Source organism: Macadamia integrifolia, chromosome 2 (genome assembly GCF_013358625.1).
Source record: "Macadamia integrifolia cultivar HAES 741 chromosome 2, SCU_Mint_v3, whole genome shotgun sequence".
In the NCBI taxonomy this organism is placed as follows: Eukaryota; Viridiplantae; Streptophyta; class Magnoliopsida; order Proteales; family Proteaceae; genus Macadamia; species Macadamia integrifolia.
In genome coordinates this window covers 6,797,376-6,867,835 of record NC_056558.1, presented here as the reverse complement: position 1 = coordinate 6,867,835, position 70,460 = coordinate 6,797,376, and the positions used below count along the sequence as shown (strand labels likewise).

At 37.5% G+C, this 70,460-nt stretch overlaps 8 protein-coding genes across 15 annotated transcripts in view; 7 read left to right on the top strand and 1 right to left on the bottom strand.

Moving 5' to 3' along the window:
* Positions 1 to 6,166: 6,166 nt before the first annotated feature.
* On the top strand, positions 6,167 to 6,781 carry LOC122057119. The gene has a single exon (XM_042619124.1). It carries the CDS (start codon positions 6,167 to 6,169, stop codon positions 6,779 to 6,781), a length of 615 nt encoding a protein of 204 aa, XP_042475058.1.
* A 4,991-nt stretch (positions 6,782 to 11,772) lies between these two features.
* On the top strand, positions 11,773 to 12,129 carry LOC122057063. The gene has a single exon (XM_042619059.1). The coding sequence runs from the start codon at positions 11,773 to 11,775 to the stop codon at positions 12,127 to 12,129; it is 357 nt and encodes a 118-aa protein (XP_042474993.1).
* A 3,144-nt stretch (positions 12,130 to 15,273) lies between these two features.
* On the top strand, positions 15,274 to 15,855 carry LOC122057047. The gene has a single exon (XM_042619043.1). It carries the CDS (start codon positions 15,274 to 15,276, stop codon positions 15,853 to 15,855), a length of 582 nt encoding a protein of 193 aa, XP_042474977.1.
* A 788-nt stretch (positions 15,856 to 16,643) lies between these two features.
* Positions 16,644 to 25,302, top strand: LOC122058885 (APO protein 3, mitochondrial-like). Of its 5 annotated transcripts, none has more exons than XM_042621603.1 (4): positions 16,644 to 16,933; positions 22,231 to 22,754; positions 22,840 to 23,267; positions 23,858 to 25,302. In XM_042621603.1, the coding sequence occupies exons 2-4, from the start codon at positions 22,309 to 22,311 to the stop codon at positions 24,265 to 24,267; spliced, it is 1,284 nt and encodes a 427-aa protein (XP_042477537.1). In that variant the 5' UTR covers positions 16,644 to 16,933; positions 22,231 to 22,308; the 3' UTR covers positions 24,268 to 25,302. The 5 variants fall into 5 exon arrangements, with proteins under 5 accessions (XP_042477537.1, XP_042477546.1, XP_042477553.1 ...); XM_042621612.1 differs by having other exon boundaries at positions 16,644 to 17,382; XM_042621619.1 differs by having other exon boundaries at positions 16,644 to 20,558; positions 22,321 to 22,754.
* Positions 25,303 to 25,683: 381 nt separating this feature from the next.
* On the top strand, positions 25,684 to 31,436 carry LOC122058914 (ribonuclease H2 subunit B). Of its 2 annotated transcripts, none has more exons than XM_042621637.1 (10): positions 25,684 to 26,102; positions 26,621 to 26,689; positions 27,055 to 27,156; positions 27,777 to 27,853; positions 28,129 to 28,252; positions 28,570 to 28,634; positions 29,232 to 29,301; positions 29,867 to 29,942; positions 30,127 to 30,220; positions 31,063 to 31,436. In XM_042621637.1, the coding sequence occupies exons 1-10, from the start codon at positions 26,054 to 26,056 to the stop codon at positions 31,177 to 31,179; spliced, it is 843 nt and encodes a 280-aa protein (XP_042477571.1). In that variant the 5' UTR covers positions 25,684 to 26,053; the 3' UTR covers positions 31,180 to 31,436. The 2 variants fall into 2 exon arrangements, with proteins under 2 accessions (XP_042477571.1, XP_042477563.1); XM_042621629.1 differs by having other exon boundaries at positions 25,707 to 26,102; positions 31,057 to 31,436.
* Positions 31,437 to 36,229: 4,793 nt separating this feature from the next.
* LOC122066643 lies at positions 36,230 to 41,454 on the top strand. Of its 2 annotated transcripts, none has more exons than XM_042630480.1 (5): positions 36,230 to 36,654; positions 36,759 to 36,832; positions 39,902 to 40,034; positions 40,166 to 40,450; positions 40,929 to 41,454. In XM_042630480.1, the coding sequence occupies exons 1-5, from the start codon at positions 36,517 to 36,519 to the stop codon at positions 41,199 to 41,201; spliced, it is 903 nt and encodes a 300-aa protein (XP_042486414.1). In that variant the 5' UTR covers positions 36,230 to 36,516; the 3' UTR covers positions 41,202 to 41,454. The 2 variants fall into 2 exon arrangements, with proteins under 2 accessions (XP_042486414.1, XP_042486408.1); XM_042630474.1 differs by having other exon boundaries at positions 36,233 to 36,654; positions 40,166 to 40,477.
* A 13,173-nt stretch (positions 41,455 to 54,627) lies between these two features.
* On the bottom strand, positions 54,628 to 59,447 carry LOC122089826 (cytochrome P450 89A2-like). Its single transcript, XM_042659536.1, has 2 exons — positions 58,487 to 59,447; positions 54,628 to 55,247 (listed from the first exon to the last, which is right to left on the bottom strand). Exons 1-2 carry the CDS (start codon positions 59,445 to 59,447, stop codon positions 54,628 to 54,630), a joined length of 1,581 nt encoding a protein of 526 aa, XP_042515470.1.
* A 3,047-nt stretch (positions 59,448 to 62,494) lies between these two features.
* The window catches only part of LOC122066664 (pumilio domain-containing protein C4G8.03c-like), a 17,555-nt gene continuing 9,589 nt past the window's right edge, over positions 62,495 to 70,460 (top strand). The window contains exons 1-3 of one of the 2 annotated variants that reach the window (XM_042630520.1): positions 62,495 to 62,820; positions 62,975 to 64,678; positions 64,801 to 64,963. In XM_042630520.1, the coding sequence (XP_042486454.1) occupies positions 63,003 to 64,678; positions 64,801 to 64,963 (1,839 nt within the window). In that variant the 5' untranslated portion in view covers positions 62,495 to 62,820; positions 62,975 to 63,002. Of the gene's footprint in view, positions 62,821 to 62,968; positions 64,679 to 64,800; positions 64,964 to 70,460 lie in introns of both variants that reach the window. The other variant, XM_042630512.1, reaches the window with a different exon arrangement.

Here is a 70,460-nt window from a genome sequence, read left to right as displayed (position 1 = left end):
CGCCGGCGGCGGCGGCGGCGGCGGCGACGGCGACGAGACCAGATGAAGGTGCATAACCTGAGATGGTGATGGAAAGGGTTAAGTTGGTGGATGAGATCGATGTTGTAGATATTCGACAAACCCCACTATAGAGACAAGTTGTGTCAAGGATCTCAGCTCTGAGAGGTCACCTTCAAGTTGATTAACTGAGGCGTCCAAGTAATTGAGATTGGTGAGATTTCCAAATCCAGGTGGGAATTTTCCGGTCAGTTGGTTTTTCGACAGCTCTAGGACGAACCTTAGTTGGGATCGAAACTGATGGGAAGTGATGAATAGTGGGAAGATGATATCGTTGATTTCATGGAAGATGTCCTTTCACCGCCGTGAAAGCTATCGCCAACAGTTCGGTCGGCGCTACGCTTCAGAGGCGAATGCTGGAGACGAAGGAAGTTGCTTTCAAGAACTCTTCCAAATTCAAGGCTTTAGCAGAGAAAGCTAGAAAAGATGGGTAAATTGAGGAAATTTCAGTCTTCTAGGTTTCAAATTTCTTCTCGAGAAACGATGTCCGTTCATTGGTAGAATTTTCTATTAATTGGAAGACTTAGGTTTTATGAGCTTCATCTCTGCTGAAAAGTGGAACTGACCAAATCAAAGGACTATCCAATTAGTTTATCCTCTTGTCCCTATGATCAGAACCCTCTCACTGGGAAATGGGTGATAGTAAGTTTCTCCAGTTGCCACAGCTTCGTAAGTTTCACGATCTTAGCCGGAATCTCGCCGGATAGATAAGCTTGGAGAACTGAGCTCATAAGCCCTAATTTTTAAAAGAGATGTTCATTTGCAGATAACTGCAACTATAATTCGCCATCTCTCTTTCCTCAATTTGTTACCAGCTCTGCAACTACAATGGGGGCATACGCTTCAGCAACCGCTGAGACTCCAAATCCCGACAAGGACTGGAACGGGAAAAAATCCATCATATGGATTTCTCATGGTTTTCTTCAACTGGATCGGATTTCACTCTCACCTGGAGGCTTTACGGCGGCGACGACGACGCGATTTTGGGTGGTTCTATCAGATACCAAGTAGAGAGAGAGAGACGGGAGGAGACTGTCGGATCTGTCGAAGTGCACAGGTTGATCATTGGCAAGCTCGTCGGACGTTCGTTGGAGCGTCAGTCGTTGGAGACGAGCCAGATCCTATGGATCCCAACAACAACAACAATAACCTTATCCCAACTTAATGGGGTCGGCTACAAGGATTCGAAAAGGTCAAAAAAAAAAAAAAAAAGGTAAAAAGAAGAAGTTAAAGCAATAGTCAAAACATCATCCTTGGAACATCCCCTATATGGGGTCGGCTACACGGGTCCTTATCCTCTACTTACCTCTATCTGCTGTCATACTAGGATTGATCCATATCAGTTGCATATCTTTTCTTACCACTTTGTCAATGGTCAATTTAGGTCTGCATCTCCTTCTAGTTTCATGTAATTGAAACTGGTCACACTTCCTTACTAGGGCATCCATGGGTTTCCGTTGAATATAGCCATACCACCACAATCGGCTCTCGCAGAGCTTGTCCTAGATTGGAGCTACCCCTAACCCTTTTCTAATACAATCATTCATTACTCCGTCTCTCCGGGTCTTTCCGCACATCCCTTTCAATATCCTCATCTCTGCTACACCCAATTTATTCAAATTACTCTTCTTGATTGCCCAACACTCCACCCCATATATCATCGCTGGTCATATTACTGTCCTGTAGAATTTTTCCTTGAGTTTAACAGGTATGCGTTTATCACATAGCACTCCCAAGGCACTTCTCCACTTCATCCATCCCATTTTAATTCTGTGGGAGACATCATTTTCTATATTACCCTCTTTGTTAATGATTGATCCCAGATATTTAAAATAATCATTTTGTGGTAGTTCTCGCCCCTTAAGTTTCATCACTTCCTCATGTCTCATAGTCTGGCTAAATGGGCACATCATATACTCTATCTTTGTTCTGCTTATCATAAAACCTTTTGATTCTAAACTTGATCTCCATAGCTCCAGTTTAGTATTAATCTATTTCATAATCTCATCTATCAAAACAATATTATCAGCGAATAGCATACCCCATGGGGTCTGGTCTTGGATGTGTTTTGTTAGATCATTCATGATGAGAGCAAACAGATACGGGCTCAAAGCTAACCCTTGGTGTAACCCAATTATAATTAGAAACTCGTTACTTTGACTTTCTGTAGTTTTGACACTTGTCACCACTCCCTCATATATGTCCTTAATTATATCCCCATAATTTAAAGAAGCCTTCAACTTCCCTAAGGCATGCCAAATAAGATCTCTAGGTACTCTGTCATACGCTTTCTCAAGGTCAATAAAAACTGTATGGAGGTCTTTCTTGTGAACTCTAAATACTTCCATAAGTCTTCTTAGAAGGTAGATAGCTTCTGTTGTGGATCTCCCTGGCTTAAACCAAATTGATTCTCAGTTACAATAGTTTCTTCTCTGAGGTGGCCTTCAATAACCTTTTCCCATAGTTTCATGGTGTGACTCATTAGTTTTATGCCTCTATAGTTATTGCAACTTTGAATATCGCATTTGTTTTTATAAATAGGAACTAAACTGCTTCTCCTCCAATCATTTGGCATTTTCTTAGTACACAGAATCTTGTTAAACAGCTTGGTTAGCCATAATATTCCTAGTATTCCTAGACACTTCCATACTTCAATTGGGATCTTATCTGGGCCTGGTATTTTACCTGTTTTCATCTTTTGTAGGGCCTCTTTAACTTCAGTCACACCAACATGTTGTAGTTGTTGCCCATGAGGAGGGTTAGCGTGATGTCTATCCTCTTCTACTTCCGGGTCCATCCTATCAATCAAGGCCGTTTCATTTAATAGGTTGCAAAAATAATCACCCCATCTCTTCATAATGTCCTCATTCCATACTAGTTTTCTACCATCATCACTTTTAATGCATCTAACATGGTCAATATCTCTACTCATCCTTTCCCTTATTTTGGCTATTCTATTTTTTATATTCTATAGATCTCTTTTTCTCCTTCTCTTGTATTAAGGTTATCATAGAGGTTATCGTATTTCTTTGCCCTTGCTTTCCCCACAGCCTTCTTAGCTTCATTCCTAGCCAAGTAATATCTTACTTTATCTTCTACCTCGTTGGTCCTTTGCCAAGTCCTAAAACAATCTTTCTTAGATTTAATGGCAGCGTGGACCTCATCATCCCACCACCAAGTTTCTCTAGGAGTTCAGCCCCCACCCATTGAAACCCCTGGCACTTCTTTAGCCATATTCTTGATCCAAGTCGTCATCTCAATCCACATCTCATTAACACTTCCGTCAAAATCTCACTTTCCTTGTGGCACCACTTTATTAGTAAAAGATTTTAATAGTGCTCCTTATAGTCGCCCCCATTTTATCTTAGGAAAGATATGTTTTGTCTTCTTGCATTTCCGCTTTTCTAGGTACATATCCAAGATCACCAGTCGATGTTGAGCAGTTAGGCTCTCTCTAGGTATAACCTTACAGTCTTTACATAACATTCTATCAGATCATCTCGTGAGGAAGAAATCAATTTGACTTGCGTGCTGTCCACTTTTGTAGGTAATTAAATGTTCCTCCATTTTCTCAAAAAAAGTATTTGCAATGCAAAAGTCATACGATGTCGCAAAGTCCAACCCTGAGATCCCCTCTACATTCCTCTTTCCAACTTCGAATTCACCATGTACCTCTTCATAGCCTCTACAATCCTTGCCCACATGCCCGTTAAGGTCTCCTCCGATAATATTTTTCTCTTCCAAAACCTTGCACCAAGTCATTCATGTATTCCCAAAATAGTAGTTTAACACTCTCATCTAGATGATATTTGTTTTTTTTGTACCAACGGTAAGGCATGGGGTACTCTATCCCCAAAAAATGGCATATGGATTAGGGTTGCAAATTCTACCCTGAGCCCGATATGACTTGGGCTGGGCTTCTCAGATCGTGGGTTTGTGCTATGCTTAATTTCTAGGTCCTGCCCGTTTTGTATATATAAATATATAAATTATGTTATACTAAAATATGTCATCATTTTATATTTTATATTCATATCTATTTGATGGCATATGACAAATTTACTAAACCTTTAAGTGAGAAATTTCTTTAATTACTTTGGACTAAAATTTGACCGTTGAAATATATGTGGGGTCTTCTCTCACATGGATTTTTTTTTTTTTTTTTTGCTAATGACGGGTTTTCAAACCTTCAGCTTGACTAGTCCCATGGCCCATACTGACCCAACAACCGTTCTCTCACATGGATTAATGTACTAAGAAATGGTAAATAATGAAGCCTAAAATACACAAAAGCCTGACCAAAGAATCCAACTAGAACACTCTTTTGTGTTAAATATTGACTAAAGCTTTCAAACTGCTTGTAAACCTAAAATAAATTGATCAGGTTTAGTATTTGCAGATCCTAGCAAATCAATTATACCTTATTATTCTATGTTCCATAATTTAAAACACACAAATTGCAGTATTATTGTATCAGTAGATACAGATCTTAGTACTATAAAATATGGAGTTTATATATCTATTAATTAAAGGTTTCAAACAGCTTGTAAACCTTCAATAAATTGATCAGGATTAGAATTTGTAGATCCTAGCAAATCAATTATACCTTGTTATTCTATGTTCCATAATTTAAAACACACAAATTGCAGTGTTAAAGTGTTATCAGTAGATACAGATCAGATATGGAGGATATATCTCAGAGAGAGAGAGACAGAGAGAGAGCTTCCTTTATCATTTGTTAATGACTCTTTTTCTTTGGCTTCCACCAACAGCCATGCAATAACGTGAACTCTTTTATTATTTTTAACCTAAAAGTTAGAAACGCTTGGTCGTCTTCCATCAACTCCTTAAGATCTGATATATCTACTTAAGCCGCCTATGACTTGTAAAGCCAAAGTAATGGTTATCTCTTGTTTTATAATTGATACGAAGAAAGAAACAAAGATTCGGGCAGCTCAGCAAAGGATTTCCTCTCTTTCTTTATAGACAGTGGCGGCTGCCTCTGAAGCCAAGTTGAGTTTCCTATTCAACACACAAGAGACACATTGAGGGTGTTAAACGGTGCGGTTTGGTTCAATTTATTAAATCATTATAAGATTTTCAAATGGTGTGATTTGGTTCAGTTTATCAGAGGTAGAGGATAAAATCGAACAGTTTATTAAATAGTTATAAGGTTCCTAAACGATTTCATAGAAAATGTTGCACCCAAAAACCTACTCCTCACAATTACTTCCATTAAAAAAAAAAACATAAATAATTATTCAATGTATATTTAAAACCACGAGGATGTAGAAGATTTAGGATGGTGTTATTTATTTAATAGGCAGAAGATCGTTACTAAGGCCAAGCTGCTGAGAGTTTTTGAAAAGTCGATGGTTATAATAATATGAGAGGGGAAGCAATGCTATCAGACAGTGTTGCGAATATCTAAACATACGAAAAAATAGAGTCCAGACATGGGTTTCTTTTCATAGCCAGATTCCACTTCTCCATATGTCTGGATATAAAATGACATAAATAATTATTAAATATAAAACAATTTCATATTTAAAACCATGAGGATGTCAAAGATTTAGGAGGGTGTTATATATTTAATGGGCAAAAGATCGTTGCTAAGTTGTGTGGCTTCTACACTAGTGTGGTTACCAACGAGAGCACGCATGGGTATCAATAAGGTGGGAACTTTCTATGTTACAGAGGTAAGGTGGTCATTTCGTGCACTCTTAAGTCTGGGCATATGCCTGTCTTGACAATGATCTTTATTTCTTATTTAATATATAGATAAAAAACTTACCCTAGTTAAATTTTAAAATCAAAATTGAACCACTTATTGAACAATCTCATTTTTTTTTCCTTACCAAAATCAAATCATTTATTAAATGGTTTCATGATTCTAATAGAAAACGACTTGGTTCAATTTTAATATACGGTTTTGATTTGGTTTGGTTTGGTTTGAAGATCCGGCTTCTCCTATAAATACAACACATTCTTCACAAATCACCAAACAGATACACAAAACACAACCCTCTTCCTGCAAAGTGCAAAACACATTCTTCACAATTCAAGAACAAGTGAAAACCTCTCTCTCTCTCTCTCTCTCTCTGAATCAATGGCTGCTTCTGATGAACACCTTTCTTTTCTGAGCTGTGAGCTAAGAATCATCGAAGCCAAAAACCTCGAATCCATATCAACAGGGAAGCTCTTCGTTAGATGTTATCTCTCGACAGGAAACAATGAGAGGATTCGGCTCAACAGTACCCGGGAGATACCATCAACGAGTCACCCTTACTGGAACGAGTCAGCCTCCTTGGAATGCTCCACAGCCAATCACTCCTGCTGTATGGACGAACTGAAGCAACAAAGTGTGATCTTCGAGCTTAGATGGAGAAAAAACTCAACAAGGCTTGGGAGATTCAGTGGGTCTAAGCTCTTGGGTAAAGCACAAGTCTCATGGAAAGACGTGTTGGAATCGGAATCGGACGAGTTGGAGGTTCAGAGATGGGTCAGTACAATTCCAACTAGTAATCTTGTTCTTGAGGGCCTGAAGCCACCTGCACTTCATGTTGGGATGAAGGTTAGAGTTCCATGTATGACAGAGTTGGTGAAGAGGAGGAGAGATGTTGGGTTGAAAAGGTGGAAAGATTGTGGTTGCAGACATGGAAATTGCTGTAATAGTGGAGATGATGATCTTTTTGCATTGGTGGGAGCTATTGAGGCTTTGTAGGTGGCTGATGTTAACAAGTACTGAGAGTTGATTACCTTAAAAAGAAAAAAAAAAATGTCACTGAAGATGGTGCAGAGATAGCCCAAGTGGTATTAGGAAGAAGTCTAATCAAATTCTTTCATCTTGTATGGTTTTAGAATGTTCTGTGTTTATTTGAATCTAAATTTTGAATTGGGGAAGGTTTTCTTTTTCATCCATGGTAGAAACATAAATTTTAAATTGAAGAAAGTTTTTTTCCACCTTACCACATCATTTTAGGGTTCACAAATTTATAGAGGGTTTTAGTATGTTTTTCGAAATACCTTCTCGTTATTCTTCCACGAACATTTGAAGCCTCATGGTCAAGGGATTCCCTCTTCACTATGGTTAAAGGAAAACTTGATCCTTTTAAATTTGTTGTGAAAGATTGTAATTAGTAATGAAAATTAATACGTTTATGTAGAAAATAAAAATACAAAACAACTCGTTAACAAATGTTCTATTGAGAACAACGCAAAAGATGATCAATAGTAGTGAAGGTTCACCCAAGAATGTATGGTCATCATTACTCCTCCCCCTATATGATGGAGATAGAAATGTCTTTCAGTGTTCCTATAGACATCTATACGAGTGCAATGGAACCAACGGTGAAAGAATTCCTCCAAAACAAATTATGATATTTCTTGTGAATAAACTTAGTGCTTGATTCTCTCTTTGGAGGAGTTTTCCATTTTCATAATTAAGTGTTTTTTTTTTTGTCTTAAAATAATTAAATTTCTAGACAACCGTACATCATAGGTTGCCAACTTGCATTTTTTACCTCACTCAGCACCCTCAAAAGTGGAGTCAAGTAAATAAGTGGATCTTATTTATATTACATTATGGAATGATATCATCTTCTTCTATTATTGATTGTATGGTATTGTTATTATTTTTTGAAGCTTTAAAAAAGTTGTTAGCTAGTGGGTTGAAGTCATTGTAAGTGTTATTTTCAAACAAATTTGAGTGTTATACTAAGTTATTTAAGTTTCTCTAAACCATAAAGATTAAACTTTGTCAAATAAAAACAAAAAATAATAAGTGATGTATTGCTAAACATTTTACTATGAAAACAATGTATTCAGTTCAGAGATGAGTTGACTCGGCCGAGTCTTACACTTCAAGAGTTGACATACCAATTCCAAAATCATTCCCCCATACGCCAACCAATTTTTGTTCATACCTGAAATCCACAAAACCCAACGTATACTTGAGCCTAACAACATGTTCTAATAAATTTGCTTGGATTGGACTTGGGCTCTGAAAGAACCAACCCAAGATTGAGTTGGGCTCATGCTGGGCCTATCCTTGTAGACTTTGGGTGATACTTGGGCCACCTCTCCAGACCATCCACCCAACTTTGGCTTTGAGATTTGCATTTTGGGAACATATAAGGCTATGTTTGGTTGCAAGAGAAATGGAAAGGGAAAGAAAGGGAAGTGATGGAATTTTCTTTTTCCTTTTGAGTTGTTTGGTTTTTCTCATAGCCTTATTTTAAAGTTCCAATCATTCTTAATGTCTCAACCTCTCAGTTCTAAATTCTAAATTCTATTCAATTCTAATCATTTATTAATCTGTTTTACTTCCCAGATTAGTAAATGTGTATCAACTCGACCACGCCAACCAGATAAAGAGAAAGAACTTGGTAGATTTGATAAGCTTCCACAAACAGGAAGTCTAGAACCCTCTACCAATTCACTTGGCCCATTAATTTTGTTTGTTTATTGGTTTGGTGATTGTAGGCCTTGGTCTCATTTTTTGAGTCCTCCCCACCATACAATGCAGTGCAGGAAGCCAAACCCCCCCCCCTTTATTTTCCTACCCTCAGCGCCTCTTTGGGCACCCACCTAGTGGCCAATAAGACTCTTGATAGGATGCACCACAAAAAAAAAAAAAAAAAAAATTTCCCCCCACAGAAAAAATGAAAAAGAAAACAAAGGTTGGTGAATTATTGAGCACTGCCCCAATCTTTGTGTCAATAAGTTAGGTTTTAGTACCAAGCACTGACCTACTTTGCCATTTAGGAGACCAAAAACGATGGTGGTGGGGGTGGCCGGTGGTGGTCAGTTCTGTACTTTCCTTACCTTCTTTGCTTTTCCTACATTATGTTGGTTCTTTGTATACCTAAATGGCTCAATGACAGTTCCTTGCATTAGAGGGAGGGAGGGGGTGGGGGGTGGGGGGTGGGGGGGTGAGATTCAAACAGGTTGACCACCTTTGAATCTTCATGATCATGAGGAGGGTACATGGTGGGCGGATGTAATTTTCACTTACCACTTTAGACTGAATTATTGGCATGGTAGGAACTAACTTTAGGGGTTAGGATAAGTCTATATATGTTAGCCTAAGGGTGTCAAATTGGAACCGGAACCAAAAACCAAATCCAGTTTCGGATCGAATACCTTGAATCAAATCCAACCCATTATAATATGGTTAAATCCAGGATCTGAAATAAGTATTTACAATTCGATTCTATTCGGATCTGGATTTATGCCAAGAATGGAGGTTTTAATCGAAACTGGACCAAATAACTTGATGTCATTTTTTCCTCTTTAACTAATAACTTGACGTAACTTATATTGAAACCCGACATAATCAATCACCTAAATGATAAATCATCTAATAGAGTTTCAATTATAATCCAACTCTAAAACCCCTTGTCCTTCAATTATCATTTAGGAGATTGATTGCTCAGGATCATTAATGATATTTAGTTTCAATCACCTAAATGATAAATCATCTAATAGAGTTTCATGTAGTGAAATTAACGATATTAGAAGTTCAATAGATGATCGATTGCTTACGATCATTTGACATGGATACATGTCCATTGATAACTCATGTTTTTTTGTTCATTCTTTTGTTGGGGAAGACCAATAACCTAGTGAATGAGCATTTATATTTTGTCTTATGAATAGCAACTGCATAAAAAAATTGAATTTGAAATTGGATACTGGAACCAAATAAGAACCAAATACAAAATCCGAATAGGAACCAAAACCAGACTGGAATTGGATAGATCGTGTACGAGTAGCAATTTTCAGAACTGAGACAGGACTTGGTCCGGTTCTGGATCACACTAACACTCCTAAGAACCAAAACCGAAACTAGACCAAATACCTGGTTCTGGACCACTTGACACCCTTATGTTAGCCCACAAGGAGTTAGACGAGTGGAAAAAATAAAAAAATGAGAAAAAATCTAATGAAATAATGAAACTTATGAAAATGATAAAAAGAATGATCTCGAGTTCCTCCATCACCCATAGTGAAAAGGTGAAAGAGATTTTCTATCTTCATTGTCATTGGATGGGACTCCTAAGGGTAGAATGATTTTGTACGATAGGGGAATAAAATTTATGATCCTAGATTTCCTTCTCCATAGATGAATCAGAACTATGTCAAAAAAGAATTCGACAAATTGAAAATATGTCAAAGTTCTCATGAATCTCAATGGCTACAAGTGTCGTTTGCTTGTCCTCCTATAGTATGGGGTCGATGATAGCCCACTGCTCTCCAATCCTCAATGTAGACCATTTGAACCCCTTAGTCAAGGTTCGGGTGGTAAATGGTCTTATTTCTTTTTGCGTCGCATCTTATTGGACTCTTTCAAAGAGATTTCTTCTTTGACAATCATGAATGTTTAACTTTTTTTTAAGTGATATTATTCATTAACTATAAATCTACTTGGGAGGATTAAAAAAAATGATCTTGTCCCCCCAAAAGTACATAATGTTCACTTTCCAATCAATTGTTTCTAGAAGCCACCAAAGTTTTGCACTACTAGATTAAAGATTCCATGGACTGCACCTACCTTAGCTATTTAGGAAGTTTGATGAGGCTAAAATTTTGCGTGACAAGTAGATCTTAAGGTTCTTTGCTCACATGTCAAATTTTGTTCAAATAAAGATGACTATGGACATCAGGGTAGATCCTAAGACAATGTTTGAACGCAAAAGATAATTAAGGGGAAAAGAAGTGAAATTTTCATGCTTCATAATGAAAATTTTATAATCATTACATCCCATATGATTGTATAAACTACTTAATATTTTTAACCATATTTAATAGTGACAAATTTTACATGTAACTTTTATTTTACATATGATAGTAAAAGGTTTTGGATACAAAGTTAAGTGGAGTTTAGTAACCAAAGGTGGAATATCTTGATGTTAATGATATAGTCACATGGGATAAAATCCTAAGGATGACAAACATTTCTTTTTTAAGTATGAAAATTTCACTTCATTTCCTTTTAATTTTCCTTATAATCAAACGAAGCCTAGGATTCTCTCTCTTTTGGATAAATATATCATTTCATAAAAGACGGAGAGAAATAAACGCAAGGCACAAAAAGCTTGAAACCCTTAACTCAAGGAGGGCCACAGTGTCTATTTACATACTCTCAAAGAGAGTAGTACACAGATCAACTGTTATCACCATGAGAAAATATCCTTTACGAACCTCAATTTCCGTGGATCTACCATACCAAAGACCCTTGGCGAACTTTGGACCCACTTGAGACGGAAGAAAAGATTTTAGTTAGGCCGAAACTTTCCACTTCCACTTCTTTCTCGTAGAAAAGAAGCTATAAAGTTTGAACCTCCCTCGCAACTTCCCAAGTCCCCATACACTCTTCACGTACCACCTTCCCCACAAACGCGGAAACACCTGATGTACATATAGGAGTTCAGTTCCACTGCATGTACCAAACACAGTCTCTCTCTCTCTCTCTCTCTAAAATCTGAATCAATAGCTGCTTCTCAATGTCAATCCTCTCTCAACTGTGAACTGAGAATCACTGAAGCAGAAAACACCGAATCCATATCAACTGGGAAGCTTTTTGTTAGATGCTATCTCTGCTGCGCAGGAAACAATGAGAAGATTAGACTAAACAGAAAGGAGATCCCATCGACGAGTCAACCCTACTGGAACGAGTCTGCCTCGCTGCAGTGTTCAGCAACCAAAGAGTGCATGGAGGAACTGAAGCAAAAAAGTGTGGTGTTCGAGCTTAGGTGGAGAAATAAAACAGCGATTCTCGGGAGAATTGGAAGGTCTAAGCTCTTGGGTAAAGCAGAGATACTGTGGAAAGACGTGTTGGAATCGTCCGAGTTAGCAATTGAGAGATGGGTTACCATGGAAGCCACGAGGAGTCATGTTCTTGAAGGTCTCAACCCACCTGCACTGCATGTAGAGATGAAGGTTGGAGTTCCTGGAACGACGGAGAAGGTGAGAAAGAGGAGGTTGGGTGAGTGTCGCTGCAGACATGAAGGGTGTAATGGTGGAGGTGACGACCTTTTTGCACTGGCTTTGGCGTTAGAAGCTTTATAGACTTTTGTTTTTCGCATTAATTATGTTATATATTAGCTCAAAGTGTTATATCTGATTACTGACTGGGATCCACGATTGTTCATGTAATTGTTTGGGTAAATTATATCTGAGGCATCCAATTTTTAACCAAATTGTTTGGGGTACTTTACATTTGAAATAGGGCAAGTGTTTTCTGTTTGAGTGCGCCTCTGCACCCAGAAATAAGGGCGCATGCCCCTAAGAGCAGCAAGGTGGTCTTTGCACATAGGGTGGCTCTTGAACAAAAAAACTACATAGGGTTGCTCTTGAACAAAAAAAACTCTCCCTTTGAAATATTATGGTTTTTTTTTATTTTTTTTTTATTTTTTTTTAGTAATATCAATTTGGGAGAAAGAATCTTGCTTCACAACACTAGTGTGTAGGACCAATGGGAGGTTGCAAGAGTATCCTCAATGCAAGGGGTAGGGGGTAACACGGTCTTTTCGTACCCAACTGCGTCTAAGCATGGGTAACACTAGACTGACGGTGTTCTTTCTCCTTATTAACTTATTTAAAATAATAATAATAATGTGCAAGCCAAAAGATTCCATCCTTGCCGGAAGAACCCAGCAGAGGGCAAGGGACTTACGATCCTACTTTTTTTTTTTGTAATGAAAAAAGGTGTTCCATGGTAGTGATCATAACCCCTAGGACAAACCCCCATATGGTAAGCAGCGCTTCCACAAGACCAATGACCGATAGTGGGCATGTCAAGACTCGAATCTACAACCAACCGACTCGAGCGGTGATAGATTGAGGGCACTACTTGTGACTCAGGATAAAGGATGATCACAAAATCAGGTAAAGAATAGACCCCTAAGCAGTCCAACAACACAAGTGATAACAACAGCAAACAAACCAAAATGCTATTTCTTGCAAAAAAAAAAAGGCAATCAAACAATGGTCCACTGGACCCCACCCCCATTTCTCTACACGCAAGGAACTTATTTCTAGGCAACTTTAGACCCTTGGGTATTTTGCGATCCTCTGCAATTAAGGGTGTCAATCGATCGGATTGAGTAAGTCAGGCTTAATGTTTTAATCAGGCTTGACTATTTGGAAGCCTTGCAACGTGAACGCCTGTTTAAGTAAATGGGCCTAGTTTTGGGGGACATGGTTTGATTTATAATCGGACCAGTTGATGTCAGACTTTAATCGGGCTTCCTTAAATGGGTCTTAACGGGGCTATGGACCTATTTAAGTCTAAACTGGCTCCAAACGTGCCTACCTTAAAATTCTTTTTTTTAAGTTGGATGAATGCCCAGAAATATGTGAGGCAAATCTTTAAGAAAAAAGAGAAATGATATGAGATTATAGGCTAGTTACTTGCATTGTGAATGTCCGTTTAATAAACTTGTTGGACTCCGATCCAGATCAGGTCGTAAATATGTCGGGCTCGATTGGATCTATCGGTGTGGGGTCATAATTGATACCCCTATCTACAATCGTAACGGATGTTTATAATATTTTCCTCCATCCATATGTGGTCAATAGAACTATAGAAAGCAATCTTGGCAATCCCACCAATAGTCGCCCTTAAATGTTTTCCCTGGTCATTAGGCTTCCCAAACAACATTCAAAGAAGAAATGCTCTTTACTTTGAAGACCAGCCTAACAAAAGCAACCAAATGGGAAAATATGCATAGAGCACAACCACAGCTTTTCTAACGTGGATAGAACATCAACCAAACATCCCTTCCAAATAATGCAATTCTGAGAACTCCTCAATCTCTCGATCATGTTTTGATTTTTTCTTTTTTTTTAGATGGTTACACTACAAAAAGAGAGAGGAGAAAAGTAACAACCAAAAGACACAAACTCGAGATTTCTTAGTGAATAATAACTTATTGCATCATAACCTCACTAGCTCACTACGCAATTGTTGTTCTATTTTACTTTTCCTACATTGTACGTGTTCGATTTTCGTATACCCAGAAGGATCGAAAGTGCTTTCTTCATTTCTAGTCACAAGGCTTAGTGCTACACTAGTAATATTCCAAGTGGAAGGGCAGTATGCATGCTATACATATATATATATATATATATATATATATTAATTAAAGAACATGAAAGCTACATAAAGTTTGGAAACTATTGAAGTTTATGGATGAAATTAGGTCTTGCATCTTTCGAGATGAAAACGTTCAAACATATTGACCACCTTTCAATCTTCTTGGTCATGAGGAGGATGTACTACATGGTGGGTGTAATTTCCACTTGCTATTTTTTTTTTTTTTTTTGGTTTAACATTTGTCACTTTTGACCTAATCATTGGCATGCTAGGGATTAACCCACATGTCAAATTTTAGCCAGATAAAATTGGTCACATGTAAAAGAAAAATAATAAACATATCCAAGGGGTGCTAGTGACTATGGGGTGCGTAAACATACATGTGAGGTTACACCTTTAGAAAATAGGGTATACAATTGAATTTGAATATAAAATTAATTTAACATGTAATCAATTTTGAGAATCTGATTCCTTTCCCCACATGGTAATCTTCCTTTATTGGATCTAATTATAACTTGCCACCCACGCATTTCTTGTAATCAATAATTAATTAGGACCAGCAATATTAGATGGACCACCTGAGAGATTAATTAGATTATTCAATTTCATGTATTAAAAATTAATAAATCACTATCAGTTAGATCAAAATATTAACTTGGAAGTCTTGAATTGAAAAACCTAATTAATATTCCTATTGTCTTTCTCTTTATTTGAAGCGTCAAAAAGGCTTGAAGAGAATTCCACAAATCAGATGCTATCTAGAGGAAAACTCCATTAGAAAATATCCTTTACCAACCTCCATTTGACTCTTAACTCTGGATATCCACTATCAATGACACTTGTCGAACTATATCTCCAGTTCAGACGTGGCCCAAAACCTAAGACGATTTTTCCTTTTTAAATCGGTTTGTTTGGAGGTAGAAAAGATTTGGGCAGATTCTCTCCCCTTCTTTTTCTATGAAATGAGAAAAAAATACTAAGAAAAGAAACTTAGAACCTTCTTCCCAAACGCGGTAACATCTAATTAATATATATATATATATATATAGCAAACCAAGCTTCTTACCTCTCACTCTCCTCATAGACATCTCTCTCTCTCTCTAAAATCTGAATCAATGGCTGCTTCTCAATATCAATCCTCTCTCAACTGTGAATTGAGAATCATTGAAGCAGAGAACACCAAATCCATATCAACGGGTAAGCTTTTTGTTAGATGCTATCTCTCTGGCGTGGGAAACAATGAGAAGATTAGGCTAAATAGTAAGGAGATCCCATCGACGAGTCATCCCTATTGGAACGAGTCCATCTCGTTGGAGTGTTCAGCAACCAAAGACTGCATGAAAGAGCTGAAGCAACAAAGTGTGGTATTCGAGCTCAGGTGGAGAAATAAAACAACGATTCTCGGGAGAATTGGAAGGTCTAAGCTCTTGGGTAGAGCTGTGTTACTATGGAAAGATGTATTGGAATCGTCCGAGTTGATAATTGAGAGATGGGTCACCATGGTAGTAGCCACGAGGAGTCATGTTCTTGAAGGTCTCAACCAACCTGTACTGCATGTAGAGATGAAGGTTGGAGTTCCTGGAACGATGGAGAAGGTGAAAAAGAGGAGGTGGGGTGAGTGTGGGTGCAGACATGAAGGGTGTGATGGTGGAGGTGATGACCTTTTTGCACTGGCTTCTGCCTTAGAAGCGTTGTAGACTTGTTTTGCTTTTGGAATTAATTATGTTTAAAATTGCTCTAAGTATTATATCTGATTAGGCATTGGGGTGATTGTTCATTGTTCATTGTTCATGTAATTTGAAATTAGGGAACTTATAATCTAGGGATAAAATTTGGCTATTACCCATGTGGCTGCAACCCCTACTATAAAATAATAATTCACTTTCCCCTAACATTCACAAATAGCCTGCTACTAATATTTTTCAAAAAATGTCATTTAAGACTATTTTTTTTTGCTATCATAGGCAGCAGCTAAATCTGTTTCAAAACCGAAGATCAGATACCATCCTTGCATTAGTGCAACCTGTGATAAATGACGATATTTAGAAGGCTTTGTCCGTAACGTATACAATAAGTTGGCCCAATTCCATTATGGTTAGTGGAACCGTGTATCATGTTAGTAAAGTGGCATGTTAAATGAGTATTCAAACTGTCTTGAGTTCGACACCCACTATGCACACATTGGGCCGCTCACATGGGGTGTTTAGTGCTCTTCACTGTTTTCAGTGAAAGTTGAATGATTCTCATTCAACCCCAGTATGACTTGATCTATACGATTGTGGGGTCACTATGGGCTCGCAGGACTAATCAGGTCGAAGGCTTGGATACCTGTCGTTAACCAAAAAAAAAAATATATATTTTTTGCCATATGATAAGAAAAATATGGAATTATATGGGACTTTTAAATAGCAGAGTATTATACTCGTATAATACGTATAATATGTTCACTTATTTATTTTTAATAAAACTAAATTCAATCGACCTATCTTCCCTTCGTATGAGAGAACCCCTTCTTCTTTCCTTCGTCTGAGAGAACAAAATCCGCCGTGGGACCCTAGCCCTTTGCTCCCTTCTTCTCCATTTCCGTTTTCAGCGGCCGGCGACCAAGGGCGAGCATCAATACCCCTGCTCCCTTCTTCTTCTCCGTTTCTCTTCCCATCGCTTGTTGAAAACCCAATTGAGGGAGATTGCAGTGGTGGGAGGGCGATTGCGGCGGCGAGAGGGCAACATCTCCCTTCTTCTGCTCCTTCGTTTGGCCAGCTTCTACTCTTCTATGTAAGTATTTTCTGAGTGAAATGGATGCATAACTCACTCTCTCTCTCTCTCTCTCTTTCTCTCCTTTGTAATTTTTTCGTCCATCACTGTTAAACAAAGCAATCAAATTGGGGATTAGGGACAGGTTGACATTGCATTACGGGCGTTTTAATTGCTTCTATTCTTCCCTCGTTTGGCCTTTACTTCAATTCTTTTTAGTCATTCAGAGCAGCATTCATCTGGGTTCCTTTCTTCCTCTCTTTCTTCTCTTCTCTCTCTGCTTTTGATCTTGGGTACCCTTTTTTCTGTTCTGCCATATCCCTTTTCTCTCTTAGTTTCGTGTCTCTCTTTGGAGATCCATGGAGGAGAATCGGTTGTTTCAGTGGACCGTGTTTCAGGGTCTTCTCGCCATTCTTCAATGGTGTGGCTTCAATGTTACAGTGATTATCATGAACAAATGGATCTTCCAAGTATGCATCTGTGTTCCGATATTGAATAATCTGCAGCTTTTTTAGTTCTCTTCAATTGTACTCTTATTTTTTGTTTGATTTTATTTGAGTGGGTTTTAATTTTTAATCTGATGGCTAAATTTAGATTTCTAATGTTGTTAATTGTCTCAACCCCCAGCCCCCAAAAAATAACGGTGTTAATTGTCAGAAAATCCTGCACTGCACTTCAATTGCTTTCTCCCATCATTTCGATGAGCTGAAATGGGTTCTGGGTTGGTATGAGATGGAGTATGGACAATTACAGGATATAGTTGAATGATAGAACAATTACGGGATACAGTACCAATCATTAATCTACTTTGTTCCTTTTAGTGGTTTTCATCTTAATTAGCTAACAAATTTAGTTTTACTTTGCTTTACTTCATTGCAGCTCATTTACAATAAGAATTGAAGAACTGGTCAGGTCTCAGCAGTAGCCTATTTTTTGCTCCGAAGTTATTTTTTTATTTATTTTTTTGGGTGTCCAGAAGTATAAGAGGGTCTAATTCAAAAAAACTAGAAAAGAGTGATTATTTTGGATGATTTCTTGAACTGATGCCAATTTACCAATAGATCTCAACTAGTACTTACAATTCCAATTTGGTAGCAACATTTTATATCATTATTAGTTAATTAAGATGAAAACCGCTAAAAGGAACAACACTATTGGGTACCCTAGTGAAAGGACATTAGAGGGGAATCTTATGTGTTTGATGCAGAGTGTATGAACAAAACATTGATTGTTAAGAATAAGAATATAGCATTGAAAAGGCATGATAGCATACTTTTGAATATAAATCTAGAAGAATGAGAAAGATTTCAAATTGGAAAGCTAGATTGGGTTTAAGTGTTCATGAAAGCATGGGAGATTAGAATTTAGTTGCAAACAATTAGTTTTAGTTCATTCTTAATACCAGAATAAGCCTGTATTTTTTGCTCCCAGATTTTGATAGAGCAGCCGTATTAAACACATATCGTATCATTGTCGTATTCGTTTTATTATGCCAGATTTTTGAAAAGTATTATTGTTGCACTGTCCATTTAGGTGCTGTTTGATAACACTCTGGGAGAATGCTTTTGGTGTTCTTCTATTCTGTGGGAATACAAATAAAACAAAAATACGTTTGGCACGTCTGGTTCATTTTTGTATTCCCACGGAATGAGCTAGGAAAAAAGAATGACTAGAGAATAAATTGCAATAATACAAAAAAGTTAATTTCTCTAATCTTCTACTAACTTAAAAGAACAAAAACCCTGCAAAACCCATTACCTTTTTCCAACTACTCCCGATAAAAAATACCCAAATCCCCGCTTCCCTTGCAAGAACCCAGAAAAGGGGTCTCAACCTCAAGATCGTGATTCATCTTCTTTCAAGGGTTCTCCTGCAACAGGTATTGTCTCTCTCCGTTTCAAAACCAGTCAGTGTCTCCCTGTTTCAAAATCAGTTTGTTTCAAAACAAATCGGTGTTTAGGGCAGTCTTGGTTTACTCTTCTATGGAGCTCTCTCTTTCTTCTTTCTTCCTGATGAAACTGTAATTTTTTGTTTTTTGTTTTTTTGGGATAGATCATTCAACTGAATTTAACTATACAAGTATTTCAATTTAAAAAAGAAATAAGGAGAAAAAGGAAATTGTGATGTATGGTATTAAGAAATATCTAGGAATCTGTAAAAAAAAAAAAAAAAAAAAAAAAAAACTAGAGTTTAGCATTGAACAGAGTAGGGCTGGGTGTGGTGTCTCTCTGTTTCAAAACCAGTACATTTCTCTCTGTTATGTTGTTTTTAGTTATTTTGCTATCTGAAGATGCTTATCCCTGCTTAAATATGATGGCCTAAAGCCAAGTGTATCTCAGTTTTACATTATTAATACCTATGACCAAACTAATGCTTGAAATGAAGTCTCACAATGATACTGGATAAATTTAGAAGAAGATGGAACCATCTATCTGATATAGAAGGTTAGAGAACATTTTGCAAAGTGATTTAGGTTCTTACACTCGTTAACTTTGCAAAGTCATTGATGCCTTCAATCTTAGTTTGACAGGTTACATTTACAAATAAATAAGATCAAATGCTTAAATAGATGGGCAGAAAATGCATCAACATAAACAAACATGGATCTGCCAATTGCTGTCAATAAAGATATGAAACCGATTTGCATTTGTTTCTTTGATGATGGCTCTGAATGAGGATCATCAGCCTGTCAAAAGAAAATTATACCACTTGTCAAATTAGTAAAATAAAATAAACCCTTCCATGACTTCCACACCAATCTAAAACCAAGTCAACTTTGGGAATTCAGCCAGCCCTTATATTATTCAACTCTTCAAAAGCCACATGTAACACACGACTTATTTCATCTCTTTATGTTCAAGAAAACAGGTTTTACATCCCATGTTGAAGAGCATTAGTTAGTTACATTCCACTCTCATATAATTAACACTTAGTTTGTTTGAGCTTTGAGGTGAATACATGTGCAAATTTTACTTTAAACCTGTGAATGCATGTGCAAATTTTACTTTGAACCTCTGAATACATGGACAATCTAGGTATCTTTCTTATCATGAGATGTTCTGTTTAAGATGTGTCCAGGATTGTGTTTGAAGAGAAAATCATATTTACATGAAGTTCTCATTTCGATTACTTTGCTTTCTATACCTTTAGTGAATGTTAGAGTAATGACATCAAATTTGAGAGCTAATAATGAAGCCGCAAAATGGACTCAAAGAGAACAGGATTACCTTCTGATTTTATTATTCAAAAGTGTCTGTCAAACGCTGTTTCTGTTCTTTTCCTGTTCTAAGGACATTTTTGGAATAGTTTTACCAAACGTTGTCTCTATTCCGCTAGAGTGTTCTCACAGCATGGAATCGAAAAAGAACATTTTTGTAAAAGAACACTCTCCAGGAATAGAAGTGTTGTCAAACGGCTCCTTAATTGCTGTCGTATCCGTTCCCATATTATGTCCATTCCCGAACTTGCTATGGATTTGACTCGCTTGATTCACCAAATTTTGAAGAAGGCAAGTCTGAGTAAAAAAATCTTGTTTTCCAACTATTCGCAAAACTCCTTTCCTTCCAAACCCCAAACCCTCGTGAGGTGAGGGGTTTTGCAGTAGAGCCCAGCGACACCACCGCTGCAACTGAAGGAGAACTTCCAGGTATCACTCTCTTCTTCTTCTTCTCCTCTCTCTCTCTCTCTCTCTCTCTCTCCCCCTCTGTGTGTGTGTGTGTGTGTGTTTAAATTTCACTATATGTCGCTCAATCTTTCTTGGTTTGCTTTGATCTGTGTAAGTGTTCTATAGATACTCTTTCTATTTGATGGGTTGATGAGATTTATTCCCTTTCTTTTTTTCTTTAAATATTTGTTTTCCCCCTGATTTCTGCTTGTGTTTTGATGTGTGATGAGGTCCGAAGGGATAGACCTACGAATGGTTTTTCAGCCAGTCCATAAGGTCCATAAAACGCATATGAGCCCCATGCTTGAAGCACACTCCATCTGCAGAAAAGTAGAGAAACTTCAATATATTTCTTCTTGTGGTTAGGTGCAGCTTCTGCTAACCATTCAAGTCCTTTTTTAATTGTTATCGTTCTTTTTGTTTTTCCAGTAGGACATTTTATCATTATCAGATGTCTAGGAAATGTTTGGAAATGATGTGTCTTGTTTGAGCAAACCCTTTTCCACTCCAGTTCGTCGAGTAATTGACCTCAGGTCCTTATGGTTGTAGAGAAGTGGTGTTATTTTAATGAGGATAACATCGCCCGAGGAACATGACTGGAACTTCTTTGTAAAAATGTCTGAGAGAACCAAGCCGAGTGGGGTGTTGTCCATTTGTGCAAATTTTTTTTACTCATGGATTTCCTATCATGGTTCATAAGATTATTGAATATTTTGATATAGTGCTCAAAATTTGCTTTATGAATTATGTTTCGATGTGATATCCAAGAGTTGATACGCAAAGATTCCATGTTATAAATGTCGTTGAGCACTGATTTTTTTCAAATGCTCTAGCCCTAATTCTTTATAGCTTAATTCTTATGTACTTTATCTATTTATATTTTTTATTTTAATTTTTACGTTTGTCAAAGTATTTCACTGAAATATTAAACCAAAACTACTGAGGCATCGAAATATTTCCTCCAGGGCGCAAATAAAACGGCGAAAATATTCTATTATTCTTTCTTATCCAATTCATTAACACCATCATGTGCGTCTGTGTTTTTGTGTTTGGGAGGGTGTTAGTGTGATGACAATATCAAATATCTAAAAGACTACTAAAACAAACATGCCCACGATGGTCATGGCATCAAGTGTTTTCAAGATTTTTTTTTCTTCTTTCTATTCAAAGCAAGAAAATGTAATCTCTCGGTCTCATCAATTGCAACTTGGAAGATTATTCTCGTTCTGCTAAAGGTATCTAAGTTCTCTTGAAAGGAAAGGCTGGGGAAGAAAAGCGAAATTACATAACCGTTACTCCAGATAGTATAATCAAATTATATCCTTCATGCAATGTTTCTCAGTTCAGTGATCCTTCTGTTTTAGGGTGTTGGACGGGAGTTTTACTTCATTTGTTCCGTAGATTGTTTAGTTACTCTTACATCTGCTCTGGGAAAGATATAACTCTGATCCCTATTGCAATTATTACTAGTTCCCTCAGCTGTGCTCACTGCTTAGTATTTTGAATGTCAATTTCTTTTGCTGAAACTGAATTGCCAATCTTGTTCTGATGTCTGGTTTTAGAACATTTGGAACTTGGAATCTAAATTTTTCATTAATTATGCTGATTTTTGGGATTAGAAAAAATAGGGACTGACAGTGTTCATTTTTCTCAGGTAAATGAGATTTCTAAAGCTTTAGACATTCTGTAGAGGCATAATTGAAGCATATTCTTCATCTAGTAGAGTCTGTCTATGAAATTACAGGCCCTGGCCAGCAAACTCTTATTCTGCAATTCCCAAGGTCAAAATATGTTAGGAAGGAAAATTCGAAATATCACAGACTATCATGAGATAATTTTGCAAAACTTCTTGAATCTTATGGGTAAAAATACTGTTAACCACCCCACTGCCGCATTCTCAACTGGGTCTGCCAATGCAATCAATTACTTACAGTTGCCAAAGAAGCTTAGGAAATCAGAAAGAAAGCCACTGGTGACAAGTGTCACTGAGCTCAAGCGTAAAGCGAGAAGGGAAAGGAAGATGAGGCAGCAAGTGCATGAGATTACTCTCCAAGCCCCTGAAAATGGTATGTTAGTTAAGAGCTTAGTACCAGTTGCTCACAAAGTCTATGCCGCCAGAACCATGCTTTTCAATTGTGTTTCAAGACTTGTAAACAGCATTCCTATTTATACATGCAGGTATGATAGTCCTGTGTATGTTCTGTTGATTGGGTTGTATCTATGAAGGGTTTTTGGTTTTTCTAATGTTCTAATTGTTTTGCAGCTTGTGTGGAGAAGTTAATGTTGGGTGTGTGGTACATAAGATTAGATCCTGCAATGTTGCTGGGAGCCCATCTACCAAAGAGCACAGCTGGGAAAGAGGTGGTGTGAAAGACATTTTGCCCATTGTTGAATGTTTCCATCTATATGATAGGGTGGGAAGAGCTGTGTCACATAAAGAGCGGTTCCAAGTTGATCGAATTCCAGCTGTGGTAGAACTGTGCGTGCAGGCAGGCGTAGACATCCCAGAGTACCCAACAAGAAGGCGGGCTTTCCCTGTTTATAATGTTGCTGGAAGGATGATAGATTTTGAGCAGAGGTTCCCAAAGGATGATTTGTCCGGTAAAGACATTGAAGCATTTGGATTTTGGAAGAAAAAAGAGAATCCGGGCAGGAATAAGAAGTCTTTGGACTTTCCAGATGATCTACGAGGTTTGTTTCCTAGTGACTTTCCAGATGATCTACGAGGTTTGTTTCCTAGTTGATTTTATCTTCCTGTTTGTTGCTTTGCTTTGGGTGAGAAATATATGTCCTCTTGATATTAAATGAATTCAACGGATAAAAAGGGCTTAAATTCGGCTTTAGGTAATACTTCTGCTTTGGGATTTTGTGTATTACTATAGCTGCATCTAAGTGATAGCCTACCGGAACACACAAGGGTGGATCCAATGGACATCCCCCCCCCCCCCAAAAAAAAAAAAAAATAATAATAATATATAAATAAATATAATATAATGATACATGTGATACAAAGAGGGTTCGGGTTAGTATGTGATAGTTGCCCCCCTTCCCTAATCTCAGTTACTGCATCATCTCCATTACTAAGGGTTAGTGGTCTTGTTTCACAAACTAGGATATCTATTTTCTTGGTGATTTAAATTGGATTGAGCCATGACTTCAGATTTTCCTATACTTGGATATTATCATTGATTATCATTTTAGTACAATTGGCTTATTTGTGTTCATTGACTTTGTACTTTTAAAAAGTAATTTTTACATCTAAAGTAGTGGGATTTGTGCAGGATTAGCTGCACGAGGCATGGAAGCATGGGAGAATATGCGGTCAGGAGCCTTAAAACTCATGCAGAAATATGCTGTACAAACATGTGGCTATTGTCCTGAGGTTCAGGTGGGGCCCAAGGGACACAGGGTGAGGCAATGTCAAGCATTTAAGCACCAGATGAGAGATGGGCAGCATGCATGGCAGGAGGCAACGTTTGATGATTTTGTACCTCCAGTTTATGTGTGGCATGTTCAACAGGAACAGAGTGGTAGGCCACTCGTGGATGGCTTGAAGAGGTATTATGGAAAGTTGCCTGCTGCAGTGGAGTTGTTTTCACAGGCTGGGGCACATGTGGGAGAAGCTTATGCATCTGTGATGAGAGAAGATGTTGTTGTTCCTGGGTTAGATGAAGAGAAGTGGGTTGTGTGAATCCTCTTCATTGCAAGATCAGGTGCATTTTGGTTGAAAAGGATTATGGACATGATGCTGCAGTGTGTGGAGGTTGTGATTCTGGCTGTGCATGTTTGAAGAAAGAATAGATGCACTGTGAAGAAAGAATAGATGCACTGTATGGGTACATGAGCTGATATTGATTACATTCACTTGGGGTATTGGAGGATTGAGAGAGGCGATTGTGAAGATTGGATTCAATCCCAGATCTTGGCTATTAGAAGCCGAAAACTCACCAGCTGAGCTAGCTGCCGAAGAGTACAATCGTCCATCGGTTATGAGAATTTGGAGTTGTACACATTAATCTCAAATCTCATACTCCTTGAAACAATACGTGAATGTTTCTAAAGTGAGTAATGACTGCAGAAACGAAGAATGTGAGATTTATAGAAAAGCTGGGAAGAGTATGGCATCTAATGCATGCAATTTGCCATGGTCACCACTACTGATTCTTGACAGGTCAAACTGATAAACAGTTAAAGAGGGGTCTGAAGCAGCCACAGAGCCAACAGTGTATACTCAGAAATGTAGAGTGTAGACAGTTCTTTTTTTTTTTTTTTTGATTAAAAGAGTTTATTACTGAGAAAACACAGCCCCAGATACATCAGCAAAGAGTAAAAGGGAGGCAGAAGGGGGGTGGATTTGAATCAAAGAACTGAAGTGGGTCTTGAGCTGCAGCCGCAGAGGTCGCCAAGTGATCTGCAACACAGTTTCCTTGCCGAAGAGTATGGTGGAACTGGACTGTCTAGTCAACACTCATGGAGGAGTTAGCTATTAACAATATTAATTCATAACAAATTTAAAATTTTGCCTTTGATAAGCATTCAGATAAGAGAAAGAAACCTATAGTATACATGTAAAGCTTTTCCTTTTCTTGGATATATGTATGTAGAGAGTAGATCTTGCTCTATTAATTACCAATTCAGTGGGATAGTGGTTGTTGTAGAATTGAATATAATAATGTTTTATTTTGTTACTTAGTAAATTTTATATCAATTGAAACTTTCTCTTGCCGAGGGTTGAAATACCAAATTAAATAGGACAGAGTAGGTATTGATTTAAAAAAAAAAAAAAATCTGCCTGACAGCATCCCCTTATGCTTAGATACAGGGTGCTGTGAAAATGATCATCCCACCCTTGGCTGGATCGTCTATGCACTCGAAGTTTGATACCATTAGCCCCTTGTTCGTATGGTGGCTACGCAACTTAGCAATGTTTCCCTCAGGAAAAAACAAACCCAGTGACTCAAAAATCTTTTCTCTTTTAACTTTAAACAAAGAAATAAACAAGCCAAATCAAAATTCAGACCAACTATAATTGCATTTTTGAGGGCAAAGCAAGATGAATTACATCTTTGATCATATTCTAGGTTTTAAAATCAGGAATAGAGGATGGATCCAGAATTGGTCCAATTCTAAGTTTTCCTGGCGTGAATTGAGAAAAAACTCGCCAATTTTAAGTATTCCTGACGTGAATTAAGATTTTTCTATATATTTTAAGATCGAATTTTCCTTAAAACCACAGTGAAAGGGTATCGCATTGGTGAGACTGGCACACTGCAAAGGGTTCAGAGAGGGTACACTAGCATACCAAAACCCGCGCGGAGGGAAACTTTCTCTAATTATAAATACAGATTAGGTTCTACACGTAGCATATATTTCAAGTTCGACCACTATTCCCGCCTTTACTAACTGCAGCCGCTGACTCAAACCCTGAAGGGAGGTCTAAAAGCTTTCACTTCCCGGGAATTGCCTAACACATCCAAATGGCTTGGCGTGATGGCTTTGAAGAAACTCGCGTTCTCATTGCACCCGGTAACTTCTCATCCTTCGTTTCCTACTTCGAATCCAATTTCTAGGGTTCCATATATCAGCCCCTTTCACGAGATGTCACCATTTATATATTATACGTTTTAAGGCGATATCAGCTTGATTCAGAACTGAAATTTCTATTTCTAGCTGAAGTTATTGATAAAATTGCATCAATGGCCCAAGAAATTCAGTAAAGAGTTGGATTTTCTGGTTACAGTGTCGTTACTAGTGTGAAGTGGCTTTTAAGTAAAACAATAGCAGAAATGATTGCTACATTTGCGGGCCCTTTTGAACTATTAAATTCCCAGAACTAATTTTAAGACTTTTGAGTGAAACCCAACTTGTGCAACTCTGGTGGTTTCTAAATGTGGCAACATATGCAGAAGTCCTCATTTGAATCATGATTAATTGGTTGATATAGCAACGAAATTTTCAGAATCCAACTTAGATTATGGAGTGGTGCTATTGGGGTGGTAATACTTGTGCTTATTGACAAATGAATTATTTCTTATGTCTTGCAGTACCTGGTCCTTCTACTACAATTGAAAATGGTAAAGGAACTTTGTTGTCTCTTCGCCATCCAAAGTCAGGTAATCTTATAGATGTGTCTAGTTCCCTACTTCATTCTTTAACCGTTAACCCTAAGCATGAAGGTTACACTGAACTTTTGCTGCTAATTTTTCCAATGCAGAACTGTTAAGCATAATAATGAAGTCGCAGTTTCATAATGCATTTTTGGTGGGCATCCTGTCGTGGAAATTGGATATTTTATTGACCAACCATATGTTTCAACTTTGATGAATTTAAGCCTTATAACCCTCTTTATGTTTCTGCCCATGATTATCATATCAATACAAGTTCACAAGAGGATTGCCTTAAGAGTTTTACTAGAAGCTAATGCCTGGTTGGCTCACAGTTGTGTAGTCTTAGATTTTAGTTTCACTAATTTTTTCAGGAAACCCAGCTTGTTATTTCTTCGTCAACAACTCCCTCCAAGAATTTCATTGGTTCAAGCAATCCTATGGCTCCTGGTTCCTAGGGGATTCTGTTTGTGAAGGTGATCTCTCTATCTCTCTCTGCCCCTCCCCCCCCCCCCCCCCCCCCCTTTATGTTTAATATAACGCGCCATTTCTTCTATTCCTTTAGGAATGCGATTCTTCTGATGTTTGTAACACTAGTTTCATCTTTGAGCCATCGTGAGCCCATGAACTTATCATATATTCATATTGGATTATGCATATTCACATGCAAATGTGCATGGTTAGTGTAATTATCCACTTTCCTTACCAAAAAAAAAAAAAAAAAGTAATTATCCACTATCATATGCATACAGTTTTTCACACAGTGTCCTCCTAGTATCATTCTCAAATTACTTCCAGAACTTAGATTGGTACTTTTCTTATTGAGAAAAATAATGCTTCATAGATATTAACTATGATATAAATATTAGCTCCCAATCTAAACATTGAAATAACTGTGTATTTTACAAGCCTGAGTTTTCTGTTGAGCTTGATATATTAACAGATTCAGTGGCTTTTCTTAATATTATTCAATTTAACATTTAATATTTTGCATATACGTAATCTTTCATTGGATGTTGTTAAGTCTGGAAGTAAATTTATATGTCTATTTTAAATTATTTCCCCCCTGTTATTCTTTATGTGGTTGTTATGACAGATGGCGGCCTGCATTGTGCCACACCAGTTGACCCTGTTTTTATACTGTTGCCCATTTTTGAGGATGCTCGAATGAAGGTATGCTTCTATGTGGTGATTTATTTTGGATCATTCACAATGCACCAAATCTTTGCTTCCTATTTTGTTGCATTGCATCCCCCTTTGCAGGGTTCTGGTCTTTTTTCAGCCCCTAAATTCTGCGGTTGATGTAATGTCACTGGCCTTGGTGTCATATAACTTTTTTCTCCCATATTTCCCTTTTCTACTTGTGATCTGATAGAGGTAAATATTTTGTCTCATTGGATTATGAACTTTATTCAAAGTTATTTGTTGCATGTACCTTTGAAATGCAGAAAGGGCATGACCAGGGGAAGTTCAGGCAGTTAGATGAAATAATGTTTGTTAGTGGTTATCCTGGATATCAACATCTATTATCCATTACAGAAGATTCCATGAAAGTAGTTTGTGAAATAAAAGGTGACCTGCTGCCTCAATTTTTAAGTTGCATGTATGGAACAGCTTGCATCTGTGGCCAAGGCTGTAAACCACGAGCAAGATCCATTGGATATGAGTTCTTTTCTTGAGATCAATGGAATAAAACAACGATCTGAAACTAGGCCTCTCAGCCCCATGCATAGGTAGAACTTTTCAGTTGAACAGTTTCTGCTTGGGGACCAGTACTGTTTGTAGGCCTTTATTCTATTCTATCATCTACGTGTCCAATGGATCTAAAGTGGTAACTGTTAACTAGAGTGAAAATCTAATTTTTGTTCTTTGAATAATGTTTTTTGCAGAAATGGGATCCTTAAAATTCTATAGGCTTGATGACTCCAAGGTTTTATCTTGGTTGTGCCATAAGGTATGGCTTGATATTCTCAGTTTACGAAATTGTGTGAGAATCTTCAGAGATGTTATTCTTATTAAAAGTATCAACTTAACATGATTAAATTCATTACTAAGTGAACCTCACTAACCACGATCAAAACTGAAAGAGAGAACCTTTGGATTTGGAAAATATAGACCATAACTAAAGCATGAGACCTCCCCAATATCTTACAGTGTTAGTAGTACACATTAGGAAGTTGGACTTTACTGTAATCAGGTTTTATAAATGAGAAATAAAATTAGCTGGATACCCTCCCCTCCCCTCCCCTCCCCCACCAAAAGATTAAGAAATTGGGGAGGTCTCATGCTCGCGGCATTTCTTCCTTCTTTCTTCATGATCAACCAATCTTATATTTATGTTTAAACAAAGAATAGCAAAATATTCAAATGCTAAAAAACCCCTTCCATCACCTCGTGTCTTTATTATTGTTCAATGATTTAGTTTCTTACCTCATTTTATGTGCTTGTAACAAGGATGTACTCCTGACTGTATGAAATTGCCATTGGAGAATTTTTTTCAAGGTAAATGTTCACTAATTGTTTATCATGTTCTTGTTCCTCCTGAATGCAGGTGCACCAGTTAAAAACGATACTACCCACACTAGACAAAAACTATGCTGTTCAGAATGAGCAGGATACATGTATGTGTTTTAAGATGCTAGAATAAACTTTTGCTTGGGATTAGACCAAACATATGTGTATCCTTAGGCTCTCATATTCAACAAAATGACTTGATCAGGCTATCTGAGTCAATTAGGTTGGACTTTCTGAAGGAGACATTTGACATAGTCTAGTCTATGGAAAGGATAAGAGATCATACTGATAGGATCATACTTTCTAGCCTAGGTGGACAACAATTAACATGGTGATATGCATTGAATGGAGGAATGCATCCATGAGTGTATTTTACTTCTTTGCCACTTATAGAACATCTCTATGGATGCACTTCATTTTCCCTTAAAATTCATTATTGTATCCAATTCTTGTTCCGCCTTTTGCAACACTGTTTATCGGTCAATTTCGCACACCCCTTCTTTGCAAACTGCATTTGTATATGGATTATAAATCCAAAAAAGAATAATCATAAAATAAGGAGGAAGGAGAAGAAAATGTGGTCTGAAGCTGAGCTTGCTTGCTAGGCTGTGATTCCTTTTTACTTGTGCTGAAATGCTCTTTACAAACACAAATTTCACCTCCCTGGTGCAGTAAAAGATGCGGTCTCTTTGATAGGGGAGTATTTGAAGGATGAGCCTTGGTTGAAGCTCTTGTGTGGTAAACTAAGGTAAGACCTTAGGTACTTTAAGTCAGCTGCTCAAAGATTTATAGTTTTTATTATTTTGAAGAGAGTTTTGGTTTTCATTTAGTTTCCAGTTTACATTTTATTGCGGTGGTGGGCAGAAGGCTGAAATTACATTTTAGAAGCATGAAATGTTTTCTTACTGGTTCTCACTTTGGAGCATTTGCAGGATAGATCTACAAGAGGCAACTAGAAAAGTAACAGCTCATGATATCCTTCCTACTGCTACAGAGAGTAGCCCAGGGTCATCTCATTCCTTGCCGGTATATACTGTTTTTTCATTAAAATGTCACTCTATTTTTTACTTCTTTCATCGTTTCCCTTTGTCTCTTGGTACTATCTAAATTTGATCAGGCCTTTCTGTTGCGTTAAATGTTTCACTGAAGATGAACCTCGGTGTTCATTTCAGTTGCTTTTACATGGATAAATTATTTTAAAGCTTAAGGGGGTGTTTGGTTCAGTAAATCTTTGGGATGACATTCTTTAGAATGATAATTCTTAATTTTTAGAGTTGTTTGGTTCCACTAGGATGACCCTCATAAGTGAACATCCTATTTCCCATGAATGACCATATTACAAAAGATGTGTTCCAAATCTGAGTTCACCTCAACACTTAAACTCAGATTTGAGCAACCTTTTTACCACCTAGTATAAAAGGAGAAAGCGGAAAGACGTTCTCCACGGAAGCCAATATCTTAACCCGCAAGAAACATGCACTAGCCTTAAGGCAACCAAACGATTTTTCAGAAAGAAACATAATTCAAAAGAATGTCTATCAAAAGATTGACATTCATATCCGATACATACACCATTTGATTTACCGAACCAAACACCCCCTAAGGTAACCGATCCAGACCCAACTGAATCTCAGTCAGGTTTGCTTGGGTTAGTCTACTTAGGTTAAATCCTTGGGTTGGGATTGGTTAATAACTAAGGTTTGCCTTCCATATTTTCGAGGTTGGGCCCGAGTTGACCCCTACTCAATCTGACCTATCTATCCTCTAGAAGCCACATTCCACTTGCTGTACATTAAACGTCTAACTTATTCTTCTTGACTATTCTTCTTGACATATCATCAATTTTTTTATTTTTTTTTAAGGTAAAGAGTGGGAGTGACAAGAAAACGTCAAACAGTGCAAAACAAGCTAAGAAGATGAAAACAGAGACGGGCTCACATAACATCCAAGACATGTTTCGCAGGTCTTCAAGAAAGAAGAGTTGAATGAAATCAATAACGTTAGTCTTGGTACGCAAGGACATAAAGCATAGCCCCTACAAGCCTCCATGCCATCTGATAGGGAACTGAATCATTAGTAGCCTGTTTGTGATTTTCTCAGGGTAATCTATTATTGTTGTGAGAATTATGACATGAAACTTCTGTAGGGTTGTTCTTGATGAGCCAAACGAAGTTGTATCATTGCAATTTCATTGTATTTTTCAATTCAGTTTCTAATCATCTTTACATGTTTCTTTCAATAAGCCGACTGTGTGGTTGGGTTTCTGTTCAAGGTAAAGGTTATGATCGTAGCTATGGTTAACTGTTGTCAAACTAGTGGAAATTGCAAGTCATTATTGGTCAATGAATCAGTTACTAACCAAACCATAACTTGCTGTACTCATGTAAAGTATCAACAAACATACTTTTCCTACAACTTCTGCATCAGGTGGTTGATACTCATTGCTCCGAATGGAATATTTCATCCATGGCTTGATCTGAATAAGTGTAAGTGTTTCTAATCCACTTGTGGTATGCAAAGTTATAAAACATATCAATGCCGTATGTACTATGACCCATATTGATATCGGGCTCCAGCAATGCCAATACAATAGTGATACCTCATTCATTGGTGGAATGGGTTGGTTAAAATTTAATTCTAAGCTCAAGAGTCAAGACTGGACAATTGCTTGCCGACCCAACCACTGCAACTCAGTTAAAGTTCAGGTTTGTGCAACCGACAAGAAACGAAATGGATCACTGTCAAGAAAATGAGATGGATCGCTATCAGTATTGGTGGCACCTTGTTAGTAATCAATGATGGCAATCCCTACCCACAATCAGGTCGGCAAGAAATACAGCTGAGGTTACCTCAAAAACAAGAATCTCTTCTGGGCCTCTTGTTGAGCCTACTTGTTTTGTAAGTCTCCCGACCGTTTGTTTGTGTTTTCTTGCTTTGGTAGACAATGGGGCTTTGTTTGAACTTTTAATTTTATTTCAAATTCAAAATTTTCTGTAGGGCACACCTCATACCCACCCCATTTTTTTTTAAACCATTGGGTATTGCACCGAAAGCAATGAAGAGCACTAAATACTCCCGTTTGAGTCATCCCAAAAAGGTAAGAGGAGTCGAATTCAGAACCGCATGCTTCATATGACGAAGTTATCTTGCCAACTCAGTTACCCCCTCTGCTCTTTGTTATATGTCATGTGACTCCTGTCTATGAGAAATATCCACCTAAAATTCATTACAATCCTTTTTTTAATTATGGGAATTGAATTAGATGTAACAGCGGATTGGTATAAAACTCAATTTATAGATGATATTGATATGAATTAGGTGTATCAGCCAAAAAATAGTTGAGTTTTGAAATTACACCTTATGTTGGCCCTTACGGCCTGCTTTTAGCCGATCTCTATTGATATTGTATAAATATATCAACATTGCTACTGATATTGATACCTATAACCTTAGGTTACAATGGAAAAAATCTATTCTAAGGTCATAGTTGGCATGGTTTTGGTAATCGGAAATGGATTGCGAATCACCCAAATTGAATTCAAGTCGATGACATACGATCTTAAACCCATCCAATCTTTAAACCCTCTTTTGAATCGGTAGTGAATCATGTTTGATCCTCATTTTTTGCTTTTATTTCTCTTTTAGTTCTAAAATAGAAGAAAATCAATGAAACTTACCTCTCATTGAATTAAAAATTCTAAAAAAATCACAAAATTTAAAAAACCTTTGCCTCTTCTTTTCAATTCCAATTGCTAGGGTTTTGAGGAGCTGATTCTAATTGATTTGGATCCTATTAGTTGGAGCTCGATGTGCTTCCTATGGCAAAGTTTTGGCCATTTCTGTTAATCTTGGTAATCTCTATTTAGACCATGAACACTCACACTCACCCGTCAATTTGGGTCCTAATTCGGAATTTTCCTTGCGATTCAGTGCCATTAATCATAATTAAGTTTGCTAATGCATCATGCATTGCAACTGTGTCAACCATCTGATGGTCCAGATGTCTCGATCTTCTAAAGCCACAAATTTTGGTGACATGCCATTGACTAAGCAAAAGAACAATACTTAATTATGATTAGAGAATGAAATCCCTTAATTAATGAAATTTGCAATCGATTGCTTATCATCCTAAGTTGACAGGGTAATCATCTCCTCCATTGCAAATCTGAAACTGTTAATTCTCTATCAAGGTGGGTGCTCTATCAATACTTGCAACAGTTAATTCACTGTTGGGTAGGGTGCTATCTCTCCTTAATATTTCTTTATTTGTAATTAATTTATTCTCACCTGTTAGGGTTTTGAATAACTTTTTTGACTACTTGCTTTAGTGGTCCAATGGGTACAAAGATTATAGTAAATTAAGATAACTAAAAGGCTGGTTTACTTGTCAATATCATCTTTATTAGGGAAGGATTAGTGAGACTTAGAGAGAAATCTTAAAATTGTGAAACAAAGTTCTGAAGCTTTCTTAAGGAATCCTATGTATAGTTGCTTGTGTACATTCCAAGTTAAGTTGCACGTGGGCTTCATTATTTTGCTAGCTTAGACACAGAGCCCACCCACTGACCCACTTCACTTCTTTTGGTTCTCATCGATTATTATTCTTTCTTCTTAGACAATTATGGTACACTTGAAGCAAAGGGACCGGAATCTGATTCTGTTCCAAACCGACCTGAATTGGGTTGAACCGGTTAAGTAAACCCTAAAATTAGCCATAAGTCAACTTAAAATTGGTTTTTGTACCGTTTTGGAATGGTTCGATTTGGGTCAGGTTGGCCAACTCTGTCTATCCGATTCCGATTCCGTTTCCTCAAACCCTATTCTATATTTTGTTATTGCGATAAGAAATCGTGATAGGCTGCTTTCGCTACAACATCTATGATCCTATATGAGGGTGGTATATGAGTTCTAATTCCTTGTGAAGGTTTGATATCTTGCTTTGCTTACTCTACCCAGCCCATCAAAAGTTCCTTGGCTCTGGCCTAGAGCATGGGCCTCTCCAAAATTTACTGGCCCACACAATATTTTTAATTTTAATTCACTCTATTGTTAGAATTGCCCATTAATATCAGATTTAATCTGAAGAAGTATAAATAAAAAGAGTAGGGAGTTAAGTAGAATTATTATTGCAATAGATAATGATTTTGTGAAACATATGATGACCAAAATAAAAGGATCAAAGACTGCATGAAACACATAATTATTATTTATTTGAGTTATTCAAATATTACTTTTTTTTTCCACCAAAAAATAGAATAAATTAAAGAAATATTTTGTACTTGCTTTTTAAGCATTTTTAGGTTTTTTTTAGTACTTTATCCTGTTGTAACTTCTTAATCACTTGGTCTAAAAGAAATTAAATACTTAAGTAAAGCATTACAATCACAAACCTTAGCTTTCAATGTATTATTTTTTGTTCACCATATGGAAGGAACTTCTTGTGTGATTTCTTTTATAGAAGACTTCGAAGAACATATTTTCAAATAAAACAAAATTACATATTTTTCAAAGAATGGAAGTATGTACATCTTTTTCAGAGTAGATTGTACGTCTACTCATTGTAATGGCAAACTTGCACCCAAATACACGCACTTAAAAAGAAAGTTAACAAAAAAATGTACTTTCATTGACTTGTTTTACTACCTTTTGTTTTCTAAATTAATTTTTTTATAATTGAGTAAGCTTTTGTAAATTATACGTGATAGGAGACTTGAATGAACTGCAAAGTATATTGAAGTTAATGTTTTTTACCCAAAAAAATGAAAATATTGAAGTGTATGTCTACATGTATTCTAACACAAATAATATGTAAAAAAGAATAAATGATTCAAATGCTAAAGTGTAGCAAATAATATTAATAACAAAGCATAAGCTACTTTGTTGGTTTCTACTACGCATGACTTCGGGCCCCACCTCTCTCTTTTTTTTTTTTTTTTCCCATGGTGAAAGAAAATCGAATCATCTGACTGAAGTGGAACAAAGTAGAGACAGGAGTTAATGATGACATTATTATACCCAATGCACCTATTAAAAAAAAAATCTAATCAAAGTATGAAATCACCTTGGACGTAGAGATTCATTCTTCTTCATCCATGAAAGCTAACTTTCAAACCGAAAAACAGAATATGGTAAAGACCCTAGTTGTAAGTTATTTGTGGAGCCTCTTTGAGAATTATAACCATTGAACCAAACTTCCTAAATGGACCACCCATATGATGTAACTGTAATAATCTATACCTATCGTGTAACCAGCCGTCAGAAAATGGGTCATGATGTGTCCAACCCAAATCCAAGCCCATCCCAATCATTTAAACTATTGCCTCGCTCAGTCTTCCGGTCTGAACCACTGTACTAATTATCACACGGTTGGACCGGGAGCCCTCTTGATTAGATTTGGTTTGAGTGTCCACAAAATAGGGGCATTTTGGTACTTCATCTTTTTTCAAAGAAATCGGTGCTCCGTAATACGAGGCGAGCTGCAAGCCCCCAGTGCTCAGCAAATTGTTTAACGGATAATTTCATCTTAAATTTAAATCCTTCCACATGACGAAAGTACCCCCAAACATTTTAGTATTTCTATATTTCTGTGCTTAAAATAAGCTTTTATGCTAAAAACATAGGGGGCATATTAGTGAATTGAATGTCGTATTAAACCGTCCCGTTATTTAATTTCTTTGTCCACGTCAGTTGACTTGACGACGGTACGGTTTAACTAATTTCATTTGGTGATGAGATACCGGTCAACTCCCTTCCATAGACTGGCACCTGCCCGTTACGTCGCCCAGATAATACGCAATGAGCTCCGATAAGCAACATTTGTTCCACAGTAAAACCTATGGAATCTCTACCGAAATCCAGAAATTTTTTAGGAAATATCGATCCAACGATCTTTACATGGAGATATATCATCATTGACTATAAGTGCAATGCATTCTATCAACTCCCACTTCAGAGGATTCCAGAATAGTGAATTTTAAGCTAGACCTATCCATTCAAATTTAAAGTTCAAAAGTTGGGAGTCGAGGATAGTTAAGAGTGAGCCAGAGAGAGAGAGAGAGAGGAGAGCCACGTCATTTCCGGAATTTTGAGTTTTTTTGTGCTTTAAGAGAGAGAAAACTCAGAACCAGAGCACAGGTCGTTTCTGTATTTCTCTCCACTTCTACTCCACAGAGCTGTATTTCAAAAGCGGAAAAGTGATTCAAAGAGAGAGAGAGAGAAGCGGCGCCAAGAGAAATCTCTGGAATACTGTTTTGAGAGTAATCTCGCTTGTGTTCCTCATTTTCAATTGAGAATCTAAACGTTTGAGCTAAAGAAAGTAAGAAATGGAGAGAACTACTCCGGTGAGAAAGTCTCACACAAATACATCAGATCTGCTCATTTGGCCAGAGAATTCTCCAGCGGATTATTCAGCCGCTGATTCTGCAACTTCTGCTTCACGTCCTGCGATCCGAGATCACCAGGTAGGTGTTCTTGGTGAGAAAATTTATGCTACCTTCCTTTCTGTCGTTTAGCTGGTTTTCAGGTGACTTAGTTACTTTCTTCTTCGTTGTTCGGAAAATTTCAGCCGTCCGGTAGGATCAGTAAGGTGCTTTTCGGAGGACAGGTTACTGACGAGGAAGCTGAGAGCTTGAATAAAAGGTGAGACTTGTAGTTGAGTCAGTTTATCTAGGGTTTTGTTTCTCTTTTGATTGCTCCTGGTTCGGTAGTTTGCTTTACTCTCGGATTTTTTGGGCAATAGACGTTATCTATTTGATGAGCTCGTATAGAGGTTTTGTTCTACCTGTTCCGTGGCTTCCGCCTTTTGCCTGCATTGATCACGGTTTTCGCGTTTTCTGATTTCCGATTCAGAGGTTTTTTGGTCGCCTTGAACTGCATGCGCCTTTGGATCTGTTGACATTATCACGTTTTCAACATTTTCCCTTTATCTGCATAGTTATTTTGTCTCTGGTATGTGCGAGCACAGCGGATTTGAAACAGTATCATGCAAAGTCTTTTTCTACCTTCCCCTAGATTCCAGATTTTCTTTTTTCCAGATCTCATAGATATCTTTAAATTGAACGTTTGTGAAATTATACGATGAGTCTTTGCCAGATCAGGGTCCTTAGATATGCTGGAACTATGATCCTTGTGTCCCGATCTTACTCTGAACATATTCTTAGCTTATTCATACTTCCTTCGGAATGAGCATTTTTCTAGGGATAATAATTCTTCTTCTTCAATAAAATGGAAAGACTTTATTCTCCCTTGTCTGTGAATTGACTGCTGGAGACATTATAAATGCTCAAATCTGGATGCCTTTGTACCATTTCCTATATATTTTGTGGAAGCTCAATTAGGAATTATGAGTAAAGGCTTCAGATTATGCCCCTAAGAAATTACCTTCTTAAGTTCAAATACGTTCTTCTTCATAGATATCATTGAACTCCTTAATTTTGATATGTTATAAGTTCTAACCATATTGTGCAATGTTTGGAACTTATTTACTATTGTGGTGAGTTGCACGTTGTCTATCGTAGTTTTTAATTTGTGGAAAAGAAAAGGGGAAATTTTTTTTAAAGTCTGGCAGATCTAGAGAATTTCTCTAGTCCGGCACCATTAGTTTCCATGTGGCAAATTTGATAAAGCTGAAATTTTGTGGACAGGTAGACCTTTAAGCCCTTGTTCATATGTTGGGTTTCAGCAAAGGTGGAGTTGTCCAAGTGGAAAAATAAAGCTTTGAAAATCCACTAGAAAATGAAGGTTTCTGAAAAGAAATGGATAGTGTAGACTATTTCCTATACATCTGTACAGATAAAATTGCCACATTGCCCTTCCATGTGGCAAAATTTGGTTTTGGACTAGTGATACCTTTTAATCTTGCCAGACTAGAAAAACTTTTGCCAAAAGGAATTTTTTAACTTTGTGATTGAAATCAAACGCAGAAGTATCTTATGCAATGCACACATGGAAATTCAATGATTGGAACATGAATTAATTGTTGGTACTATTGTGCTCATAGGGAATACTTAAATAGGTGTACAAGATGGTCCAGGTTTTTTTCATTATATTTCGAAAAAAAAAAAAGGGGTGGGGGGTAAGTGGGGTTTATTGACATATGTCATGATTTTTAATAATAGTTAACAAATTTCAAGGACACTTTTCCTACAATTATTTTTCGAACAATATTCCAGTTATTATATGCTTATCATTTTGCTTTTGTCTTATAATTTTCGATAATGGTGTGTTGAGAAATTCTGATCGATTGCAAACAATTTTGTATGCCAATTTTTTTTTTCTTGAAATTATTGTGACATTATGTGCCATAAAATTGGATTTGGTAAGATTTGCCCTCTCTCAATCTGTTCATCTATTGTGGAGTTTATATGTTGTCTTTTTTCACAAACAAATGTTTCTTTCTGATAATTAGTCAGATACCATGTTATCCCTCCTCCTTTTCTTCTTTTTGCACAAGGGGATATGGGGCAAATATTGGAAGGTTAGACCTAGATAATTATGCTTGCAAGAAAATTTAACAGACAGACAGTATAGAAATTTACATATGTTGTTTGCTTAGATACTATCTAATGCTCGGTACATAAGGCTTAGCTGTTAGCATATTGACCTTTTGTTGTAGGTACTTGATTTAGAATTCTAGGAGTGCAGATCCTAAGAAAGGGCAAAAAATTACTTATCACTTTATCAGTTTCTACCTATTACATTTGTTAATTATTTGGTCTTTTTCAGGTGGAGAGAATCCTTTTCTTTGCTCCCTTTTTAAGTGCATATATGTTGTAATTCCTCACATACTTTCTAAACTGATGCATCTTGTTGACCATACTGTCATATATGAAATTTCAGGGATTGACTGGGATTTATACAAGTGGAGCATGTAATGGATTTTGTATAATGTTATCCTACAGTGGATCAGTCAATCTGATACTGATCAGGTTCAGGATCAGCTGGACCAATGTAGTCACCGATCCCAAGTCCTCAAACCTTGACTCAGGGTCTAAGTATTGTCATGGTGTTATAGTCATCTCCTTTCGCTAGCCTTGCCAAACTGTAGAGATCATGCTATTGGATTTTCATGTGCTAATTTATCAGCTGGGAGGTGAAAATACTCCCCCCATTTCTTAAAGACTGTCTACTCGGGGCTTTTTAATTGTTCCAAAGTGCTGGTTTGCTTCAAGAATTTAATGCATGAATTGTGGTTGATTTTCCATTTTATCCATCCTCACCCTATTACAAATCTGGGATATGCATTGAAGATGAGAGAAAACTTGGAAAATAATTTGTCAAAAATGGGAAGTTGAAGTGTTAATAATAATTCCTTTCAATGTTTGTTTTTTCAAATGGACAAATCTTTTGGAACATGGGGAGTAATTTATGATGCAATGTGATTCTCCAGTATCAGATTGTTGTAATTGATCATGGAAATTATGAAAGTTCTGATGTAGTGTAACATTAACATGATTCTATGTGGAATGAGTGACTAAATTCAAATCTTTGAGATTTATTATTTTTATGTAGGTTGTGCAAATTAACCATCCTAATAGATGGATTATGGTGTTTTCATTTGGAGAAGCATATGTATGAACATTAAAAGGAGGTGGAAGCTCATTGTTGATTAAACAGGAAATTCTGACATCAAAATGTTAGGTTTAGTTAAAATACACCCATACATGTTAAAAGAAAAGTCACTTGCTGATGAGTGTCTACAACTTCCAGGAAACCATGCTCTGGGTCTAAATGGAAGGAGATGACTGGTAGTGGTATCTTTGCAGCTGATGGTGAGAATAGTGATTCAGATTCTGGCAGTGGCAACCCCACTCCCAGAAACGGAGCAGGGTTACGGTACCAGGTGCTTATTTATTCAACTCTACTGGGTTCAGGGGGTCTTCAGAATCCATTATTTTAACACTGTTTGTGAGTGCTTAGTGCTTACTACTGCATTCAACTATCTAAAATTTGTTTCACTGTTTTGTGTTTCAGCAAGCTGTTAGTGGAATCAGCCAGATATCGTTTGGTACGGAAGAGAGTGTATCTCCCAAGAAGCCAACATCACTGCCTGAGGTGGCAAAGCAGCGAGAGCTAAGTGGAACACTGCAAAGCGACTTGGATGCTAACATGAAGAAACAGCTATCTGATGCTAAGTGCAAGGAGCTTAGTGGACATGATATATTTGGCCCTCCTCCTGAGATTCCGCCTCGCCCATTGGCTGCACGTTCCTCAGAGCTGAAAGAAAGCATGGACATGGGGGAACCAGCACCACGAAATGTACGCACATCCGTCAAAGTATCTAATGTGAGTGACTTAATCGTGTGAGATAGTAATGAGTCCTTGTTCCCCTTTTCTTTTTTGCTTTTTACCTCCTGGAGACCTGGTTTCCTTCATTACTTCTACAGGATGATACTTGTTTTAGCACAGAAGGCCATGAAGGTAAATACCAGCGCTGCCAACTAATACTTGTGGCATGCTCAGGTAGGGCAGGAGCTGGACCACATAAAACATTATGGACGATATTTACCAATGTCGTACACATAATGGGAGGGGGGGGTGTTATAAAAATGCTGGGTGATGGGAAACAGCAAAAGGCTTGATAGGTCGGTTCATGATTGGCTTGACAAATTGGCCTTTGTTGTTTCCAAGTCCTGAGACTGATTATCCTCTTCTCCAATAGGTCTTACCTGAGCATAGACGCGTGTGTGTGGGAAATATCTTGTTCATTATTACTAACTTGTTATCCATTTTCAAGCCTGCGGGAGGTCAGAGTAATCTCATGTTTAGCGAGGAAACTGTGACGAAGACAGCAAAGAAGATACATAATCAGAAATTTCAAGAGCTGAGTGGCAATAATATCTTTAAAGGGGATTCACCTCCAGGGTCTGCTGAGAAGCCACTTAGTACAGCAAAGCTGCGCGAGATGAGTGGCAGTGACATCTTTGCTGATGGGAAGGCAGCCAACAGAGACTACCTAGGTGGAGTCCGTAAGCCTCCTGGTGGGGAGAGTAGCATTGCTCTGGTTTAACTTCCTTCTCTAACCTTTGTTCTTTTACTTTAATTATTGTCTGTCCATGGTTTGGTTGTCTTGATCCAAGTGGGAAAAAAGATACTTTGCGCCTTGAATGTGATTGTTTTTCCTGCATGCTTGGTGTGGGTGATTTGAGATCGCGGTGTGGTCCTTTAATATATTTAGGTCTTAACATCCAACGGACTGTTCTCTATTTTGTTTTCCATTCACTCGGTGTTATTAGTATAATTTTTGGTGCTAGTTTCTAACTTGTCTGGTCTCAAGATGTATTTTCTTTTGGCTTCATCACCATTCAGGACTGATGAGTGAATTCTAAGATGAATCCAATTTAATGTGTTCGAGAAAGTGATAAATTATTGTATATTTCGGGTCACCCACTTGTATGTGTGGGCTTCACGTACGGATGACTTGTGTTCCACCTGCTGCCATTAAGAGCCTCTGGAAAGGCATTTCTGCAAACCCAAATCAACACCCATCATGTACGTTTCATGTTTAGGTGAACATACTCAAGGGCTTGTTTCTTAACATTCCATGGCGTATCAGCATATTGTTCAAGACTATTTTACCCTTATTCAAGCCATTCCAGCTGTTGAATTCAATCTTGCCTATGGAGAAGGGAATAATGCTGCTGATGCTCTTGCTTCTTTTGGAGTTAATCATTAGTTTTTTGTAATTTGGGATAATCACCCTCTTTTTCTTTCACAGGTGGTCTTTGGATGGGCGGGGTATGACTTACCCTCGTTCTGTATGTTTCTTTCCTTAACTAATGATATTTTTCTTTTCAGCAAAAAAAAAAAACGAGTGTAGTGTCATTTTGTTTCTAAGATGACTATTAATGGCAGCATGGAAGGATATTTATGGAAGCAAATTAAAAGAGGAAAAAGATCATCTCCAACACTAATGATCCTCCAACGATCCATCCAGTGGTTGGGAGTGTTTGGACATGTATCACCTGGTGTTGGTAGGTGTTGGGATGTATGACCAAGTCCTCCCAACCCATGGATCAGAACAAATGTCATCAGTTTACCTTCCTCAGATCAAGAATGTCCATTAAAAGGGCAAATAAATCTTAGTACCAGTGTTCTGATCCCTTCAGTGGCAGAGTAAGTTGTTCCTCGCTGACAGATCACACCATGTACGCGAGAAGGCTTTGCTATTTGGAAGATGAAACTGTGTATCAAATGGATGTCAAATATGATTGTATATTTTTGGAAATATATGTGGCAAACCATTAGTGGAAGCTGTCAATTTTCTCAGTGCACTGAACATTCGGGAATGGTCATGAGATCTATCAAGGTGGATATCGTTTTGATATTGATTTAAATTGGTTTGGATCAGAGAGTATCCGATGGATTTAATTAAGCCTTCGTTCTTTTTTTTTTTTTTTTTTTTATTATCAATTTTTATTATGATTTTACCCTTGGACCATATATGTGTATACTGTACCGGGGTTAAAAGGTCAACATCAGATTGGTCAAGGTTGATACTTTCTGATATGGTAGATACTGAACAATCTAATCCGAATTTTAGAACTATGATCATGAGGTCACTGCAGTCTTCACCTGCGGAGGGGGAATTTTGCCTTCAGCATTAGCCCAGCTGAGTTTCAAGTTTCAACATATCCCCATGCTCGGCTGTAATTCGATGGAGCCTTTATAGGGCCAGGATTGATCTAGGCCACATGTATCAGGATTGAAGAGGTCAGGATTTTCAGATCGGTCAATGCCGATACTTTTCTGATCCAAAGGATATGATCGATCCCATCTGAGTTTTAGGACCATAATCAGAAGGTCACTTCAGTCTTCACCTGTGGAGAAGGAAAACTTTTGCCTTGCGCATTAGCCAGCTGAATTGCAAGTTTCAACATATTCCCATGCTGGGCCGTAATTCCATGGAGCCTTTATAGGGCCAGGATTGAGCTAGGCCTTCTATGAAACTTGCAAGTCAAGCCCAAGCTCACCCAGATAGGCCGTCATGGGCCAACTTCGTCATTGGCATCTCGAATGGAATAATCATACCGGCCAAGATGGGTCTCATAATTTTGCTTTGACATATAGATTTTAACGTTAACTAGATCTCAACTGTTGTCTAAATTTTTACCAAAAACTAAATTTTGTGGGTTTTTGTTTTTTTAGTGAAAAGGTATTTCTGAGTAATTTTCAATGGATTCAATTTTACAAGGCGAAAATTTGGTGTAAAAATCCTTCCGAAAGTGAGTCCTAATGGGTAAATATTAGAATCTTGTGTTAAAATCGAATTAATTCCAAACATTTTTAAACAAACCTAATTCTAAATTTTGGACCAATTTCGAAGTTGTTTGACTGTATTCTGTTCAGTCAACTTCCTAGGGGGCATTTTGGTACTTTTCAAATTTCTCTTTCCTTATCACTTCTAAATGATTCCAAATGCTAGTTAGGGTAACAAGAGACCTCTGAAGCTTATTCTTTAGATTGAAATTTTTGTCTTAAGTTGTGATGAACTGAAATTCAAATACAAAACGGCCCAAACAAGCCATCTATAATCTATCATTAGCATAATTTCATAATTAAAATTGGATTGAAGGAATATTTTCAAATTATAATGTCATTATATGTTTGTGTTGGATTTAAATAAATTTTTAAATAAAAATAAGTTTCAAAATATGTGTTGCTGTGTTTTACTTGTTTTGACTCTCACTAGTGTTGAAACGAAGATCTTCCCAATGTTGCTTCTTGCAAAACTAATAAATGAAAAACTTCAGACCCACATTGGATAGGGAAGAGAGTGAAGTGAGGTTTATTTATTAGAAAGGGAAACACAATGGTAGGGTTCCATGAATGAAAGTCTCACTAGTCTCTCTTATCCACGGAGTGTTCGTAGATTTCCTTTTGCAATGGACATTGATAATTAACTTCATGTTGTATATTGTCTAGATTATTTTGGACCCTTTGGGAGATGTGTTTCAAGGTATACCTTTCCTTTATAAATAGAGGATGTCCTTGACACTTTGGGCCCGTTTGATAATGTTTCTGGAGTTTCTGTGTCAAGAAACGGTAGAAACATAAATTTCCGTTTCTAGGTACAGAAACGAAATTTAAGGTATTTGATAAACCCTGTTTCTGGAAACATTTTCTGCAGGCAGGTAGGTACCTTCCCCTGAAATTCAACATCACAGAGGCCCTAATAAGGCACCAACACCCATAATGCATCCATAATCATCAGCTAGCAACACAAATTTGTGCAATCAAGCAGATATATCAGGTTAGAGGAAGAAAACGAAGCACATTCCGATTGAACCCCTTATTAGTATATGAAAATCACCTTATTTTAGGGCCAAAATCATAAAAGGGTAAAAAATTTATTGTTCTTGTAGCAAATAAATGACAGCACAGAATGCAAAGAAGCTTGATCTTCCAAATCAGCAGTCGAAGATGATGGAAATCACTATCGATTGACCAAACTTGCAGAGTATGTTAAAAAAACCAACAGGTTTATGGCTATTCGTGCACACATTAGCAACCCTAGAGAGCAACGAAGGTCGATCCTTTTAGGGTTCAATAGCTCTTGGGAAGAATAGGGGCGTAACTTGCAAAGGATTGGAGAGCAACGAAGATGGAAACAGAAGCTTGATCTTGCAGAATTGAATTTACAAATGAGTTTCAAAGTTGGAGAGGGTTCACGGGAGTAGCAGAGTTCGAGAGGGTTGCAGGAGTCGCAAGAGGGTTCACCGGAGTAGCAGAGTGTTCATGAGAGTTGTAGAAGTCCTTCTGCTGTTCATGGAGTTGTAGAGGAGTACCTCCATTGCTGAGCTTGAGAAGACGAGCGTGAGACACGGTTGGAACCTTTTTAGCAATTTTATCGGGCAACAGGGTTCAAATGTGCCCTTCACTTGTTTCTAGAAACGCAAAAACAAGTTCAACTTGTTTCGTCTGGGGCGTTTCTAGAACCATAAATAGATAGAAATTTCACTTTCTATTTTTGAAAACAAGTGAAACGAAACAGTTTTGTCAAACGCTTTTTGTTTTGTTTCTGAAACGTTATCAAACAGTATCTTTATCAATGATATTCTAAGTGTTCCCCTCTCTCTCTCTCTCTCTCTCTCTCTCTCTCTCTCTCTCTAAGATGGTCATATGTCATCCCTTATTTATTTGCACTGCCATGCATGCTTTGTACATATATGTTCTTGTGTGTTTACATACCTACCCATAATATGCTTTCTTGAAAGGTGAGGATATGTGGACATAATGTGAGAGTTCACAATAGAGAAATCTATTCCAGTTGTTGACTTGTGTGTGAGGCATCTTATTGCATGGTGTTCTTTAGATAAAGAGGGAGTTCATTGTGAAGGCATGGTTTGTCTTCAATCTTTGGGGAAGAGAAGGGAAAAAAAATTGAATTAAATATTATAATTTTAGTTAATCACCTTTTTAATCATGTATATACTAACCAATTTTGTTTTCCAAAACAAAGATGGGATTAGGAAAGAACAGAGATGTATGAAATTAAATAAGATGGATTGACTGAACATGCTCCTCCTAGATAATCTCACGGATCATGCCTCTATGTCCACGAACCTCCACTGCCAGTCAAATGGCAAACCATTGGAACTGCAACTTCAAGTTGTTATCAACATAAAAATATAGATTGAAAACTTGCACTAAAAATTGTAATAATAAAGCAACATGTTACTTGCATGGGTTAATGCCTTCTCCCAATACCCAAACGGAAAATTTTGTTGCTATTCGGGTTATAGGAACTTTCCTACTACTGGTCTTGAAACCATAGAAATAGAATAATTTACTTTTCCTTCGTTGAAATTCTAACAATTGTATAAAGAAGAGAACAGACAAGATCAACAGAAAGAGAAAAGGCTATGAAGAATTCTTTGTCAATCATCATGGATCCAAGTATGAATTGAATGAATCTCAATGATTCATCATGCAATCTTGTTAATTATTCTATCAATACCCTCTTAGGCTTTTATATTTTTCAAAATACGCTTCAAGATTCCGTTACTTTGGCCGCGAGCTCAGGTAAAAGGAAAGTTTCTGCAACCCGGGTAGCAGCAAACACATAGCACCTATCTCCCAAAAGCAGAAACAACTAATATATATATATATATATACCACAGTTGCACACCACGCACCAAACACACTCCATCTCCTCGCAAACCCTTCTCTCTCTCAATCCATGGCTGCTTCTCCAGATCATTCCTCTCTTAACTGTGAACTGAGAATCACTGAAGCGAAAAACACCAAATCCAAATCAACTGGTATGCTCTTTGTTAGATGCTTTTTCTGCGCAGGAAACAATGAAACGATTCAGCTCAACAGTCAGGAGATTCCACGGGCGAGTGAGCCCTATTGGGATGAGTCCTTCTCGTTGGAGTGTTCAGCAACCAAAGATTGAACTGAAGCAACAAAGTGTGGTGTTCGAGTTAAGGTGGAGAGATGCAACACCAATTCTTGGGACATTTCGAAGCACTAAGCTGTTGGGTATAGCAGAGATACGGTGGAAAGATGTGTTGGAATCGTCCGAGTTGGCAATTGATACATGGGTTACCCTGGTAACCACAAGCGGTGATGTTCTTGAAGGCTTCAAACTACCTGCACTGCATGTAGAGATGAAGGTTAGATTCCCTGAAACGATGGAGATGGTGAAAGAGAGGAGCTGCGAGTGTGAAAAGTGTGGGTGCGGACATGAAGGTTGTAAAACTGATGATCTTTTTGCACTGGCTTCGTTAGAAGTATTGTAGACTTGTGCTCTCTGCTTCGTTAGAAGTATTGTAGACTTGTGCTCTCTTTGGTACTAATTATTCATAAAAACTTCTAAAACTTTTACATCTTATTGAGCATTGGAGATGATTATTCATGTAATTTGAATTTTAACTAGTTCCACGGATCTCTCTCTCTCTCTCTCTCTCTCTCTCTCTCTCTCTCCATGAGAAGATGAAGTCTTGGGTAGCACTCATCCATACAATTAAGCTAGTTGTTAAGAAGGCGGAGCAGATCAGCCTATTCAGGCTACTTACATCCGAGAGCGGATCAAGTCTTTGTATAAGAACCATTCTCGTACCGATCCGTCAACTTTGTGGTGGATTCCATCTGTGTGGATCAACCCATATGAGAATGGTTCTCATACGAGAACTTGATCCACATTCTTTACAAAACTGAGAACTTTGATGTGGGATAATTGAGTAGTTTTATATGTTATCAGATCGGGTTACTCACATCCAGTGTAAGATTGCCATACCCTTGCCCTAATACCTTGTTGGGACTTCGATAGAATTTGTCTTTAAAATATAGTAAATAAGGAGAGGGTGCCTAGCTAAGTCCTTGTAAGCCTTTACATGGTATTCACATCTAATGTAGAATTAGTTGCTTTAGCATGAAACCCCAACATAGTTGTAACGTGGTCATCCACCTGGTCTCAAATAAGAGTCAAAATTATGAGGCATCCACAATAGACAAAATTAATAGAATACAAATAGGCTATATAGTTGAATTTGATCATAGGGTAGCTAATCCATGAAGAATGGTACCTATCCATAGGGTTGAATGCTGCCACATCATCAGCCATGTGGAAAAATCTACTGGGATGTATGGTTAAGCTTGGCCACGCGTATTTAACACCTCAAGCGGAAATTTTTCCTTTAAGGCCTTATTAAGAAAGTCTTTCCTCAACATGTATGCATTTGCCCTTTTTCTTTTGAGCCACATCAATACTTCTTTGACCAAACTAATAATTCCATCGAAAGATCCACATTTAAACTTTCATTTGATTGTCCTTGTCTTATTCTCAAATTCTTTAAGTCATGGAAAAAAATATTTAAAAGTGATTTATAATTATGTCATTATCATAAATGATCACTCTTTTGTATTTTTCTGGTATACATGTGAAATGACAAGATCTGCCCTTGTGGAAAAGAGGAAATTTTATGCTAAAAAGGCCAAAAATTTGGTTACAAATTAATTGACACATTAAAGGGTATCAATAAGAAAATCTCTTGATCAATACATATAGTCGTGTGGAACCATTGGATGCAGAGGAAACTGAGAAAAAAATTTATATAGATTACTTTTTATGTGAAATAAATATGAAGGTACCAAATGACACCTCTATCAATTGAACACGTAACCTTCTTTTGATTGCCCTTGTCTTATCCCAAAAGTTTTTTTTTTTAAGTTAAAGATATAAAAGAGTTTTCAAAATAAGTTAAAAGTGATTAATCATTATGTTGTTATCAAAATTGTCATTATCTTGCATATTTTTAGATTATACATCTGCAATGACAAGATTTATCCTTACTATGCGTGTGTGTGTATATATATATATATATATAAAAGAAAAAAAAATAAGATTATAAATTATTTGACACCTTAAGGGATGACAATAAAAAAAATCCCTTCAAATGAAAAATAAATTTCTATAATGAATATGAAAAAATTAAAGAAAAATATGCACATGCATGGATCGATGGAAGAGGGATAAAAGAGTAGAAATAAGGCTATTGTTGACGTGGGGAACATATAATATTGTGGGGGCGTTGGTTTGTGAAAAATGTTGGTGTAATGTGGGGAACCGGAAAAGGCTTGATAGGTTGATTGTCTTCAGTTTGCTTGCAGTGCTCCATGGGTGTAATATGGCATGGGAATAGGCAGATTGTGACATCAACCTTTCTTGGTTCCGAGTTCTGAGACATGTATCATCTTCTCCAATAGGTTCTACCTTGTCATCAGTTTTCAAGCCTGTTGGAGGTGGGATTATTAATTAATCTCATGTTTAGCGAGGAAACCATAATGAAAACAGAAAATAAGATACATAATCAAAAGTATTAAGAGCAAAGTGGCAATGGCATCTAATTATTTGGGCTTGTATTTGTTATTAAATTAGGTTTTGATCGAGTCTATTACAAGTATGGAGTAAAATTATAACTGTGTCGAGATTAGGGTTTTTGGAATTCCCTCTATATGGTTTATGTGGTGAAAATCTAAATACAAACAAGGAGAAATCATATTGCAAGGTGGATAGTGGTGCAGAGAAATTTTTTGATTTAGTACAAAATCTCTAATTCTCTCGGATGAATGTAGATATTCATACCAAACCATGATTACACCTCTAGGGTTGGTTGAGAAACCACTTCGGACAACAAAACTTGGGAGATGAGTGGCAATGATATATTTGCTAATGGGCAAGCAATCTCACATATCATTTCCTATGTAGAAGAAATTGTGTATCATCCAATCAATACGGATCTCAACCATGATTGTAAATCTTTGGAAATAAATATCGCAAATCATTAGTGGAAGTAGTCAATTTTCATAGTGCATTTACTTCTGACTATTTAGTAGCCTTTGTTTAGTTGCAAGGAAAACTGGTAGGAAAGGAAGTCAAAATTTTCAAACTTAAAATGAAAATTTTTGTGAACATTTTTCAACATGATTGTATAAACTGCTTAAATTTCTTACTATATTTAGTAATGATATTTTTTTATATAATTTTTATTTATTTTTTTAATCCAAAGAATTTAAAGACAGAATTGGAATACAATTTAATATCAAAATATAGAATGATTTGGAATCAATGACATGCATGTGGGGTATTATAATTTTGTTTTTTATTAGGTTTAAAAGTTTCTTGACATAGATAGGGCACAGGAAAGGCATGATTTTATCTAAGGTAGGAAAATTTTTAAACTGGGTACTATTTTAGTTGATAGAAGAACATGCTTTACTCCAGATAATCTCATGGATCATGCCTCTGTAGCCATGAACCTCTACTACCAGTTAAAGGACCAAAACCATTGGGACGGTGACTTTAGGGGGTTATTTTTAAGATTGGAAAGCAACTTGCAAGCTACTAATTAAAATAGTAAGGATAAAGCAACTTGCATGGGCTTAATTAGTGCCTTCCAAGTCTTATACAAATTGAGAGTTTTAAGTTAAAATTATATGATCTTAATTCCAACCCTCTACGGTTGATGTAGTCACATCATCAAAATCTCAAGTGGCTCAAAAGTTACCTTCCCTGCTTAACTTGAAAATATATCCTCTTCACCTTTGTAAGATTAGAAAGAGAAAAACACATCCACGTTGCCAGGATTAATTTTTGAAGGGAAAAAAAAAAAAAGGAACTAGACAATCTCACTCTACAGCCCAGATTAAATATTAAAAAAAATAAATAAAAAAAAAAAAAAAAAGTTAGATAAGAATGGAATCACATCAATCTCGCAATAGAAGAGGATATACCCTCCACATGGCTTCAGGAACAAAAAAAACACAAAAAAAGAATGGAATCCCGAGTTTAGATCCATTGGTCATACATGTGAGCATTCAACCTCTGTTATACTTTCTATTATTACAAAGGTGAAGAGAGTATGTTTGAAAACAAAAGGAATAAGTGTTGGACGCTCACATGTATGACCACGTGATGATACAAGCAGAAAATTCAAATTCATGGAATCCCTATCAATGTCACTTTTTGATTTCAGAAAAATAAAGTCATAAGAGAATTTTGCCTGGGCAAAATATATTTACAAGAATAAAATAAAGAAAAATGAAATCCCCGTCAATCTTACTTTTTCTTTTTTTTGGGGTTAACGAAGACATTTCCCCAGATCCAGCCGACTCCACAATCATTGGACTAGGTCATTAGCAAAATTAGCCAAAAGGCCAAATTAATCCTGTTATGTGTGACCCCAAAGGTCCTACCAAGGCAATTCGAACACAAGTAAGCCATTTTACCCACGATAAATCACCAATGGTACAACCCTTTGGAGTTTTCATCAATCTCACTTTATGTATGAAAGAAAAAACAAAATTATAAAAGGAAAACACTATCCATTCTTCTCTATTTTTTGTTTTTATTTTTTTCATTTTTCTTAAATGTAAAAAGCTGTGCACACCGCCACTTTGTTTATCTCTCTCTCTCTCTCTCCCGCAATTAATCATGTTTGCCCCTCTTATATAATACCCCATCTTGTACCCTTATTGGTGCTGTAAATGATAATTTACACACATGGTCTGTGTGCTTATCCCTCTCCCTTAAAATTTTTCTTGGCAAATCTCATCTTCAACTTTCAAGAAAGCTAAGTAGGAAAGTCAACGGTTATGAACTTGAACTTGAGCTAACATCATCCCATTTTTAGCTCTAACTCTCTTCAACATTTCTCTATATATGTATATACCACAGGACCACACCACTCACCTCTCTCTCTCTCTCTCTCTCTCTCTCTCTCATCAACATCTGAATCAAATGCTGATTTTCAAGATCATTCCTGTCTCAACTGTAAAATAAGAATCATTGAAGCCGAAAACACCAAAACCACATCAACTCGTACGCTCTTCGTTAGATACTTCTTCTGCGCAGGAAACAATGAGACGATCAAGCTCAACAGTCGTGAGATCCCATCCACGAGTCATCCCTATTGGGACGAGTTCTTCTCCTTGGAGTGCTCAGCAACCAAAGACTGCTTGGAAGAACTGAAGCAACTAAGTGTGGTGTTCGAGCTTAGGTGGAGAGACACAACACCAATTCTTGGGAGATTTTTGATACGATTCAAAGTGATAAAGATGCGTATGACACCTCATCAGATGACATGGCTCTGGGGACCCATTCAATCGCATCAGCACAATGTTTCCAAAGGCAAAGAAACGTTCATCAATTTGGCATGATCTTGTGTAGGGGACCAGACCACGTGAAGTCTGTGAATTCTGTTAGGGGAATTATCTCTTTTTGTTAATTGATTACTTAGTGGCTATATAAGGTGGGGAAGAAGGGTGTATGGGATAGGAAATGAATATAATCTTCTCTGTTCTCATCTCTTGTTCTCATCTCTTCTCTGGGAGGAAAGCTACCCTCGAAGCTAACTAACATTCTGTTCTTATTTGGTTCATAACATTTTCGAAGTTCTAAGCTCTTGGGCATAGTAGAGATAAGGTGGAAAGACGTGTTGGAATCGTCCGAGTTGGCAATTGACACATGGGTTAACACGGTAGCCACGAGCAGTACTACTAGTCATGTCTTGAAAGGCCTCAACAATAACCCACCTGCACTGCAAGTAGAGATGAAGGTTCGAGCCCCTGGAAATGGAGATTATGAAAGAGAGGAGCTGTGAGTGTGACGAGTGTGGGTGCCAACATGAAGGCTTTGAATGTAGTGATTACCTTTTTGCATTAGCTGCGATTTTGAAGAGTAGACTTGTGAGTGTGGATCAGGTTCTTGTATGAGAATCATTTTTGTACGGGTTGATTTATACAAATAGAATTCATTATAGAGTTGATTGTTGAGGGGATTTTATTTATGCAGATCCGCCTTGTCGTAAAAAGATTTGATCTGCTATCTAGACTTTAATTATGAATAAAATTACGCAAAAGGTTTACATTTATTTATTTTGAGATAGAGACAAAACCAAAAAATATATTAAACAAAGCTAGATAAAACATCCATATCAACTTCAAAATTTTTTTTTTCTCACTAGGGTGTCTAGAATAATGCCTCGGATGCACATGTGCATCCCTACACATGAAATCAAATTAACACTGGCTCCTATGAGAATCATAGAGGTTTACTTTTCCTCCATGATGTAAACCAAACTCTAATCCTATTAATTTAATTTTCTAATTAAAAATTTAACATAAAATATAGAGTTATTCATATGTTCTTTCCACCATTATAACATTGCCAATTGAATATCCCTTCAACAATCAGTCTACATTAATAAAGACTGAATCATCCCCCATATCCATGGACTCTCCCATGCCATTGGAGGTCTACTGCTACTTTGATAACTGGGAGATTCCAAACATGCACTCCAATACACTTGCATGCATCTCCAAGTCTTCAAAAGTGTCCTCCTGTGCCATTGGAAAGGATCTGAATCTCATGACCACTTGCCTCCTTATTCAAAGAAGAACCTGAAGATCCATCCACATTTTTAAGGAGTCATACCCCAACCTCCTTAGCCCTTAGGAGCCCTTGAATTTGATCACAGAATTTAACACAACTAATTCATGAGGGATTATACTCTACAATTAAAAGTTGCCACATCATCAGCCACGTGGTAAAATAAATTGAGATGTGTCGTTAAGTTTGGCTACACGCTCTCATCAGCTCAAAAGATAAAATCTCCTTCAATGCCTCTCTCTCTCTCTCTCTCTCTCTCTCTCTCTCTCTCTCTCTCTCTCTATATATATATATATATATTAAGGAAGCCTTTCCAAAATATATACCTATTTGCCTCTCCTGTTTTAGCCATATTGAATCACCTTGGTTTTTATTTTTCTTATTTGGCCGAAACGAATCACCTTTGTTAACCAGCTGTTGGGTGAAACGGTCCAACCTTTACTATAATCAGGTGGCGGATAAGTTTGAAGGCCTATTGAGGCCTTTCCTCAATGAAACCTTTCCTCCAAAACCCCTGAATAAAAGCTACACTATTTTTTAAATAAAATATTTGACAAAAATAATCTTTCCTTAACTCAACTTGACATGGGCTCTGTTAATCAGTCAAGTAACTTTAGGGTTACAAACACTTAAAGTTCCTTTCGTCAACTTATGACTTTTTTGAAAAGAAAAAAAAAAATGAGAGGGAGCAGCAGAAATGCCTTCCTTAGATCCCTTCCTATACCAAGAATGGTTGGTCTATAGGCATCATTAAGACATTAACTACTATTCTCTGCTCTTTTTCAATGATAATATATCTAAACCCATTGAAAAATGATGCAAATAAAAGGGTAAATGGTATTACTCTTAGGCTGTGTTTGATAGCTGGGAAAATATATATATATATATATATATATAAATTACATTTTTTTTCTTAGTTTAAGAAATTCTCTTTGCGCTTGGCATGCCTTAAACCATTTGAAGATTCTTTTTTTTTTTTTTTTTTTTTTCAAAATTCACTTTCGAAATGGTGAAGTTTTCTTTTACATTAAATAAATAAATAATAATAATAAAATCTTGCCAAAAACATAAGAAAATGCAAATTTTTTTTTTTTTTTTTTTCTTCTCTTCTAATGGCAGCCAAACACACATAATTTTTCTATGTTATTATCAGTTCATATCATTTCTGTTCTTTTCTTTTCTTCTCTTGGCTACCAAACATAGCCTTAAACTTCTAAGGGATGTTAAAGGGTAAATACTTACAACAAATAAAGCCTCAAGGGAAGGGGAATCAGGGAAAGCACATTTCTTACGAATTTACTTATCAAAAGAAAAAATTATTCATTTGTACTGTGAATTCCTAATAGATTTACACATTCATTACTCCACTCCCTCAAGAAAAAATAAAATTACACGTCAATTCGGTTGGGGAACTATATCGAAGGCATAGAGGGTTTGTCTAAATGACATCTATATTGGTGTATTTAAGTATATATCTAAAACTTTTATAGACATTTTTTTATTCTTTAAGTCGAGAGCATACATGTGAACTGATCTACTCTTATTTTACCCTTGGAGAGATGTGGGCTTGCAATGGGTTTTTCATGGGAACTGTAAACTCTTGCTTCTCAGTCAAGTCAACACCAACTCCCTCAACAGCCGTCCATTTGAAATCTCTGATCAAATTTGCAACAAAATACTCCAGATGTAGCACGGCTAACGAAAGTCCAGGGCAAATCCTTCTCCCTACACCAAACGGCATCATCTTAATCTCCCTAGTCCCTGTTATATCGAACCCTACCACTTGATCATGATCACCCAATACGAACCTCTCTGGATTAAACTCCATTGGATCTTTCCAAACCTTTGGGTCCCACCCCATCTGTGCCACCATGAAATTAATCGTGGCATTCTTCGGTATGATGTGGCCGTCCAACACTATATCTTCCGTGACAGCATGAGGCGCCACGAAATGGACTGGTGGGTGTCGCCTTAGCCCTTCCAAGACCACTGCCTTTAAGTAAGGCATCTTAGCCAAATCCTCTTCTTTGATCTCTCCTTCTTCTTCACCTCTATCCACAAGTACTTCTTTGATTTCAGAATACAGCTTTTCTTGGGTTTCTTGGTGCTTCACCAGGTTAGCCATGATCCATTGCAGTGCCGTAGATGTTGTGTCTGTGCCTGCATTTAAGGGTGTCAAAATCAAGCCAAAATTGTTTGTCGAAATTAAATCAAATCATATATATTAGAGTTGTAAAACCGTTTCATAGGTGTTTCGATTTTTGTTTTAAAAAAAATCATTTAACAAATGGTGTAATTTTGATTTTAATAGTTTAAATCGATTAAATCTTGATTTAGCTTAGGGGTGTCAATTCTTAAACCGAACCGGTAAAACCGGTTGGACCGAACCGATAATAACACGGACCAAACCGAACCGAAGCCTTATTGGGTCGGTTCGGTTTGGAGTATTGCAACCCCAAAACCAAACCGAACCATACCAGAAACTGGATGAACTCGAAACCAAACCGAAACCGGCTCAAAACCCAGACCGAAACTGAAACCAAACCGGTAAGAAACCGAAACACTCCAAAATTCATTAAAAAAAATCAAAATTTGCATAGTTTTGTAAACATTTGTATGGAAAGTCGAATCCAAACTAGACCAAAAACCAAAACCAACCCGGTTACAAATTGATTTAAGAAACCGAAGACAAACCGAAATCAAACCGCATCGAAACCGAAACCAAACCGAAACCAGAATTTCCTTATTGGTTCGGTTTTGGTTTCAACTTTCCCACACCGAAACTGACTCAACCCGGACCGAAACCAAGCCGGACTGACCGATTGACACCCCTAATTTAGCTATTAAAACAATGGGTAATTTACAGCGCCACCCCCTGGAGAATGCCATAATTATAAGAACACCCCCTCTATTTCACCAAATTAGACTCATACCCCCTACCGTCAGTCAATGTTAAGTCAAGAGGTAAAATGACCTTTATACCATTTTCACTAAAACTCATCATCTATAGCGAATTCACACACTTCTAGAATCCTCCGGCATCATCGGATCATCCAACGTAGACGCTGGAGCATCCGTCGGCACCTGCAATGCCGAACTAGCATGTGTCGTGAATACCCACGTGGCTAGTACAGGCAACATCTGCTACGGTCGAGGTTTTTCCCGCAGGCCTCATTCATGCTGTCAAATAGCTCGGCTAAGAGGTCTAGATGGCAGGTTTGTGTTTGTGTCACTGGAAATGCAGTATGAAAGGCGGACCAAACAGAAACATAGCCGTTCTTCAGGGAGAGATTACCTGAATCATCTAGTGTTGCAGAGAAGCAAAAATTAGAACAACGGGCAAGTGAGTGTGTAACGAATAAAGAGAGACTGAAAAGTGAGAACGTCAGGAACGAAAACCCTATTGTTCTTCTCTCATTTTTAGGGATTCATTATTTATAGTATTGACGATTAGGTATTTTATCATTTGCAATGGAGACGACAAGAACGACGACGGCATCGGCTCAACAAACATCAACGAAGAGGAAGCCTATATTCACGACAGTAGATTAATTGCAACCAGAGACGACTGGTCATACCCTTACGGTGAAGGTTGTGAGTTCGACCACGATGTTGCAAAAGGGGTGGGCGGCTTCTTAGCATCTTCGTGGAACTCACATCTCCCAGTGTCTTTTCAGTGATGATACCGGCCGTGTTATCTTCACTACTAGCAACGAGCAAGTTTATATGATGAAGCCAGATGCAACTGTTATGCTCCGTAATGCTAAAATTGACATGTTCAAGGGATCTATGAGATTGGCAGTTGACAAATAGGGACGTGCTGAGATCACTAAACCTGCTAAATTGTTGATAAAGAGGACAATAATTTGTCTCTAGTTGAGTATGAATTGCTGAATGTTGTTGAAGAGTGGTTGGATCTTTTGGTGATTAATGTTTGGTGATTCAGAGAAGCCTCAAAGTTTCAAGGCCCCTTGATGGATTTTTTTCTTTTATCTTGTTCCCTGCTCCTAAGCTGGAACTTGATGATGCCAGAATTGCCGTCGGCTTTCCAGACTGGAATACCATAATAGGAAATTGTAGCGGCGAAGGAAGATGAGTTTGTTGAGGTGATGGTGATGAAACCCAGAGAGAAAGTGTTGCTGGAAGATGTCCAGATGGTCTTGGAATTTGAGGGTCTAAGGGTTGTTCCAAGTGAGATGTTTGCAGTGACGAGGGAGAAGAGAAGTCAGAACAGAGAAGAGATCAGAAAGGTGAGTGCAGAGGATTTACAAAGGGTTGTTCCAGGTGATATGTCCACGTGCTTGCTGATGTAGTAAGGGTATTTTGGTTTTTTTTAAAAAATATAGTGGCTGACATCAGCATATAAGGTATATTCCTTAACAGTGACTGACGGTAAGGGGTCTGAGTCTAATTTGGTGAAACAGAGGGGGTATTCTTATAATTATGGCATTCTCCAGGGGGTGACGCTGTAAATTACCCTTAAACAAATAATATCTTCCTAAATCTTTGACATTCTCATGGCTTCAAGCAACATTGATGAAAGTTGAATGGTTTTCATTCAACTCCTAATAACCTCTTGGTATGACCCAATCCATGTGATTGTGGGATCAATATGGGTCCACAGGACTAGTCAACTGAGGGCTTGAATACCTCTCATTAGCGGAGAAAAAAAGCAACATGTCTTATATACCCCTTAATGTTTCATCGTAATACCCCTCCCAAATCAAACACTAGTAGCGGAGGGAACCCTCCCCATAAGATAATCACTGGAAAAAAGAATTCTACTAAAGATTGCAACAATTGCACCTAGAGGGAGGCAAAATGATCACCCTACGCCCATGATTTGCGATATTGATACCCCTATTGATGCTTCCACATGCTCCCATTGGCCTCGAGTGCACGAAGAGACCACGATCCCTAGGAAACACTTCCTAATAATTATTTATATCTTTCATATAAGAATAAATTTAATTATATATATAATTATAATTTTTCTAATAGATTTTTTATGCTATGTTTTCTGTAACAGCGTTTTAGAAGCATATAATCATTTAATAAACCGTTAATTAAAACAATACTATTTAATTAGTGTGAAAATCGTCTACAGCCGCTGCACTAGTGCAGTGAGCATCAGGCGGTTGGGACTTAGGAGCCCCTAGGGGCACATGCCCAAGCCTGAGGATCCTTTGCCTCCCCGCACTAGTGCGATGAGGCAATGGACGGCCGAGAGCACCTCTGGGTGTATGCCTGGGTTCTCCCAGCCGTCCACTGCCTCATTGCAACGACGTTGGGAGGTAGAGGAGAACGGTTCCATGCCCATATGTTTTCATTTGTCTGATCCTCATCACACCTCACTGCTTGTTACAGAGGATGTGGACTCGTTTAATTAACACCCTTACCTGCGTTTAGAAACTCTGAGCAAAGAACCACCATTTCTTGCTCGGTAAGATTCCGCGGTCCCCCTTCATCATCATCATCTGGGATTTGAAGATTTAACAGTGCATCGACATAGGAGGCGAAGAATTCATCATCTTCATTGGGATTTTGCTCTTGTTTCTTCTTCTTATTTCGTTCTTGTCTGGCTCTTATTAGAGGGATTATAATAGAATCCTCTCTCTTTCGCATATCAATCAATTGCTGCCAACTTTTTCTAAAGAAGAATTTTCCCAACGTAGGGAAGAACCCAAGTATATTGAAGATTTGGAAAATTTTAAGTAGCTTCCTCTCTACGTCTTCAATCTCTCTAATAACCTTCTCATCAAGTTTATCACCAAAGCACATAAAAACCAGTAAGCAGAACATGACGTACTGAATGTTCTCCATTAGACGAACAGGCTCGCCTGATTCAACATGGTATCTGAGCAACGTTTTAAGTATCTGTAAGACCCATTTGCGAGCATGAGAGAAGCTTTTAACCCGAGAATGATGGATGATCTCTGAGGTGAAATTCCGACGAAGGACCCGCCAAAGAGGACCATAAGCGGCGGAGTTGATGGTGTGTTGGTTACAAGTAATGATGGGGCTAGAAGCGGTGGGTGGTGGGCGGTCGGCGAAGGCGGCTCCATTCTCAATGAGGGCTTGATAGGCTAGAGAGTGGGTTGTGATGAAGATGGCTGGGTTGGAGCCAATGTGGATGGTGATGATGGGGCCATACTTGAGGTGGACGTTGTGGAGGGTTCCTTCAACGTCAGAGAAGCATCTGTAAAGCCAGATTATGTTACCGATTATAGGTATTTTGGGAGGGCCTGGTGGGAGGGAGAGCTTTGTTTTCTTGGGTTTGCCATGTGAGGTGAGATAGAGCAAGGATTTGAGGGCTGCGCAGAGACACAGAGAAAGGAGGAGGATGAACCAGACTTCCATCAGAGCTAGGTAGGAGACAAATGAGAGCAACGGTTTCGGTGATATAAATGGTTTTGAGGACTTTCAGTGAATTACGTTTGCCACCCTTTTTCAGGCCTTTTGTCTCCATGCCCCATGCCCCCAAGCCCAAGCATGAGAATTTTCTTTCCTTATTTTAGTGCAAGAACCACATTGGGATGAGATAGGGACCCACGAGGAACCAACAAGGACCATTAAGCCTCACTTATTTAGGTTAGAGACCAATTGCCTACCTGCTTGCCTCTAAGCTAGAAACTCAGCGCTACATACGAAAAGAACTTGTGATGTTGTGATGTTGTGATGTTGTGATGTTGTGATGTTGTGATGATGTGGCTTCTGAATCTAGTGATGTAGATTTTTTTTTTTTTTTTAATTCTGAAATTAGCCGTTTCAATTTTTTGGCCTACTTCTAGTAGGAAGTTTAGGGAAACATAATTCTTTCTAATAAACGGATCCTAAAGGTTACTACCACGTACTAGGCTCCGGTTGTTTGCAGAGGAATTAAAGAGGAAGGAGAAGCAAATTTTCTAACATAAAAAATAAACTTTTGTAATTATTACTGATATGACTAATTCAGTAACTTCAAATCATTTCACATTTGGCTATTACCTTTCACTTTATTTTGCATCTAAATTCTTTTTAGGTCTCTTGTGGGTTGAGCTTTGGCCAAAATGGCCATTATAGGTGCTGATGTGGGTTCATAAGCGCTTAAACTGTTGAGCGTTGATTTCAGATTGGATGTTGGATTCAAATCGGATCAAGGTTGACCGCTTCGGATTCAAATTATTGGATCATTTTACCCTTTAAAATATAGTCAATTTGCCAGTTTTAGATGTGTCTTTAATCAATGTAAGGGTGTCAATTGATCGGTTTGGATCCGTTTGGCTTCATCAGTTTCAGTGTGAGAACTAATGAAATTGAAACATGAACCAATAAAAATGTATCAGTTTTGATTTGATTTTGATTTCTCTTGCCAATTTAATGTTGGTTTGGTTTCGATTTGCTTTTGATTTAGTAAATAAACATATTCAAAATCAAAAGTATGAATTTTTTTATTTATTATTGAATTTGGGTTGGTATCGGATTATAGTAGTTTTGATCCGATTCTTTTATGTTCAATTCGGTTTCTTAAAAGTTTCAATGCAGTCCGATTTGATTGCGATTTCACAAAACCTCATCCGAAACATAATCCAATAAGCTCATGTGAATTTTGATTCGATTCAATTTTAATCGATTTTATAAGTTCATGAGGGGACACGATACTCTACTTCATGAAGTGAGGTCTCATGATCAAACATTCGCCGTTACACTTAACTTCTTGAGGCAATCACACAAGAGTTTCCATCTCAGATTGATCCGGTCTTGTGTAAACAGTATCATAGTAACCCCAGCGACTAGTCGGGTCAAAGATCCGGAACACCCTGGGTATTAGAAAAAAAAAATGGGTTCAGGATAGGTTTTTGACACCTCTAGATGATTGAATAATCAAATGTAATCAACCTTATAGTGAAATTAAGAAAATCTCATCTGTTCTCCTGTTCTTTCAACATTATGTACAGCTTCCGCGATGAGTTTGCAATTCTCAACAATTATTTTGGAAAGTTGGTATAGAGACAAATTTCATGAACAATTTTTTTCAATTCAAATGGCATGTATAGGTGCTGATCATGCAGAAGTGGAGGACTGCACCAATATCCATTTTATACGTCTAGAATTGTTCATGACTAGTCTCAATCTCTCTTCTTCAAGATCTCAGCAATTGAGATCCAAATTCTATAGTATTAAGGAAAATTCTTCCTTGGTTTATCCAGGAAGATATGCAATATTGGAGCTCTAAAACACCAGATTATGATTTGAATCTGAAATAACTGAATGAAAGGATGTGGATGAGGAACCCAAAGGGGTAACGTAGTTGGTGGGCAACGAACTTGATACGAGCCTTAAACTTAGACGTCCTAAGTTCAACTCCCTCTAGGCACACCTTGGGCCACTCACATGGGGTGTTTAGTACCCTTCACTGCTTTCAATGAAAGTTGAACTAGTTTGGCCGAAGGCCTAAATGTGAGGTTCTCATCAAATTATTTTGAACAACATAATGAGAGGTCATAAACATCCAAAATATCATGAAGATGAAGAGTTGCAGTGGTATTTACAATGCTGTATATGATTTAGTATTTTGTTCAGTTATTACTTCCAGTTTGATTTCTATTTGATTTTATAAATAGAATTCACAATAATTTCTCTTATTTTTTTTCCAGAATTTGCAAGATAAATTTTTTAAGAATCGTAAAAAATTCATTGGAAAATGTTTTTTGTGGGGAGTGTGGCCTGCACCCTAATACAAGGTAAAAATGATCATCTTGCACCCATAAAATGGAAAATGATCATTTTATTTTTATGGATGGTTTCTCGTGCATTTCCATTGGCCTTTTGTACATGCGTTGAAACCTCACTCCCCAGTAAGAAAAACTTCCCCCTCAAAATCCGGATCTTAAGGATGTAAATTTAACACCAAAACCATTTTTTATAAAACTGAATTAATATTTCAATATAACGAAACCGTTCATTAAATGGTTTGACTATAGTTTTGCCTCAAAAATCGTATACTAAATCAAATCCGAACACATTCAGAATCAATGAGTAATCGGTTAGAATGGATCCAAAAGTTATCTTAACCCTAGATTACGGAATAGGATCGGCCGTTTTACCCTTCATCATACCAATTGACTGATGCTGATCCGATTCCTCAAACCATGCTTGGCTGATACACACAGGCCAAAATCAAGATCCTCAACTGAAGGGTGAGGGCACCAATCAGGAAGTTGATCAATTAGGGCATGAGGAGATATAGGGAGAGAGAGAGAGAATAGCGGTGTAATTTTACAAATTTGCCCTTCATTTATTTGAAACGTTCATTGTGAATTAAGGAGCAAGTAAAAGAGGTGGAGATGCCATTTGAAAACCCCTAATTAAATATTTAATCCTTAAATATAGTTTAAAGAAAACGATTTGGAATGAAGCGTGGGTTTTAGTTGGGTTGGTATACTGTGACTCACAGTAACAGTACTGTTCTCTCTCTCCCCCACCTTTTCTTCTCTGTGCGTTTGTTTTTCTGTACAAGCCGACTCTCTCTTTCTCGTTTTAATGGCGTCAGCCCGTACAGTAACAAGTCGTATATTTTCTCCACAATGACCTTATAAATGGAAACGCATCTTACCTCTTTCTTAATCTTTGTATGCTTTACCAACTCCTCTGAAATCCCACAACCAGAATAAGATAAAATGGAATTGAATTTCCATTATCACCACCACCTCGTGCCGACGATCTTCAACGCCTCGAATGCCCAGAAGAACTGGTAATCTCTCTTGATTATATGGTTCTCGGTCATTCTGAATCGATAACTGATGTGGGTTTTGGGAATTTGAGATTGGTTTCTCGATTTTGAGTTTTTTTGTTTCTTCTCAAATCTGTCTCTGTTTTTGTTGTTCTGAATGCTGAGCAAGTTCAAGATAACAGCGGTGAAACGGTAAAGAGAACATGACTGAAGACGAAGAGCTTGAAATGTTGTTAGATGAGATCCCTCACGCAACTTCTCTCAATCTTCATTACATTCGTCAACAACACAGTCATCACGTACATGTTCATGGTGCCCATGGTCACGGCTCTACTGATGAGAAGACAATTCATGGCGTGTGTGGGGATGACCTATCGTGTTATCACAACTCTATGTGCGTCTCCCATCCTAGCGGAATCTCTCTGCATTCTGAAGGCTCATCGTCGAGCTCGCTCTCCGGTGGGCTTTCCTCCTCTGACGATGGATCGGCAACTCCGCCTGAAATTAAATCCCAGGCACCACAGGAAGATGTTCATTACCCAAACCGATTATGTTTGGAGTCAAAATTGCCTGATTCTACTGCTGGGAGAAACTCTGGTGATAGCTTGATGGATGAACTGGGTTTGGCTGATTATCTCCGAAGAATGCGTATCAATGGCGCAGACAAGGATTCATCAATCGAAACGTTCAAGGTAGAGACCCCCCATAGGCTTCATTTTGGTGATCATTCACCCATTAGAACTAAACATAGTCCTCTCGGAATGAATGGTAGCTCTGAAGATTATAGAAAAGAAATTTTAAATTATAGAGGGCTTCAATGCTCTGCTCGTTCAGGTCCCAGGAGTTTCGACGAAGAAACGAGATCTGCATTGTTCAGATTGCAGAGGGAGGCTGAAATGGGTAGTTTATCAGGGTCGAATCTCCCTCCCGGTGGACATGAAGGTCTGTATTCTGGGCCACTTCACTGTTCAGAACTACTGAATTTTCCACGGCGGCAAGTGGAACAGGATGCCAGCAATGAAGCCTCATGTAATTTTTTGCAACAAGCTGATTCAGCTCTTGGTATGAACCCCTACGACAGGGGAACTCAATTGCTGAACGTAGCCCCTTCTGTGAATAAGCTTTTCCCTACTGATGCTTTCCTCTGCTCACAAAGAAATGGAGTGGATTCAAGCCGAAACAGGCTTCGGTTGAATTCACGAAGTCATTCTCAGTTGACAGACCCAAAGATGCCTTTAGATGCAGAAATTTTATCCTCCTATAGCCTCCCAATTTTCAGTGAAATGGCAGCAGCACTCCCAAACGGTTGGGCTACTCGATATCTTCCCTCAGTCAGAAGCAGCCCAAATATTGAGGCTTTTAATTTTGAAGATAGCTTAATCATAGAAGGAAAAGGGTTGCATTATGTGACCAACAAGGGAGCTGGCCGGTCAAGGGGACACAAAAGAATTTACTGCAATGACATTAGTACTAGACAGCCACGAGAAAAGAATTCTGACTCAGATAGTCAATCCCATTTTGGGGAGATTCCTGCTTTCAAGTGCGAGAATGGTCGTAATTCAAGGATTTATTGTCCTTCTGTTCAGCCACCAAGATTCAATTCCTTGATGGAAGTCCAAGGATATATTTATTTCATAGCCAAGGATCAGCATGGTTGTCGGTTCTTACAACAAAAATTTGATGAGGGGACTGCTGAAGATGTGGAAATGATATTCAATGAGATAATTAAGCATGTCGTTGAACTTATGATAAACCCATTTGGGAATTACCTTATCCAAAAATTGTTGGATGTGTGCACTGAAGAACAGAGAATGCAGATTCTGCTCATGGTGACAGAAGAACCAGGGCAACTTATCAAAATCTCTTTAGATACTCATGGGTAAGAGTACTTCACACATTGCTTAATGCTTTTCCCTTCCCTTTGCTGTTCTATATATTTTAGTTACTTTTATGTCAACCCTTAACTGCTAAGGTGCTCTAATTGAAATGTTTTTGTATTAGCACACGGGTGGCCCAGAAGTTAATCGAGACTCTCAAAACAAAGCAGCAGATTTTGATGTTTATTTTGGCCCTAGAACCTGGTTTCCTTGTTCTCATCAATGATCTGAATGGAAACCACGTGATCCAGCATTGCTTGCAATGTCTTAGCAGTGAAGATAATAAGGTATTGATATATCTTATTCATTGTTCACAAAGATTACTTTGAAGTTCAAAAACTCTTCATTATTCACCTGTTTAGTTCATGACAGCCGCTGTATGTTGTTCATTTAGCTGTCATATGCCAGGTTATGGATTGGTTATTAGCTTGGTCTGTGATGATGTCTTCATGTGAATTATTATTTTGGAACTTCTCTAGAAGAATTTTTGATTATTTCCTATTACCTGTCTGCATAGTTATTTTATTTGATCTTGGAGTGTAGTTGATGTCCTATTCAACTTCTCTAGGGAAGCTGGATCCATATCAGTTTCCAATTCTTATCCAACTACTTATAACAAAGCTAACAATGCTAAGCGGTTGCTTTAGGTAGATTTGTTGCTGAGTGTCCAAATTTTGTTGCTAAACTGTCAGCTATTCATCTTTTCATCATTGTTATGGCTTCTGCTTATACTTTTCATTATATTCAAGCCATCATGCATTTAGTTTTTTTTTTTCCTGGTACGAAATGATGTATATAATTATCATAATTATTTACATCCATTAGTCCTGTAAGGAGATTTGTTTGCTGCGATATAATGTATTTGAGTACTGTATTGGTATGTCATATTTTCTTATCTTTGCTCCACTGATCTGATTGAGGACCTCACAGACACGACACCAACCTTACAACGTCACACCACTTAAAGTTGGCCGACACATGGCTGTTTTTCAAAGCTGCTGAATTACAGCAAGTTCATTTTATAGATAGAAGATATGATGTTGCTGTCGTTGTTCTTTTTTCTCAATTTTACTTTTGGAATGGAAACTTCCTTTGGTTTTCCTCGAATGGTAGTTTTTTCATTCTTGAAGTTATTATACTTCACTTCTTATTGAGAGTGCTTGAATTTACAATAAAAAAACTTGGTTAGTATGAAGATCTATTTTCACAGATTAACCATAAATTGTTAAAGCTGAATAAAAAAGGTAACAGATTAGATTATTTGAAATAAGAGCTACCAGGGTTGCATCATGGAGTTATCTTCCCTTTATACTTTTATTTATGTTATTTCTGTTTTCTGGTGTCTCTATGCCTCAAAATAGAGCGAAATTGGGAACGGGATTTGTATGGTTGACCCCAGTAAGTCTCAATAAGGCTTATTTGAGTTCAGTTGAGTATTTCTAATTCTAGGACTTTTTAGGGTGCGATAAACTTCTCTATTGTTTTATAAACATGGTTAAATTGTAGAAAGACTGATATCTGCTCATGGGAAAAAAAAAAAAAACTTATTTCTCTTTGTAGACTTGTATCTTGCAATATGAAATTCAAAAAAAAAAAAAAAACCCCGAACTAACAAATAAAATTCAATAATCATGGCATGTTTTCAACTTTTGCTAGATAGTGGATGATTGTTTCAACACAATTGTTGACATTGCTCAGGTTTTTCTTTTCTTTTTTTCAGAATTTCAAAAAATTCTCCGCTTATTCAGGAGTTGCAGAAAAATTTGCAGTTTTTCCCTTCAAAGAGATAAATGGAAAATTTGAATCGCTGATAATCTCATTTTATTGGGAGTTTTCATTAAGCTTTCCCGAGTTGATAAAGCCTGCAGCAGTTCTTTTTTTACCCAGTCAACCTTTCTTCACTCTTCAACTATCTCCATCTAGTCATTCAAGTGATTTCATACCCCCTCATTCCTCTTCCCCTCTTCCCCTCTTCCCTTCACCCCTCCCCAACAAAAAGAAAGAGAAAAAGAATGGAAAAAGTGTGAACACATCTATATACATTTCTTGTAAATTAGGGATTTGATTCAGCAGATGGGGCTTCTAATCTCCTAATGTGCCTCTTGGTGCTTCAGTTCATTCCTGACCATTTCAGTTCAACAGCACATGATATCCAAATTCTCTCAAACAGCCAATTTCAAAAATAAAAATGGTTTTGCCTTTGCTATTTCCATCTTCCAATTAAATGAACTTAGGATGACCTTTTTCTATTTGTATCTTTTAGCTCTGCTTTTGTGGATGTTGGTATTCAAGCATATATGCAACTGTAGCTTCACTGCCTTGCTTAATTCCAAATGACACATCCTTTATAATCATCCCTACGCCAGCTATATGACCTTCGTTGGCTACGTCATCCAACAGCTAATCAATATATTAATGTATGAACCATTCATTTCATGCCCTTCTACCAATACCAAAGGCCACACATGGACACTGAACACCATTGACTAAGAAAGAGTTGAAGGGGAATGACATTTTGGGAGGGAGAGTGAGAAACTCTGCTGGCTCTCTTGCAAAGATTTCGCATATTCCCATCTTCTTTGTCGCCTTTTGCATATGATATATTATACAAGTAGTGTATGTTTTTGTCAAATAATATGCATGTTATACCACATCTTTGACTTATGGATGGAAAACTCTGAACTGACTGTTTTCTTGGAAAAACAGTACATGCATGTATAAACTGCATATGATACACAAACTTACCTAATATGACCAAGATCAGCGGAATTTAATCATGGCTTTGTAAATAATGTGAGATATTCAGCTTTAGAAGAACACTCAAGGAGCATAATGGATCAACGATGTTTGTGTCCTTCAAACCTCTGTGTACATGGGTCCCAACAACATTGAAGTTGTGGCACTTTTCTGTGGGCTTGAAGTAGCTGGAAAGCTCAAGCTCCTTTTGACTGTTGAATTTCATTCCAATAGTACTTTAACTTGGGGAAGATGCTCCTTACATGCACTCAGAGAAAACTATCCTTGAGCTGCTGATTTCATTATTTGTGTATAGGCCTATAAACTAGACGCCAGATACTTGGTAGATCCCCAAGTATATGGGAAGTTGTGTATGGTAACTTCGAGGCATGGTCCTTTACTGTGTATATATAGCAGAGGTCGGATGGTTCACTATACCCTACTTTTGATATCCATTCTGCACCCCAGAATAAAGAAGATAGAAATCCTCCTTTGACAGATCTCCATTCCCACATATGCAAATTCTTGTTTCTATCTCCTGATCTTAGTTTCTTATTTCCTTGTTTAAGCTTCTATGATTTATTCATGAGTAGGCTTTCTCTATCTTAACCAGGAATGGATTTCTTCAGTCATAAAAGAGTACATCTAGAAATCCCCATCTAAATATAAGCTTTTTAAATTCCAAAGTACCAGTCAACAAATTCACTTAAGAACCAAGATGAATCATTCAAGCCTCTAAAGTGGAGTCCCTTTCTACAATATAAGTTTCACTACCTTCTTCTTGATGGTCAAATCAAATAACATTAGGACTGAGAATTCTATGGTATATATCAGAAGGACCAAAGTCTACCGAAATGGTTATCAACATACTAAAAACTGTGTTAACATAGTAATGTTTCTTCTCTTAATGTCGTAATAATACACTTATGTTTCTAATGCAATATGATGTAATAATATTTTAACATAAATAATAATCATTTATCAACAGTAGGCTTAGACTTAAATTTTAAAAATGGAGTAGAATGTAAAAAGGAATTCCGTATGAATTCCTTATTACAATGTACATAGGTGCACAAGGCAAAGGAAGAGAAACGCTTGAACTATGGTGATTGAGCAGTCTCTCTCACATTGGTACATCTTTTGTCTCAAACCTATTTAGATTTCTAATGTAGGTTCTTATTTTTTATGAAGATATAGACGATATGTTAATAAGGAAAATGCAATTTATGTTTCAGATGATACTGCTTAAGCTACCTCTACAAAACCTCCTCAGTTTCCAGAAACCTTTTTGTTGATGGGTGTTAGAGACTATCATGAGAGAGAAGGAGGAGTCTTGCAGGTTGCGCAGACTCCTCCCTTCCTCCTCTGGTTAGTTCCCTAAATTAACTAGGAAGTTAAATCCTAGTTAGACTAGGACTGCTATTAGCAGTAATTAGTTCTCCTATTCTAATTAGGAGTGTTAGAGTCCAGCTAGGATTAGTTGGACTAATTAGATTTACATTATGTTTTTATATTCCTAAGTCATATTAGGACAGCTGTCCTATTCATATTGTAATAGTTTAGTAGTCTATTTAATAAGAAGAAGAGATCAGTCCCTATCATGCGATAGAGACTATCTTCCGCTAAATCTCTTTCTCTCTCTCTCTCTCCTTTATTTTGTCTGAACTAACTTGGTATCAGAGCTGGTCTGATCTCTAAACAAGTAAACAGCAGTCCTAGTTTCTAGCCTACAGTTTAAAAAAAAAAAAAAAAAAAAAGGAGAAAAGGGCCTATGGTTTCTGGTTCTTCTTAAAGAACCTACAGTTCTTTGAAGAGGGGATTTATCCCCTGTTTTCTGGTTTGTGTATAGACTGATTACTGAAATCAGTCGTATGTGTGAAGGAATTGACTCAAATCATTAAGAGTAATCTCTGGTTGGGGTTTCTTGGATTGAAGAATTTTTTTTTGTTTGATTTCTCTCTCCTGGAACTGAAATCAAGAACTGAAGAGTCATACGATCCAGCTGTCAGAATCAACTCATCTTTGGAGGTTTTACTCACCACAACAGGATCTACCTTCAACCAGAAGAAGAGCTCCATCCGAGCAGTTTCCAGCCAGCCGCAGGTCCCTCTTTTGGACCCGGCGCAGGTCTTCTCTCTCCTTCTCTGTTGGGTCATTTTTGGTGGATTTTTGCCACTGTTTTAGGTTCTGTTTTGGGTATGTTTTCTGGATATTTCTTTGAGTTTTATTCTTCAATCTACTATTGGTATATTGGGGTTTTGAGATCTGAGTCAATTCCCTTTTGGTTGTTATCTTTATTGAAGATTGTCTGCTATTTTATTGATCTTGTGTGGTCTAACAAAGAAGGTTAGATCGATTGTCTGGTTGATTGCTCTTTGAGTTCTACTTTTGTGTGCTAATGGCAAACACAGAAGGGAAGAAAATTGTCACTGAGGTGATGTCCTCATCATCACATAAAATTATAGAAAAGAAACTTACGGGAGCTACCAATTTTCACCAATGGAAGAAAATTATGCAGCTTGTTTTGACTGGTCGAGATCAGCACGATCACCTGACAAAGGAAAGACCTGCTAATGATACTACGTGAGGTACAATTGACTCACGTATTTTTGGACAGCTACTGAACTCAATGGATAACTCCATCGTTGATGTTGTTACTAATATTGATACTGTGAAGGAGTTGTGGGACTATCTGAATGTTCTGTATTCTGGGCAGAACAACCTTTCTCGTATCTATGAACTGTCTCAGAAATTTTATTGGACTGATAAGAAGGGTCGGCATCTAACTTAGTACTTTGCTGATTTTAAGAGGATGTATGAAGAACTAAATTCTCTACTCCCTATTAGCAGTGTTGTAAAGAAAATGTAGAACCAGCGAGAGCAATTGGCAGTTATGGGATTTTTGGGAGGTCTTGGAACAAAGTATGACTCTATTCGTTCTCAGATTCTTGGAGGTGACAAGGTGGCATCTCTTGCAGATACCTTTTCCCGAGTCTTACGGGTATCTCGAGAGAATTCTCAGGATTCCATTCCAATGGAAAATTCCGC

Coding starts and splice junctions, on each gene's coding strand:
- LOC122057119 (XM_042619124.1), top strand. CDS start 6,167: ATGGCTGCTTCTGATGAACACCTTTCTTTTCTGAGCTGTGAGCTAAGA.
- LOC122057063 (XM_042619059.1), top strand. CDS start 11,773: ATGGAGGAACTGAAGCAAAAAAGTGTGGTGTTCGAGCTTAGGTGGAGA.
- LOC122057047 (XM_042619043.1), top strand. CDS start 15,274: ATGGCTGCTTCTCAATATCAATCCTCTCTCAACTGTGAATTGAGAATC.
- LOC122058885 (XM_042621603.1), top strand. CDS start 22,309: ATGAAATTACAGGCCCTGGCCAGCAAACTCTTATTCTGCAATTCCCAA. Junction 22,755..22,839: donor ATTCCTATTTATACATGCAG/GTATGATAGTCC, acceptor ATTGTTTTGCAG/CTTGTGTGGAGAAGTTAATG. Junction 23,268..23,857: donor CTTTCCAGATGATCTACGAG/GTTTGTTTCCTA, acceptor GGATTTGTGCAG/GATTAGCTGCACGAGGCATG.
- LOC122058914 (XM_042621629.1), top strand. CDS start 26,054: ATGGCTTGGCGTGATGGCTTTGAAGAAACTCGCGTTCTCATTGCACCC. Junction 27,157..27,776: donor AGGGGATTCTGTTTGTGAAG/GTGATCTCTCTA, acceptor TTGTTATGACAG/ATGGCGGCCTGCATTGTGCC. Junction 29,943..30,126: donor CTCTTGTGTGGTAAACTAAG/GTAAGACCTTAG, acceptor GAGCATTTGCAG/GATAGATCTACAAGAGGCAA.
- LOC122066643 (XM_042630474.1), top strand. CDS start 36,517: ATGGAGAGAACTACTCCGGTGAGAAAGTCTCACACAAATACATCAGAT. Junction 36,655..36,758: donor CTGCGATCCGAGATCACCAG/GTAGGTGTTCTT, acceptor GGAAAATTTCAG/CCGTCCGGTAGGATCAGTAA. Junction 40,035..40,165: donor GAGCAGGGTTACGGTACCAG/GTGCTTATTTAT, acceptor TTTGTGTTTCAG/CAAGCTGTTAGTGGAATCAG.
- LOC122089826 (XM_042659536.1), bottom strand. CDS start 59,447: ATGGAAGTCTGGTTCATCCTCCTCCTTTCTCTGTGTCTCTGCGCAGCC. Junction 55,248..58,486: donor CTCAGAGTTTCTAAACGCAG/GTAAGGGTGTTA, acceptor CCTTAAATGCAG/GCACAGACACAACATCTACG.